Source organism: Telopea speciosissima, chromosome 2, assembly GCF_018873765.1.
Source record: "Telopea speciosissima isolate NSW1024214 ecotype Mountain lineage chromosome 2, Tspe_v1, whole genome shotgun sequence".
NCBI lineage: Eukaryota > Viridiplantae > Streptophyta > Magnoliopsida > Proteales > Proteaceae > Telopea > Telopea speciosissima.
Window position 1 is genome coordinate 42,874,389 of NC_057917.1, and position 72,089 is coordinate 42,946,477.

Here is a 72,089-nt window from a genome sequence, read left to right on the forward strand (position 1 = left end):
CTTTTGATCTCTCTTCTTCTTCTTGCTTCTCTCACTGTGTTTGAGAGTTAGGGTTTGTGAAACCCTAGATCTCGTGCTTGAGGAGTTTGAGGGCATCCGGGATTGGCGTGTAGAACCTTGGTAGCACCATTGGAGGTTCGACGCTTTGCTTGGAGCGCTCATTGGAGGAAAAATCACTGTCTATTGGAGGAGCAACAATTGAGGCTCACCAGGTTAGCAGTTCTTTATTAATTCCTTCTGTTCATTGATTATTAATATTTATGGGATGCGAAAGAAACTTGAATCGATTAATTTTCGCTGCGCATTCGAGTATGGGATGGATCCCTCTTGCCATGTGATGGACTAGAGATGAATTTCTCCGTCCCTATTGTGATAATTAATTTTATGGGACGCAATAGGGAAGGAGAAACCCTAATAAGGATGCACTAGGGTTTCCATGGGCGACCATGGGAAACCTTAAAATTAAAATGGGGCACCCATGGGACACCATGGGCTAACCCAGGGCGTGCAAAACCCTAGAGATAAATATCTTGGTCTCCCTAGGGAACCATGGTTTGATCCCTGGACCGTTGTTTGGCCAACAAAAGGTGGAGGACAAACCCTAACCTAAAGAAACAGCTTCTCCCAAGTTTTGAGAGTGAGAGAAGAAACAGATTAACATACCTTGAAAGTCGTCAATGGCGGAGGAAGCTTGCAGGTCATCAAAGGCGGAAGATGCTTGCTGGCGCCGCCTTCTTTCTCTCGATTATTAAAAAGGGTAATATCGTTTTTTCATAGGTTTCTGCTTTTGAAGTCTAATTAAAAAGGGTAATATCGTCTTTTCATATTCTATTTTAACTTTTATCAGAGTTAGTCACCTAGGGTACGGTTGATATAATCTTTAAAAAGTAAGGGAGGGTATTATCATTTTTCAAAATTTGGGGATTGAATTGATATTAAGGAAACTTAGAGGGGAGAGGGATGATATTTCCCTTTTAAAAAATGACCTAAATTGACTATGAAACAAAATTAATACCCACCAAGAAGGTGAATACAAAATCAAACCGAACCAAGTCCATTTGCTTTAGGTTTTGAAAATGTATTCTTATTTTCGGTTTGGTTCATTTTTTATTTTTACATTTTTCTTAAATCAAGACAAACCGAACCAAACCAAATAACTTAAACCGAACCGATTGACACCCTTACATTTACATGTTCTGCCCTAAAAACTTTTGACAAAGACAATAGAGGCAGAGGACCTCTTCATCGCTTGGGTCCCACTTTTCATTATGGTTTTCATCTTCAATGGGTACACTGAATTGTGTTATGTGTGTAAACTCCTCAGTTATTGGTCCTGTTGAATGGATCTCTCTCCTTTCTGCTATAACCCCCATACGAGGACTTTGGCAGAGAGACCCACTCTCGCCATACCTCTGTGTATTGTGTGTAGAGGTCCTATCATCCCACCTAGAGAAAGCCATGCAACAGAACCAGATCAAAGGTATTCGATTATCTCGACAGGGGGAAAGGATCTCACACATGGCCTTTGTAGACGATCTAATCCTATTTGGTAAGAACACATCATTATAGGCTCCGGCTTTTCTGCAAGAGTTAAACACTTATTGTGCTCTACCTAGACAAAGAATTAATGTGTCCAAAACTTGAGCTCATTATAGCCCAAATGCTTCTGTGGTCACGAAGTGAGAGTTAGAGGAAAGATTTCATATTACCCTGACTTCAGCTATTGATATCTATTTGGGCATTTCTCACATTGCGGGCAAGCTTCGAAAAGCACACTGCACTGATTTGATTCAAAGGGTCAATAACAGATTACAAACCTGGAAATCTAAAGTACTTACTTTTGCAAGTAAGGCTATTCTCATCCAATCAACATTGTCGGCCATGCCTATGCATTTTATGTCTTGTTTCAGATTACCCGTGTCAGTCCAAATAGGAATTGGACTCTATTGGAAGAAAAATTTTCTGGTACAAAGGAGGGGAGGTTCTAACATACCTACCATCAGCTGGAGCATAATTTTTTAACCTAAAAGATGTGGTGGACTATATATCAAAATCTCTGACCCTATGAATCAGACATTACTTACTAAGAAGACTTGGGAGCTATTGGATCCTTCCAAGTTGCTTTAGGGGAGGATTATGAAGCATAAATATTTCCCTTGTATGATGTATCTTCTTCATGCCTTGGTGCATGCGAACGCTTCTTGGGGATGGAATTGTATTATGGGTGCCCTATCCCTTCTTAAAAAGGATCTTTTTATCCAAGTTGGGAACGGCCTCAATTAACCCCTGGACTGATTATTGGATACCTAATGTTCCTCCACCTCTTGCCTCTTATCCCCTTCCATTACATGCTCTCAATCGGTTGAGATGCTCTTAGACCCTCCATCGTGATCTTGGCACTCAAATTTGATTCACCATTGGTGACCTCCAGGCATTGCGCACCATATTTGTAATACCCCGAAGTTTCGAATTTTGAAATTTATATCGATAGTGGTAATTTTGTGATTTTGACATGAATATTGATATATTAAGAAAAAGGGGAAGTTTTCAAACACGGCTGTGTAAGCATGCACGGTCATGTCCCATCTCACAAAGAGTTGGAAAAGTCATAAACCCCACCCATTAATTAATGCCTTGAAACTCCCACCCTCTCACATACACGGCTTACACGGTCATGTATGAAAACTTTCCCCTTAAGAAAAATAATCTAAAAAAATATTTTAAATGAATATTAGATGAACAGTGGAATGACTATATTGGCCCTATAACATGTGAGAATTTATTTCTTGGTACTGGGTTCACTTGAACCATATGTCAGACCCATTGTTGGACCGACTGGGTCCAAGGGCTAGCCTATATAAGGCCACAAGAGTAAGCCAGTGAACACTTCACTATACAAAAAGAAATATATATATAAAGAATGAGAGAGGAGAGAAAGAAAAGGAGAAGGAAAGGGGGGAGGAAGGCCTCCACTGACCATGCTGAGGAGTTCTACTTAGAAAAGAACCGGAATGGGCGGCATTGGAAAGCAGCGGAGCTCATGCGACCTAGGAAATAGGAAGAGGACCCGCCGATGCTCCCCGACTTGGAATTTCCAAGTCTCCCGCGAGGTAAGTACATCATTTTTAGTTTTGCTTCGTTTGTACAAGTAGGGGCTTGAGTTTAATACTTGCAAAGGGTGTTTTGAGACCCAATGCACATGTGTAGGGAACTGATTTCGAAAGAAATGCGGAGGGATAATGGATTTGAGCTTTGAATCAAGTTGAAAAACCCTAGAATGGGGAGAAATGGAAATGATAGATGGATGGGAGTTGTCACACCTCAATCCACATTATAAACCTAACCAATGTGAGGTGTTTGACCTTAGGAAGTGTTGGGAAGGCAAGTGTGGAGGTTGGGATCGAAAACCCTTGCAAGAAACCCCAAAATCCCAAGCTCGAGGAGGTTATATGCACCTATCGGATCTCCGATAGAACCAACCGGCGAGTCCAGCATAGTAAAATGCTTAAAAAATTGGAACAAAGAATGTTGGTAGAATGCTGGCGGATTGGGTACCGACAAGCCCGGTAGGGAACTCGGTACCTACCGGCGAGTTTGGTACACCCTTGTTTTGGGGAAATGAGGTGGGGGTGTGACCTTGGGTTTATACAAGAGTAAGGACATGTTTTGATGACCATATTTGTTTTCCAAATGGCGACAGGGTTACCGGAAACCCTAGGACCTTTGGTGAGGCAGTCCGTCGATTGCCCAATATGATGAGTGGGTTTACCTTGGAATCCTTTCCAACAAATAGGATATTTTGTGTTATGCATAGTATGGGATGAAATGACTTGATTTTGATTGCGAATAATGGATGAATGAATGTGATCATGATGACGTATTGTGATAATATGAGAATGATACTGAGTTGAATCTTATAATTGCGAGATGATGTGAACTATATGAATTGATATCAGGCACTATGATTGTGAATGAATGATGTATGAGATTTCCTCACTTTGTGGAGTGATATGTGGGACACCTCATGTGGAGGGGCGGATTGCATGCTAGATTTTGACCATAGGCACGTACCTCACGTGGGCAGGAGGATTGCATGGAGGGTACGGATATGGTAGTATTAGATACCTCACTTTGGAGAGTATGAGACTTGATACACTCCCCTTAAGAAGACTTGTGTTGCCTTTGTATGGGCAACCAGAAGATTGAGGCATTATATGGTGTCACATCCCATTGAATTAATTTCAAAGATGGATCCTATCAAATACCAGTTAAGAAGCCGGCTTTGACAGGAAGAGTGGCTAGGTGGTTACTATTTCTTTCAGAATTGACCATCATCTATATCAATAAAAAATCTATTAAAGGAAGGGCCATTGCTGATAATTTGTCAGCTCACCCGATGGAGGATGGCCGACCATTGGATGACTCTTTTCCAGATGAAGAATTGGCTAGCCTCAAAGGTGAAGAATGCGAAGATACATGATAGTTGTACTTCAATTGTCAAACCCTGCTCCTGACTGGCTGGAATTTCAATTGAAGGACAGGAACCCCTTACTAGGAAACTAGGAACACTGTGGAGTATCACTCCAGTGACTTGGATTAATGAGGAAACCTTGTGCATGTCACCCTACATACCTATCAGAAGGTGGATAGTAGACCCCTGCAGTTGCACAGCTCATAGCATGATGTATGGCCTGGATCCCAGGTAATCTCTCTCCTCCCCATAACTGTGGGACCCACCTCTGGAAATGTGTGTAAAATCCTCTATTTGGCATGTGGGGACAATGCCCTGACCAAGGGTTAAACCCCTGTGCAAGCCCCAGTGCATTTCAGCTTGTTGGAATTCTCTAGACGATGGCACTGGGCGATGCAGACAAGCCCCAGTGACATCGCCCAGTGAGTGAAACAACACATTTTAATGGTTTTTAATTGTGGGGACCACCCAACATGGACATGGTCACCCTCCATTGATAGAGGGGAGTCTGAGGGACCACCTCATACCCTTAGTTCACTTGGACCCCACCAGTGTGCCCAGAATCACCCTGAATCAGTTTAAAAACTAATTTTCAAAAGAGGCCTTCACAGGTAAACAAGCCTCAGTAAGGGCTGGGCCTATAAATAGGAAGGCTTTGGGCTCATTTAGAGCCCTTAGCACTATTGGAACCGTGAGGAGAGAAAGGAGAGAAAGAAGAGAGAAAGAAGAAGAGGAAGAGGAAGGAAGAAAGGAAGAAGGAAGGGAGAGCTGCTCTCAGCCCCTAGGCCTGGATTTTTGTGCCTTCTCTGCACTGTTCAGGTATGGATACCTGCTGCTTCCATGCTATCTCTGTGGTTGATGTGTTTCTGCTCCCTGGGCAGCCCTGAACAGCTAGGGTTTGCCCTGGACAGCTCCAGATCTGCCATGCAAGCCTTGAGCATGGAAGATCTAAGATTTTTATTTAATTTTATAATTCTGATTTGCTATTCTTGAGAGCCGAATCTGGCTGTGCATGGCTGCACTGCCCAGATTCACTTCTAGCTGACAGTTTGGAATCCTGGATGTAAACCATGGCTACATAGACCTAACCCTAGATGATTTCAGCCATGGAACATCAAATTACATTTGATTCCATCCCTGCATGTGGCTGAAATCGAATTCCAAGCTTGAAGAAAACCCTATGACACTATTCACTAGGTTGTCTGGGCAGCCTCTGGTAGCCAAATGGTGGGTCTGATGGAGGATCCATTTGGATCAAGAGGTAGACCATCCCAGGGGCTACCTGACCCCCTAACATGCAGAGGGATCAGATTTGAGCATAGCCTAAAGAGCCCAACCTTGGGAACTCAGCCCAATGTCGATTTGAGGGCACTGGGCGATGCACCCAACGCCCAGAGCCATCGCCCAGTGAAGGTTTTTCTGCAGAAATGCTGATTTGGCTTTGGGGACCTCACCCATTGGCCATGTAACACTGTGGGAAGGTGGGAAATGACATAAATGCCCTTCCCCACATCTGTCCTTATGTGGGTATAGCTTGGGAACCCAAGTGGGCCCCGCAGGTGAAGGAAACCCTGCAGTGCTTGGTCCTACAGCACAGACAAGCTGTTGACAGCATTGTGAATCTAATCTAACCTAGGGTCAAGTATAGTCACTGTTAATGACCATTTTGCCCTTATGCCACCGACACTGGATGATGCACCGGGACATGAGCCTAAGGCCCAATGCAAGGCCCAGTGATTCCAAGTGAGAACCAACTGAACACCGGGTCAACCCAGTGAGCTTAGGTTAAATCTAGGACTACCAGAGACAACTTGGGAACTTAACATGACAACTTCTGATTTATATCTAGGAATTCATCCCGCGCTCGAGGACAACAACCAGACTGCTGTTGGAACTGAGTTTGCAACCGAGTTTCTAGAACCAAACTCAGGTGAGTGAATAATATTATCATATGTGCATGTGTAATTATAACGCTATGCCGGCTATTAAGAATTGTAAATACAAATGCTGTGTTATTTACTTCTGTTTCAAATTACTCAAATCACTACATAATAACTGTCTGTTTATCAACACTATGAATTTCTTATTTGATGATTGTTTGTTAGATTAGATGCCGTAGTCGGCTTGGAAATGAGGCCTGTGGTAGCCCGTAGAATGGGATGCGGTTGACACCACCCGACTCATACGATGCCATATAGACATGGGGCTAGAGATTCATCACCCGTGCTACACACCCTTGCCAACAGGGGTTTAGGTGTTGGATGCCTATCAGGGTGACCATATGTATATGTGAAAAGAAATGAAAAGAAATGAAAAGAACACCGGAATGGTGAATATGAGCTATATTCCGGGCTATAAGCCAGAGATGAAAAGAAAAGAGAAAAGAAGTGGATTGCCCTACAGGTTAATCACAGAGGGCTGGTCGGGCTGACCTTGGTGAATGAATGCGGGATCTGACTGGTCCTCTCTGACAACTCAATGGGTGTATTGCAGGAAGGGGTTAGAAGCCCACACCAGGATAGATATATTGGGGATTGTAGTAGTACAGACTTGACTTAGTTGTATTGTTAGGTGGCTAATAAATAATCTGGACTTGCATATCATGTAGGATCATGTGGATTGTGGTTACATGTGCATGCATGATGATATGATTTGCTCAAGAGCTCAGTGGGGCTCACACTTTGTTATACATTGTTTTTCTTAGATGATTTTCCAAATCAATGCCACTGTGGCATGGAGGCTCATCTCGAGAAGAAGAGTCCTGGTTATTACGATGATGTTGGTGTGGACCCCGATGGAGGTCATACCGATCCTGCGTAGAGTCTCGGTGGTCATTGATGAAGACCGTTGAAGAGTGCACGTGATGCTTTTTATCTTGGGGGCTCCTTTTTGTTTTTGTTAGGAGTTTATCCCCGTGCTGACTGTGGTTCTATGTAGTTTTTATTTTCTTTTCCTTTTGGGGTTGAGTTAGCTCACCTTGTATATATTTAGATATGTATTTACTTTGGCTTGTCTCTTGTCAGCTTTGCTTTCTAGTTTGTGGGTTGTTGGGAAATGTATCAAACATTATCTATGTATATATTATCATCATTTCCCGTATCGCTATGCTTTCTATTTATTATTGCAATTGTAGTTTATCTGCAACACTCTGATCTTACTTATGGTAAATTGATGAATGTGGTTCCGTGAATGTCAGCACTGCTTCTAGATCCGTGGGATTTGGCGGATTGCCGTTACGCAATTTGCGTCACCTACCTAATCCTCCCAGGGGGTGGTTTGGGGTGTGACATCAATGGAGCGGCAAACCAAAAGGGTTGTGGAGCTGGGGTATTGTTGATAACACCTGAAGATCTCCATCTACCATTGGCATTCTGACTCAATTTTCACTACACCAACAACATAGCTGAGTATGAGGCTTATGTAATTGGTCTTGAGATAGCATTGTTGATCGGCATAAAGAAGAACAAGGTCTAAGGTAACTCATCTATTGTGATATGCCAAACATAAGGAAAGTAGAAAACCTAAAATGAAAAGTTGAAGCCATATCAGGAGTATCTCGAAGGGATAATCAAGTGCTTTGAAAAAATATCCTTCGATTACTACCCTAGAAACAACAACCGGTTCACAGATGCTTTGTCTACTTTAGCATTCTTGGTTGAGTATGATCCAGTCTATTAGATAAAGCCATTTCAAATTGAAAGGAGATTGAAGCCTGCATATCATAATATGGTGAATTCCCTGACAGAGGATGGTAGGCCATTGTTCACCCATATTGTGGAGTTCATAAGGGATGGAAGATACCTGGATGAGGCTACTTAGCCAAAAAACAAGTTTCTAAGGAAGTATGCTATATATTTTATTCTCCAAGGAGACATCTTGTACAATAGATCCTATGGTGGTATACAACTCTTATGCGTCAACAAAAGTCAGGCTCAAGCCATAATTAGAGAAATACATCAAGGAATTTGTGGTCCGCATATGAATGCAAGGATGTTGGCCTAGAAGATACTCAGGTTGGGTTACCATTGGGCAACCATGGAGGTAGATTGTGCAAAGTTTGTCAAGAAGTGTCATAAATGTCAGATATTTGCAAAATTAAAAATACATATCGTGAATGGAATTGCATTCGCCAAGTTCTCTATGGCCATTTTCTACTTGGGGCATCGACGTAATTGAAAAGGTCACCCCGAAAGCATTTAATGGACATGAGTTCATCCTGGTTGCAATTGATTACTTCACGAAGTGGGTTGAAGCTCAATCACATACAGTTCTCACAGCGGCCAAAGTGGCCGACTTCATTAAAGAGAACATCATCTGTAGGTAAGGAGTACCCCAGGAACTCATATCTGATCAGGGTGCCCATCTCTGGGGCAAAATCAATAAATCTGTACCAAGTTTGGCATCAGAAGACACAGGTCTACTACCTATAGGCCGCAAACCAATGGAGCAGTAGAATAAGCCAACAAGAATGTGAAAGTTATCTTACAAAAAATGGCTGAGACATATAGGGATTGGGCAGATAAACTCCCGTACGCCTTATGGGCATATCAGACAACTATCCACACTTCAATAGAGGCAACCCCTACTGTCACGCCCCCATCCCAATGAAAGATATTTAACAATAAAGGGGGTGACTGGGACGACAAGTATCATCCCAATACCTACAAGGATCACAGATACAGTGTCCCGAGCCACAGTCCACACTGTTATTAAGTCATGATAACATCAGGGAACGTATCCAATGGAATAAATCATTCCAAATACAGAGTTAGCGGAAGCGAAATTCATTTAAATCATGTGAATATAGAGCATCGAATCTCTAATGGTAACACATAATACAATTTCAATAACTAGTAATTATTCATTTCTCTCCTTATAATTAAACATAAAGTTTATACATGAATGAAGATGAATATAGAAATAAATGAATAAATCATGCTACTAGGGCACCATCCTTGGGTGTACATCGACATCTAAGTCCCAGCCTCCGGCTCCACTTAATTCGCATCCATAGGGGCACATCAAGAGATTACTTGCATATCAACTAAAAAGGGGTTGCGCAACGGGGTTAGCTCCACAAGCTAGTGAGAGAGAAAAGGGGAATGCATATACACACAAACACGTAATTTCAAATAATTCATGATGCATGCTAATGTTAGATTCATTTTTCACCTAGCACACAAATTCTAAGTCAAGTGTATGCTACTGTGATAACTCGGGAGACACTGAGGGTCACTTAACTTATCGCCCCAGTGAAACCTTAGTTATCACGAGGGAGCCTACGCCGATAGAAGCCATCAGACCACCCAGTGGCAGACCCCGATAGCTATCACTACCCTTGACCTGGCCTCTCTCCCCCACAGGCAACAGGTGCTCAGACTATCCAACACATAAACCCCTATTGGCAAGGGTCGTAGCATAAGGGAGCAAGAATCCTAGCCACAGATATACTATATGCAAGTCCTATCGTCCTGAGAGGTATTCTGGGTGTATCAACGTCTCATTCCATCCAGTACCCGGGTACCAGCACGGCATGGCACATACAGATTAGGATGGTAATTAACAATTTTCATAATTAAAATTGGGGTTCCAGTATCGATACACCCGGCACCGTAACCCAATACAATAGTGAGAATAATATCACATCACATTCATTGCAGTTCACGTTTGAGATAAATAATGCAATGCGCATAATGCTTATATTTTATACAATAACATGATAATGATTGCTTAATATATATATTCGAGCCCAAACAAATCACCCAAAACCCACTCATTGAACTCGGGTGTCACCCAGCGTGGTTGACATGAATCTCACCAGTGCACCAGCTATCCATCGAGTTGGGTAGCCAAGAATACAAAAGCAAACATCAAAAGGTGTATAGAGGGGTCCCATGTTATGCCCCCAAAGTTAAAATTAAGTTTCAACCAAGACAGCATGGACGGACTCACGGACGGAAGGAACAGGTGAATCCGTCCCTGACTCTATTTAGGCCAAAAGGTCAAAACACGAGGGATGGATCCACAGACGAAACTTCTACTTGGATCCGTTCCTGCATCCGTTCGAATTTTGAGACATACCCAAGAGCGAGCGGAACCACGGATGAAAGCGCCTTCTGAATCCGTCCCTGCATCCGTTCAATTCCTAAGACATTCCCGATACAGAATGGACCCACAGGTGGAGGCAATAGAGTAAATCTGTTCCTTTATCCATTCGAATCCAGTCGCTGGGATTACATTGGACGGAATGACGATGGAACCACGACGGTGACTCCGTTCGTGCGTCCGTCGAAATTCTTTTTCGAGTTTTCTTAGGGTTTTTCCTCCAGCTTGGAACCTGAGTTCACATAGCACTCAGGGTCATGGAGGGGGTGTCCTAGGCCTCCCTAGGGTCACTAGAACCTAGGCTTACCTCATGGATCCAAGATCACATAAGGGTTTAGCTCCATTTGGTCCAAGGGTATGGTTTTGGCGGTTTAAACCAAGGGATCAACAACAATGGCTGCAAGGCAGCTTATAGAAGCCTCCAATAGGGTTTAGTCCCAAATGGAACCCTAGGTTAGCTCAAGCTCAAGGAATCTACTTCAATCAAGAATGGGAATGGAAAAGAGGAATGTACCAAGAGTTAGGGCTTACCTTGGTGAGTGGAGCTCCAATCCCAGCCCTAGCCAGCCTTGAAGATCCACCTCCTCGTCCTCCTTCTCTTCCTTTCCTTCCTTCTGTTCTTCTCCTTCTCCTTCTTCCCTGTTTCTTCTTTTCTTCAAGCCTTGATCGAGCAATAGGAGGGAAGGTAGGGCAGCCAACCTCTTCGGCATGCCTTCCATCTTCTTCCCTTCCCCTCTCATTCCTCTTCCTACTTCTTCTTCTTCTTCTTCCTTGTCTCTTCTCCTCCACGGTTTGGCTTGGAGGGGGAGAGATAAGAGAATATGAGGCTTATGCCTTATCTTTTAAAGACAAGAAGAGACCTTAGGGCCTGTTTGCCTAAGTGTCTCTAAGACACAAGATAGTCCTTTGGGTTTAAATGGGCTTTAAGGCTTATTTGGCCAAGGTCACCTCCTAATTAGTCTATTAGTTAGGACATGTTTGGGTCTACCCTAAGTCCTATAAGGCATATTAGTCTTTAAGGTTTGTTTGGTTCAAGCTAGAAAAGAAGAATTCATTATTTATTTAAATTAAGTCTTGTGGGCCCACTTTCATGGCCCAAATAACCAATTAATGGTAAGGGTCTAGTTATGGTGTCCGGGACATGGGGATGTGGGTCCCACAAAAAAATAAATCAAAAGGGCAAGTAACAGCACGGGCTTACCACGAATGAAACCAGTCGAGTGAGTCCGTTTGTGACTCCATTGCTTCTGTTAGGGCCCAAACCTCGAGGAGAGTTACAGGGCTTTGACCCGTACTCCCAGGACTTTGATGGGACACTTATAATAGTAATTTAAGTTCAAGGTCATAGGTGTTGACCATTGCCACTGTGGAATTACCCGTTGGTAAAAGTCTAATTTGACCCGGGGTATTAGGATATATTTCGGGTGCGGGTGCAATATTCCCCCAACCTTATAAAAAGTTTGTCCCCAAATTTGATGCATCTAAGGTCTCAACGGGTGAAGACTGTTAAATAACAATACCTCTAATCACCCACAACACGAGCTAAGTCAAGGGTCCGGTTAAGGTGAGGCAGTGCCTACATGGCATGTCAAATCAGGACTTACACCTCTTCCTTATAGGGTCGCATCACCACGGGGTGCGGTTCATAGTAATCCTGGGTTCAACTGGGTTAAGAGTCGGCAATTAAAATATATCAAGGAAAACAAGGCCTCAAATACTAAGTTAGGCCACAAGGAACAGAAGGTTCCTTAGATCTCCCAGATCAGGTCGGGATTACACTCTATCACCCTTGAGTTACAGGGTTTAACTTCCTCTAGTCATTAACACAGGGTTCATATTCTGAATGCTTTCACTTCGGGTTATCTCATTACTTAACCCAACTTTAGAATGATTTGGAATATTGATGGAATCTCCTATTGTTCACTCCAAGTACAGAGGGAACGCATTTGGTGACCCATTACCCCATTCATATCTGTTGTTGGAGAAGGTCTTGTTACATCCTTCACAACCTTATAATTTACAACCCAATCAGCCCATCAGGGAAGGTCTACAATGGCCCTCTTTCGAGAACCAAACAATCTTTTACTAGTCTCGACATAAACCAGTTCTTTTAAGCAGGTCCTAATAATTAACCTACCCGGTCATTACTAATTACATTGCCCATTGACCTACAATCAACTTGACCAAGGTCGGGGCTCAAACTAGCTACCATAGTAAGGTCGAGGCAAGGTTGCATTTATAGTACTGGAGAAATTAGTCTAGCCACACACTTCAGGATTTAAGGGATATATTCATTTATTTTATTTTAAATTCATAGATATACATAAGTATAAGTTCAATAATCACATTCATATCCCTAAGGATGTATCTGTCACCTAGGTAAATTTTCAAGGGTAGGCAAGTCTTAGGTATGGTATACTAGGTCATTTTGAAAGTCTAAACATGACTTGAGACTCCATCTATGGGTCTAAGTAAAAGTTGGATGAATCAAGCAAAATTTCAAATAGAGTTGTCAAGGGTGACTTTTATTTAGACAAGGTCTCTATTGATCACTCCAACTAAGCTATTCAAAACCAGCCTATTATTTCTTTTCCTTTGGTCTGACTACGAGTTTGGATCCTATACATCCCATCCAAGGTTTCTACACCGCATAGGTCTAGGCTTCTTAGCAAAATTTTGGTTCATTTTACCATGAAGCATAAGGATTCTCACCCTTGAGACACCTTTTCCAATTGGGGTGAAAGCCATAACTTTATTAATGGTTGTCACGGTTGTCCGCTGGCCGGCCCGGCTAATGTAGGCCCTAATATTTAGACCTCGTAATACATAATCAAGTTAAATAATAACCACGAATGGGCCAAACAACATGGGTGTAAAACTAGGATATAGGCAGATAATCATCACATATAGGTGTGGCCAAAAGGTCTCAAAAATTTGGGCTCAGATTCCTAAAAGAAAACGGACGGAATCTTTGTTGTGAGTCCGTTCGTGGCTCCATCGCAAAATAGGCAGGACGGACTAATGGACAGATTATGTAATGTGAGTCCATTTGTTCATCCATTCTTTGAAGGTTTGGTTTGACAAAAATACCAAGGCGAACGGATCTTCGGACGGACTCACGAGGGTGGATCTGTTCGATGTTCCATGCAATTCTAAGAACGAAAATTTTCAATTTTGTGCTGGGCGGATTCACGGACGAAATCACGATAGTGGATCTGTTTGTCCATCCGTTCGCAGAATTTTATAAAAATAGAGTCACAAGTTTTTCAAACTCATTTTGGCTCCAAAAGAGAAGGACACAACCGTAGGGAAAAGGCTCTCCAAAGAACTTCCGTTCAAGCATCCTTGGCCCTCCTTGGTGGTTTTTGGTAAGCCAAAGCCCTAGGGTCGATCTCTTTCCCACTCAAGGTAAGGTTCTCTCCCTATTTCTCCCTTCCTTTCTCTCTTTCTTCCCATTTCTAAGGTTTTTGCTCATGTCTTTTCATCTTCTCCCCCTTCCCATCGGTTAGGGACAATCATTTCAAGTTTCTAATTGTATTTTGCTTTAGGTTGCATTTTCCTAGCCATGCACACATCAAAACCATGCCACAATCGATTAAGACCAGGGTTTTTTCGGTTGAATCAAGCCCTAATCAATCAATGACACCATGCTAGTGGATTTTTATATGCATGATGAGCACATTTATGTGTGAAATCTTAAGGCATAAAACATATATTTTACCATATTGGACAGAATTACTCGGTGCTTTCTTGTGCTTTTCAGGTTTTAGGTGAATTCTTGTGAAAATGGAGGAGATGATGCTAAGGAAATGTTTTTAAGCTGTTTAGAGGTGTTAATGGCTTGGATGCGTAGCCCATCGAGTCAGCTTCGCAATGGTTCAAACGGCACTTGATTCCGAGTTGAAACGAAGAAGTTGCGGCCGTTTCCATAACGAAGTGCGAAAATGGTCTGTAGGGGTTTATTTGTAATTATTGACAGTCGGACAGGGACAAAATGAAGCAAAAGTTCAGATGCTAGGGGTCTTAACGCAATAACCAGAAGTTATATTTCTTGTACCCGAAAGATTCCATTTGGAGGGCTCTGGACAGTCCAACTTCAACTTGAGATATCTTGGGCTCCCGAACTCCAAATTGGACGAAATTTGGGTCTATTTTGGGTGATTTTTCGTAAGGAACACAATGGTGAGGCCTATATAAGCACCCCATGCTCCACGTTTTCTGAAAGACAGAATGGGTATTTTATTTATTCTTGAAGGAATCGTAGTCATCACCCTTACTCTCTCTCTCCTCCAACTTCTCAAGGGCACTTCTGAAATTTTACTTGGGATAGATTTATTTTGAAAGATATTCTCTCACCTATGGAAAGTTGAAAAATCAAAGATGCTTTGATTTTATTGCTTGGAGAAGATATCTACAAAGAAAAGAAAGCACTTGTTAGAATTGGAAGTTTACTTTTCTAGAAATAGAAGGTCTATGTAAACAATCTTCTCTTCTTCTTCTTTCTATTTTTTTCTTTTTTCTTAGGATTCAAGGCATTGTAAAAGAGGAAGGAGAAGAGAATATTCTCTTTTCTTAAGGAATATTTCTCTTACACTTCCCTCTTCTCTCTTCTCCTCTCTTCCTCTTATAAATACCCCTTACCCTCTGGGTTGTAAGGAGTAAGGAGTTTTAGTTCAGTTTTTAGTTAGTTTCTAGTTCGATTTTAATTCAGTTTTTTAGTGTAATTTTTATTTCATTCACTTAGTGAGATTTTCTCTTCTTTTCCTATTTTTGGCTTAAGTTCTTAGTTTTGATTTCAAGTTCTTAGTTTTGATTTCATAAGTCTAGTTTAATGATTGTAATAGTTTTAGTTTAAAGCTTCCTAGTCTAAGTTCCTATGTTGATGACAAGACATGGAGATTTAGAAGAGAAAGCCATGGTGAGTTTATTCAAGTATTCAAGCACATCAAGGTATCTCATTCTCTAAACCCTTAATCTCATTCTCCCTTTCCTCTATCTCTCTCTATCTTCTTCTTCTTCTCCCTCTATTTCTTTTATTTTTTTATATGGTTGTGGTATGTGGATGCACTTTTATTCCCTTATTTCTTTTTATGTGATTATGAAGTGTGGCTGCGCTTTTGTTATTCCTTTTAATTCGCTTTAGTTTGATAGGTTAGATGCTCATGTGTTAGGACGCCAATTTAATTCCTTAATTTTGTTAGATGCTTATGAGTTAGGATGCATTAATTTTCATTAGTTTAATTAGTTTAATTTAACACTTTAATTTGGTTCACTTTGCATTACTTTTAAGTTAATTAAATAGAGTGGCGTATATCTCCTCGTGTTTGACCCGTAGCTATGATTGACCCGTACGCTTGCGGTATTATTTTAACTCAAATAAGTTTTTGGCGCCGTTGCCGGGGAGATTATTGACCACTTTATTTTTTTGATTTTTAAGTAATTCGAAGTGCTTTAGTTTCTTCTATTTCTCCTCTTTCTTTTTTTTTTAAAAAAAAAAAAAAATTTTGAAAACCTCCTCTTGTTTCTTTTCTGTTTCAATAATGTGCGCCCAATCTAAAGTCCTTCATATGCCCAAACCTAGCCAATCTTGGTGCCCCTTGATTCGTTGGGTGGTTTGGATTGGCATGTGACTTATCTTTGGAGGTGACCACTCTTGATAATAGGAAAGCGACATAGTGAGAGCGTTGGAAACATAAACGTATAGTAGTCCTCCATCCTACATCAGAATCCATTTGGAGTCGCCCGTAAGTGGCTCGTGAAGACTATACGGGTTCCCTTGCTGTCAACCTATATGGCAACCTTACAGCTTTGGAACCATTGTTTCGATTTCTGAGGGATAGATGCACTATCTACCTTGGGCTCCCTCTTATTTTTAGTTTTTTTTTTTTTCTAGTCTTTTATTTTTCTTTAAACTTTTTTTTATGGGAGACCTCAATTTGGGATAGGTGGCTAATTTAGAATAATGAGAGATACACTTCCATATAAGACTTTGGGGGAAAGATGGACCTATGCTAAGGCAACCATGATTTTGGAGGAAATGTTTAAACAGGTTAGGGAAGCCAAAAGTAATGAGATAGAGAACAATTTTGCACCACCCGAAATTTTGCTCCCCCAACTATGGGCTTTGGGAATGATTGGTCACTTCACAATCCATGTTGTGGAAGGATGCCTAATCTTATGGGGTAGTATGGTGATGAACGTGAGTCCTAATGATGGCACTTACAATCGGTGGAGTGATCATTCATTTGTCCTCAATGCCCAACCCTCCATTAAAGCCACCTCTCCTTAAACCATATCACCAACCCTTGACCACCCCAACGTCAAAATACCATGGAGAAGCAACCTCTCAAGATAACCATGGTGCAAGAGGAGAAACGGTACATTAAGTCCGAACCCCCATCCCGTTAATGATATTGAAAGTCCACCACCCCAATTTGAGGTTAATGAGAGTCACTCCCAACAAGATGCTTTTCATGACAATTTATTTGTTGAGATTGAGTCTCCTAAAGATATTAGTGAAGCGAGGTTTGATGAGCTACCTGGGGAAGTCCACCTTTTGCCTGAAATTTTTGATTTTAGTGAGCCTAGTGAATTTATTGATTTAGAATCAGATTTTTATGACAACATAGAAAGCCAGGAAATTCGATCTCCCCCTCTCTCTTTGGAAAACTTAGATAATTGTCATTTTGAGGATTTCATTGTCTCACATGTTGATTTGTCCAAACCTCCTAGGTTTGACGATTTTATTGAGGAGGACAATGTTAGTCATAATGCCTTTCAAGCATATTTCCATGATCCTTATTTGCCAAACCAAGTTATGCAAATAGCCGATAGTTATATTGCTAGGATTGATTTGAGTAAACCTCCAATTTTTGATGATTATTTAGATGAGGTTATTCATAATCCTTTTTATGCTTATTGTGATCCGTTCTTGGTTGATTTTTCAAAGAATGACAGGTATTCTACATTGCAAATGGAAGAGAAGGGAAGGATATATGGCCTGAGTTTTAGTGCCTTCATTTTCCACTGTCCCATGAGGACAGTTTTTTCTATTGGATATTTCTTAGTTGTGCTTAATTTTTATATTATTTCTCGTTTTACTAAAATTCATGGTCGAGTGTTTTCTGGGTCTGAAGCTATTTCTCCATTTATTGGCCATGGATTGAGATTTTTGTTGCTGCTCCTAGCACTTTTTGTAGAGCTCATCATTCTTCATGGCCCTCTTTTTTTTATTATATCTGGTAAACCCCTTCATCTCCTCCGTTGTCCTTATTTTTTTCTTTTATGCATACATTGAGGACACTGCATGAATTAAGTGTGGGGGGGATGTTGGGCTTAATTGGTGAATTTTGATTGTGACAATAGTTTGGTTTTGTGCATATGTCTCTTTGATTGCAAAGCGAGAGAAAGAGGGAATTAGGTGTCCTAGCATGCGAAAGAATAAAAAATCCCTTTTCAAGGACGGTAATTGGTTTGTATCCGATGAGAGGGATTGAATTAAAAAATATGAGCGTTATTTCATTTGATGGCTAGATTCCTCTATGTGTTTTATGGACCCTTTGATCTTTTGGCTAGTAGTTGAGACCAATTTGTTTGTGGCAAGGCAAGGCATGAAAGTGGAAGTGAATGAAAAAAAGAAAAAGAAAAAAAATAAGGAATAGAAAAGAAAGTGGAATTCCTTGGGACTAGACAGGGCACTGTGCCTCATGAAGCAGGGTGACTTGATCGAAATTCCTTGGAAGGAAACTCAAAAAAAAAAACTCTTGCATCAATGTCTCAATGTCTTATGGATATATGCAAAAAGCGAAGCTACCAAATATTTGGGTGTCTGGTGTATGCTCCACCATGTCATTCAGAGAACAATAGTGGAGTAGAAATAGAGTTTGTGGTTGAGAAAGAAAAAAACTTTTGCCTTAATGCCTGAAAAAAAAAAAAAAGGTATGGTCAACAATACTCAATGCCTAAGTCTTTGGTTCCATCGATGCTATGGGGGGTTTACTTGAAGGTGAGTAGTGTTCAGAAAATATGAGGAGATCCCTTGAACTTGATGCATGCTTGTTACTTGAATTGATGTGGGGTGATAAAATTCAAGTGTGGGGGAACCTTTGGCTCCTTGATCTTTAGTTGAACACTTTTTGGGATTATGGGCACTGTCCTACTTATGCCATGATTAAAATTTGCAGCATTCATTTATAATTGAATTTTGGGTGTATATTCACTGCAAACACCCACGAGACAAAACTCATCCACTAGGGGTAACCTAGGGGTTTAAAGGCTTGTTGCACATGCTAAGTGCAATCGTGATTCCTACGAAAGTGAGTTAGGATTTTTTGCATTCTAGGTTAGTTTTTCTTTTGTTTACTTGAGGACAAGTAACATTCAAGTGTGGGGGAATCTGATGAGCACATTTATGTGTGAAATCTTAAGGCATAAAACATATATTTTACCACATTGGACAGAGTTACTCGGTGCTTTCTTGTGCTTTTCAGGTTTTAGGTGAATTCTTGTGAAAATGGAGGAGATGATGCTAAGGAAATGTTTTTAAGCTGTTTAGAGGTGTTAATGGCTTGGATGCGTAGCCCATCGAGTCAGCTTCGTAACGGTTCAAACGGCACTTGATTCCGAGTTGAAACGAAGAAGTTGCGGCCGTTTCCATAACGAAGTGCGAAAATGGTCTGTAGGGGTTTATTTGTAATTATTGACAGTCGGACAGGGACAAAATGAAGCAAAAGTTCAGATGCTAGGGGTCTTAACGAAATAACCAGAAGTTATATTTCTTGTATCCGAAAGATTCCATTAGGAGGGCTCTGGACAGTCCAACTTCAACTTGAGATATCTTGGGCTCCCGAACTCCAAATTGGACGAAATTTGGGTCTATTTTGGGTGATTTTTCGTAAGGAACACAATGGTGAGGCCTATATAAGCACCCCATGCTCCACGTTTTCTGAAGGACAGAATGGATATTTTATTTATTCTTGAAGGAATCGTAGTCATCACCCTTACTCTCTCTCTGCTCCAACTTCTCAAGGGCACTTCTGAAATTTTACTTGGGATAGATTTATTTTGAAAGATATTCTCTCACCTATGGAAAGTTGAAAAATCAAAGATGCTTTGATTTTATTGCTTAGAGAAGATATCTACAAAGAAAAGAAAGCACTTGTTAGAATTGGAAGTTTACTTTTCTAGAAATAGAAGGTCTATGTAAACAATCTTCTCTTCTTCTTCTTTCTATTTTTTTCTTTTTTCTTAGGATTCAAGGCATTGTAAAAGAGGAAGGAGAAGAGAATATTCTCTTTTCTTAGGGAATATTTCTCCTACACTTCCCTCTTCTCTCTTCTCCTCTCTTCCTCTTATAAATACCCCTTACCCTCTGGGTTGTAAGGAGTAAGGAGTTTTAGTTAAGTTTTTAGTTAGTTTCTAGTTCGATTTTAATTCAGTTTTTTAGTGTAATTTTTATTTCATTCACTTAGTGAGATTTTCTCTTCTTTTCCTATTTTTGGCTTAAGTTCTTAGTTTTGATTTCAATTTCTTAGTTTTGATTTCATAAGTCTAGTTTAATGATTGTAATAGTTTTAGTTTAAAGCTTCCTAGTCTAAGTTCCTATGTTGATGACAAGACATGGAGATTTAGAAGAGGAAGCCATGGTGAGTTTATTCTAGTATTCAAGCACATCAAGGTATCTCATTCTCTAAACCCTTAATCTCATTCTCCCTTTCCTCTATCTCTCTCTATCTTCTTCTTCTTCTCCCTCTATTTCTTTTATTTTTTTATATGGTTGTGGTATGTGGATGCACTTTTATTCCCTTATTTCTTTTTATGTGATTATGAAGTGTGGCTGCGCTTTTGTTATTCTTTTCAATTCGCTTTAGTTTGATAGGTTAGATGCTCATGTGTTAGGACGCCAATTTAATCCCTTAATTTTGTTAGATGCTTATGAGTTAGGATGCATTAATTTTCATTAGTTTAATTAGTTTAATTTAACACTTTAATTTGGTTCACTTTGCATTACTTTTAAGTTAATTAAATAGAGTGGCGTATATCTCCTCGTGTTCGACCCGTAGCTACGATTGACCCGTACGCTTGCGGTATTATTTTAACTCAAACAATGCATATTGTATCTTTTATTGAATCTAAAAGTCTTTCAAGAATTTTAGAAACTATTTGTCAAGTTTGTCATGCCTAGTTGAATTACTTGAATTATTTCTAGGTATTGGTTGGGATAAAATTCTCAAATGCTCAATACTTTAGGTCAACTCTCAAAGGCATGTCTAATTCATTATATGCCCCAAATTTTTTGTCAAACTTGCCCCTGACTGGTTGGAATTGTGATTGAAGGATAGGAACCTTGACATGGCATCCAAGCACACCCAGTGATTGAATTTAATGGAGAACCCCCAAGGATGTCCTCCTACATACCTGCAAGAAGATGGATTGCAGACCCCTACAGTTGCACTGCCCACAGCATAATATACTGCTTGGACTCCAGGTACTCTGTCACCTCTCCATGAATGTGGGTCCCACACCTAAAATTAGGTGCAAAAGGCCTTGAATGACTTGTGGGTGCAAGGCCCCAACCCTGGGTCAAACCCTTGTGCAAGCCCAAAGAGAAACAGCCTTGCTGAAATCTCTAGGCGATGCACTGGGCGATGCAGACATCACCCAGAGACATCGCCCAGAGTGGAAAAATACATTATTTTATTAAACAAATGTGTGGGGACCACCCATATTAGACATGGATACCCTCCATAGGTTGAAGGGAGTCTGGGGGACCACCTCATACCCTTGGATCCCTGTGGACCCCACCTGAGTGCCCAGAATGGCTGAGAATCAGTTTAAAACACATCCTCAAAAGGGACCCAGGCAGCCAAGCAGGCTTCAGTATGAGGCTGGCCTATAAATAGGGGACCCCAGCCTCATTTTAGAAGTTCCTAACACTATTGAAACCTTAGGGGAGAAAGAAGAGAGAAAAGAGAGAAAAGAGAAGGAGAAGAAAGGGAAGGGCTCACCTTGCATCCAAGCTTTGCCCCTGTAGCCTACTAGACCTGCTACAAGGTAAAAAGACCCTGCCTTCATACTACTATGCTGCTATTCTCTACTCATCTCCTTAAATCTCTGATGTTTGGTAGCCTTTCTAGCTATTGGCAGCCCAGAACAGCTGGGGGTTGCCATGAACCATCTCAAATCCAACATGCAAGCATGATGCATGAAGGATCTGAGCTTTTTGATCATGTTTTGATGGCTATTACTTACCTGAGACCTAAACCCAAGCTGTGCCAGACTGCACTGCACTATTACACCAAGAACAGGTAGTCTGGGCTCAGATCTGTGTGCCCTGGATGGATGCAGCCTAACCATGAGTTGCAATAGCCTTAGATTACTGTATTATATGTGAAACACCCCTTGCATGCAGCCAAATCCATGGTCTACAGCTGAAGATATACTAGGTTACTATTTACTGGGCTGTCTGGGCAGCTCCTGGTAGCCAAGTGGTGGGCCCAGGTAAAAATCCATGGGGTCCAGTGCAAAGTACACCCCAGGGGGTCCATGATGACCTAACATGCATAGGGGGATGATTAAGGCACTGCCCATGGTGCAGATCCTAGGAATTGGATCCTGTTCACATGTTAAGCAGCCCAGATGTTAAGCAGCCTCTGGGCGATGCACTGGGTGATGCAGACATCACCTAGAGAATAAAAAGTGATAGTTTTGCTAATATGTTGTGGGGACCTCCACCCATGGATTGTAAATAGTGTAGGGAGGTGGTAAATGACCAAAATACCCCTCCTCACATCTGTCCATAAGGATGGATACCTTGGGTACCCAAGTGGGCCCACAGGGCTTGAAAACCTTGTCTGTGTTGGTCCTGCAGCACTGCTGAATTGGGATCAGTGTTGTGAGGCTGTTATGACCTAGAACCATGTACTACAGGTATAAATGACCATTCTGCCCCTAGGCCACAATCTATGGATTATGCACCGGGACTTAGGCCTAAGGCCCAGTGCAAGGCCCAGAGAATTCCAAGTGATGTCCAATTGTGCCCCGAGTCAACCCAGTGAGCCTAGATCAACCCTAGGACATCCAAAAATAGTTTGGAATATTAAATGACATATTTCTGATTTATACTTAGGGTTTGATCCCGCGCTCAGGGCCTACTGCCAGATTGTAGCCGAAACTGAAACTACAACTGAATTCCTAGAACTAGACCCAGGTGAGTGAAATGTTATCATGTATGTACGTGTAACAATATTCTTATGCCGGCAATTAAATTCTTTAATTATAATGCTGTGTTACTTGATCAATTACAAATTCACAATTATTACACATCGTGTGATTGTTGATCAACTTTGTTTGAATATATCACGATGATTGTGATTGATACTAGATGCCGTAGTCGGATTGGAAATGAGGCCTGTGGTAGCCTGTAGAATGGGATACGATTGATACCGCCTGAGTCATACGATGCCATATAGACATGGGGTTAGAGTTTCATCACCCGTGCTACGCACCCTTGCCAACAGGGGTTAAGGTGTTGGATGCCTGTGAGGACTACCGTAAAACCTCGGGCGTTTACGTCAGGAAGCCTCGGCAATATGCTGGGATGCTTTGAGGTAAAAGCTGGGAAGCCTCAAGCAACATGCTTGGGAAGCACTGAATGGTGAATCATGGCTATATGCCAAATAAAGTTTTTCCTCGATCTACATGTCTGGAAGCACCGAAATGGTGAATTTGATATTAAGTCGGTTACCTCAAGAGTTAATCACAGCGGGCTGGTCGGGCTGACATTGGTGAACGAATGCGGGAGCTGACTGGTCCTCTTCGACAACTCAATGGGTGTATCTTGGGACGAGGTAACCAAGCCCGCACCAGAGATACATATATTGGGGATTGCAGTAGTACTAACCTGCCTTAGCTGTATTGATAGGTGGCTAATAAATAATCTGGACTTGCATATTATGTAGGATCATGTGGAATGTGGTTACATATGCATGCATGATGATATGTTTTACTCACGGGCTCAGTGGGGGTCACATTCTGTTGTATATGTTTTTCTATAGATGATTCTGCAGGTAGATGCCGTTGTGGCATGGAGGCTCATTACCAGGAGGAGAACCCTTATGATTATGATGATATTTGTATGGACCCCGACGGAGGTCGTGCCGATAGTGTGAGCGTTCTCAGTGGTTATTGATGAAGATCAGTGAGGGGCGCTATTGATGCTTTTGTTTTGGGGACTCCATTTTGATTTTTGTTAGGAGTTTATCACCATGTTTGTTTCTGTTTTAGTTTCTTCTTTTCTTTTTGGGGTTGAGTTGTCTCGCCTTATATATAGTTACTTTTACCTCAGCTTATGTATATGTCAGTTCTTACTGTTTTATTTGTGAGTGTAAGGGGGAATAGAACAAATCTTACTTATGTATATGTATCACAATCATTTCCCGTATCGCTATGCACTTCTTTCTATTTTTATTTTTTTTTTATAATTGTAGATTATCTGTTGTACTCTGACCTTACTTGTGGTAATATTATGGATGTGTGAGTCCATAAATGTATTAACTGCTTCTTGATCCATGGGATTTGGCGGATTGCCGTTATGCAATTTGGGTCACCTACCTAATCCTCCCAGGGGGTGGTTTGGGGTGTGACAGAGCTTGGTATCAAAGCGTGAGGCTCTTTCTACATTCACAAGTTGTAGAATAGGTATAATAAGTTACCAATAATAAAACGTATCTTAAAGTAAAAGCTACAAGGGAGGTAGATGTAATTAAAAGGTAAATTTTATAATTACATTAACATGAAGATAACTGTGGCTGAGCCACTACAAGAAGTTTGACTGAAAGTACTACTTTCAAATTTATATGAGCTGATAAAAAAAAAATACATACATCACTGACAAAAAAAAAAAAAAAGAGAAAAAAAAAAAACTACATAACCATAAATAAAAAAAAAAAAAGAGAGACAAAGTCAGAGCTACATCATGTCAAGTCAGTCTAAATGTATGAAAGCAGGCTGGAATGCTACTCTGGCGGAGGTAAGTCACCTTGTGGAGGCAGAGACTGGAGTGAGTCGACGTGATAGAATGTGTCCCAAAAGTCAGGCGTTGCTCCACTGATCCCACTCTGCTCTCAAGGGACGAGAAGCCTCGATCCATCCTCGTAGACAACTCGATGAGCTGGGTGCTGAGGCCCTGAAATTGCGACATCATCTGAGACCACCCAGGGGACTCTGGTACCTGTGAGCTGGTGGCATGGGTCACCTCATATGGGGCCAAATCAGAAAATTGTGCTCCAACCCCCTCAAAGTCGCCCTCCTCACCCTGCACATCACCCTACACATCTCCCTGCTCCTCGCCCTGCTCCTCTTGAAGACCCTCCTCTAGATCACTCCCTGGCTCCCCTGGTACCTTCATTTTCAGGATCGAGGTCTTGTTGATGGGTCTAGACCTATCCCTCTCCATATACTTGCCGCCCAAGGGAACCTCAAAATGTCTGAAGACCAAAGTGAGGAACTTCCCATATGGAAGGTTCCCATCAGAAGGGTTTTGAGTGTGATACAACATGACCTGAAGTAGTAGATACGGGAGGTTTATAACTGGACCCCCCTTGCCCGCACCCAGTAGGCAATAAGTATTGTAGGCTCTCAGCATAGAAATATTGCCTCTATTCCTGCCCTTCGGGTAAATGCTATACGAAATGCATCTACTAATGACCCGGGCACTGGGCTTATAGGCAGCCTCAGATTTAGGAGTCCCCTCTGAACCGGTCAATGCCTTGAAGACCCTCCTCCTGGTCTCCAAGGAAAACATGTCTGAAATATCTATCCTGGGCTTATAGTAGCACCTCTCGCCTATGTTAGGCAGCCCCAGGATCCCTGCTACGGTGGCAGTGGTAAGTCTAATGTCCACCCCCTTAACTCTGCTCTCTAACCCGAATTTCTGTGCCCCAGATGGCACTAGATTACAGTAAAAATAATAAACCAAGTTAGGGTAACATGGCTCGGTAGGTGATTACATAGGAGCCCAACCTAGGATATTGAACCTAGTATATAAGTTGTACTGGTGAAAGTCATCCACCTGTACAATCCTCCCATTCACAATCTTGAGGGACCTAAATTTGTCCCAATCCCTAGAATGCTCATACCTAGAAAATAGGAACCGATCAAAATCTGGCTCCTCTGATGAAGAATCCTCTCTCGATGAGGTGTGTGGCGCAGAGGAAGATGAGGAATGCTCGCTCTCGGACCATAGCCTCTTGCGTGCTACGGATTTCCTTGTTGTTCTATGACTAGTAGACATGGGGCTACAAAACGGAAAGAATAGAAATAGTTAGGGCAAGAAAATTAGTAAAACCCTAGCCAAAACAAGCAAGACATGGAAAATGACCTAAAATAAAGAGAAAAGTCAAAGAATCTTACCCAAGATCACATAGGATCACAGGGGACCCGTGAAAATGGGTGGATTTGGTGTGGAAGAGGTTACACTAGGCACCAAAGCTTTGCCCTAGGTGTTTAGGAAGCTTTAGAGAGAAAATGAAATGAAATGGGTCACTCTCAGACTGTTATAGCTGGGCCCCGATTCTCTGGGTGATAGCACTGGGTGATGCATCTAACACCCAGAGAATGGAATTTTTGCTGTCTCTGCAGGAAAATATGTGAACTTGTGAGATTTGCTTAGAAATGACTTATTAAACATAAAAATATAACTATTGCAAGTATAAGATTATAAATAAAATAATGAAATAATAATAAAATTTAAATAAAAAATAATTTAATTAATAATACATCTATGACTAGGCAAGGTAATGTTGTGGGCTGTCACAGGATAATGGGAAACACAGAGATTTTAGGAAATTCCTTTCCTTGTCTAGGATGTATGATAACAAATAAATATGCCTATAGCTATACGTAAGTAGTGTGTACATAAATATTTAATGTTACATGCCTGATACTGTGCATGTATGAACCAAGTGGAGTGATGTTATGCAAACTTGAACATAGATACTAGGTATGTTGTAATATGTATTTATGAGATTTTAGGGGATGTAGGTCTTACCATACCCACAACCTAGGTCAACTAGGAATAAAAGAAAAAAATTCAATAGGTTGTCTAGTCAAGTTGAACCCCTAGATGCTAAGATGCCTCGAGCCAACCCATTTATTTTCTACTGCTCATAAGTTATTCCTGTAGCCATGTACTTAATTCTTTTAATTAAGTATCTATAGTGACTTGAGACTTAGAACCTCTGCATGGCAGGACCTTACTACTTCATTTAAGCCAGGAGATCCCAGCAACATGCGATACATTAGGCAACTGAGGAGAAGACTGATCAGGATACGTGTGGTACAATCCCATGCCGGGAACCAATTAGTAGTTTACTTAGCTCTTGCGGACGGCAGTGGACCTGTGGAACGAGCCATTTACCTATCCCTAGCAGATGAGGTTAGAGGTGATATAGCCGACCTTTACGTGTAGAATATTATCACTAGTTGGCAGTTACAGAGACTTGCCTGTTAGACTCAGGTACATAATTAAAAGATTTTTGTTAAAAAATTTAAAATTTATTATTTAGTGTCATGAATAGCAGAACATTGCATAAAATACCCTTGAACAGAACACAAATAAAAGTACGAACTGAATGAATAAGCCAATAAGACACACCTTACTGGAATGACTACATGAATTCACTGGAACTGTGGAATAGGTATGTGCATGTATTAACTAGGAATTATTTGTTGGCCTCGATAAGGAGTGTTGGATTATTGAACATGTTGTTCTTTTCAGAAAAGCAACCATGGTCAACACAAGAAGTTCTCGAGGTGGTCTCGAGGAAAACACCCGCGCGTTATACCGGAGGTTGAACTGCCGAATGGAACTGAGGCCTAAAGTTCTGAAGCATTGACTGCTTCATCAGGAGCACCAGCGGCTGCTCAAGCCACTGTTGCAGTACCTCAGTCGAGTATAGCAGCCAATGAGGTGAATGCCTTCATAACTACCATGATGCAGACCATGCAGCAACAATAGGAACTACTGGGCCAAATGTCTACGCAATTTACGGCTATGATGCATAAACGTGCGGCACCACCTCCACCACCCAACCGGCCTGTACTTTTTCCACCACCTGTGCCTCAACACTTAGCGGAAAACTCTACCGTCAAGGTGATGGAGAGATTTAAGAAACTCCAACCACCCGTGTTTTCCAAGTTCAATTCTGAGGCCATGCAGCCAGAACGGCGGATTAGTGCCTTAGAGAAGGCATTTGATGTGCTTGAGTGTTCGGATGCGCAAAAGTTGATATGTGCTGGTTATTAGCTATAGAATGAGGCAGAAGCCTGGTGGAAGGCTACTAAGCTAAATCTTGAAGCCGCTCATCCGAATCCCACATGGGAGCAATTTAAGGAAGTCTTCTTCAAAAACTACTTCCCAGAGAATTTTAGGGATAGGAAAGAAGCTGAGTTCTCTCTTCTGGTACAAGGAACCAAATCAGTGCTGGACTATCAACAACGATTTGAAGATCTGTTCCATTTTGCTCCAGAGCACCTGAAAGGGGAAGCCAGCAAGACGAAGAAGTTTGAGAAGGGACTTAAACCTGAGATCGGGTTAGTTCTATCAATAATGGACATTCGGGAATATGCTCAGATGGTCGATAAGGCGAAGACTATGGAGGATAGATTGAAGGAGAACGAAAAAGAAAAGGCTACGACGTCGCCCGGGTTGGGCAAAAGGCCAAGTAATTTCCAGACTTTTGGTTGGCCAAACAAGGTTTTTCAAGGAACCAATTCAAGTCCCAATTCGACTCCGTACCGTAAGCCAAATGTGGGTCAGAACCCTTTTTGTCCCACTTTCAATCATCCTGCTCAACCGGCTACAAGTCAAGTGACAACAGCAGCTTCGTCAGCTCGACCGGCCACAAGCCAAGGGAGCCAAGCGTCAACACCAACTGCTCCACCATATAAGTGTTATGTGTGCAATAAAGAAGGGCACATGGCCAGAGAATGTAAGCAGCGTGGATACAATAATAACTCACCAAATCAGCCCTACGCTAGACCTTTTCAGCCACAAGACAATCGGGTGCGAGGAAAGGTGTTCGCATTAACTAATGAAGAAGCTAAGGCGAACCCCGACGTAATGATAGGTAAGTCCACTGAATATTACTAAGTTATAGGGAATAACCGGTGTATACATGTAACCTAAACTATGTACAAACCCTAAGTACCCTGAGTGTCTCAACCATCCCTGCACGAGTACTATTCGACTCAGGCGCATCCCACTCGTTTGTTTCCACTACCTTTGCGAGTAGGATGGAAGATCAACCGAGAGACATTGGGCACGATTTGGTAGTCAGCACACCGACTGGTAGTGCCGTGAGCTTAAAGGAAGTCTACGACCCCTATCAGGTGGAAATTTGTGGGAGAAACTTGACCACACGGCACATAAAGATCAATATGAAGGACTTTGACGTAATATTAGGCATGGATTGGCTATCTACCTATGGAGCAAATGTTATGTGTGCGGAAAAGAAGATAGTATTCAAGTTGGAGGATGGGTCAGTTTTCACCTATCAAAGTGAACCCAAGAGGAAACCCAGAAGGATAACCCTATCTGCCCTCCAGGCGCGAAAGTTGCTGGATGAAGGATGTTAAGGCTTTCTAGCCACGGTGATAGACACTGAGGCAAAGATAAAGCCCTTAGAGGAACTTGACATCATTAGAGAATTTCTTGATGTTTTTCCAGAAGATCTGACTCAGCTATCGCCTGATCATGAGACAGAGTTCGCAATTGATCTAATTCCGGGTGCAGCACCGGTATCCAAGGCACCATACCGCATGGCACCTATCGAATTGAAGGAATTACAGGTCCAACTACAAGACCTACTAAAGAAAGGTTTTATACGACCCAGCGTGTCTCCCTGGGGAGCACCCGTGCTATTTGTTAAGAAAAATGTTGGTAGTATGCGGCTGTGTATCGACTACCGCGAGCTAAATAAGCTGACCATCAAGAATCGATACCCATTGCCGTGCATTGACGACCTATTTGACCAGCTACAAAGAGCAAGAGTCTTCTCCAAGATTGATCTTAGGTCCGAATATCATCAATTGAAGATCAAGAGCGGAGATATTCACAAGACAGCATTTAGAACTCGATACAGACATTATGAATTTCTGGTCTTATTGTTCGGGTTAACCAACGTCTCGACAACGTTCATGGACATGATGAATAGAGTATTCCATGACGTGTTGGACAAGTTCATCATCGTATTTATTGATGATATTCTGGTGTACTCCAAGAGTGAAGAAGAGCATGCTCAACACCTTACCTTCGTGTTGCAGCGACTGCGGGAATGCCTGCTTTATGCCAAGTTCAGCAAATGTGAATTTTGGCTTCACCAAATTGGATTCCTGGGACACATCGTCACCAAGGATGACATTAAAGTGGACCCAGACAAAGTGAAGGCAGTTCTCGAGTGGGAGACTCCGAAGAATGCCACTGAGATCCGAAGTTTCTTAGGTTTGGCAGGCTATTACCACCGATTCATTGAAAATTTCTCGTGCAACTCGCCACCTATGACAAAGCTAACAAAGAAGGGCACCAAGTTTGAATGGAACGAGGCATGCGAGAAAAGTTTTCAAGAGTTAAGGAACCGGTTGGTGACGGCTCCAGTTTTGACCATCCTGGATGGCACTGGAGGAATGGTGGTATACACTGACGCATCCAGAATGGGATTGGGTGGCGTCTTAATGCAGAAGGGTAAAGTGGTCGCCTATGCCTCAAGACAACTGAAGGAACACGAAAAGAACTACCCCACTCATGACTTAGAATTGGCGCCCGCATGATAGCTTAGTCTATCTAGACGTTAAAGATATCGGCGACATTTACATAGAAGAATAGCAAACCGGTGCGAAAAAGTACTAGTCTATAAAAAAAAAAAAAAAAAAAAAAAAAAAAAAAAAAACCCCCACCAACCTGGTGGATTGGGATGAAGGAGACCATAGCAATATACGTGTCCAAATGCCTCACTTGCCAACAAATTAAAGCAGAGAGACACCGACCGTATGGATTGTTACAGCCGCTCCCTATACCTGAATGGAAGTGGAAAAGGATTACCATGGATTTTGTGACAAATCTACCCAACACCAGGAAGGAAATGAATGCAATTTGGGTGATTGTAGACGGACTGACGTAGGCAGCTCACTTCATACCAATCAAGATAAGTTATTCAATGGAGAAGCTTGCCCAACTATATATTAAAAATATAGTCCGCTTACACGGCGTGCCTGTCAGTATTGTATCTAATAGGGATCCTCGATTTACCTCAAGGTTTTGGAGAAGTTTACAAAAGGCACTGGTATCTCAATTAAATCTAAGTACGGCCTTCCATCCACAGATGGACGGGCAATCCGAAAGAACTATCCAGACTCTGGAAGACATGCTCAGAGCCTATGTCTTGGAAATGAACGATAGTTGAGATGTCCACATACCTTTGGTGGAATTTGCATACAACACTAGTCACCACTCCACTGTTGGCATGGCACCATTTGAAGCTCTCTATGGTCGGAAGTGCCGGACCCCGTTATATTGGAACGAGGTTAGAGAATGGAAATATCTCGGGCCAGAGATGATACAAGCAACCTGTGACAAGGTAGATATCATTAGAGAGAAAGTCAAAGCGTCTCAATCAAGGCAGAGGAGTTATGCTGATAATCGAAGAAAGGATATTGAATTTAATGTCAGATAAAAGGTATTCCTCCGGGTATCTCCAACAAAGGGATTGCTACGTTTTAACAGGAAGGGCAAGCTGAGCCCAAGATTCATTGGTCCTTATGAAATTCTCAACAAAGTGGGACCCATAGCATACCGACTGGCATTACCACCATCTTTGTAAGGCGTCCATGATGTTTTCCATGTGTCGATGCTAAGAAAATATATCAACAACCCAACACATGTACTATCAACTGAACCTGAATAGTTGGACATGGATATGACCTATGAAGAACAGCCTACGGAGATATTGGATAGGAAGGACTATAATCTTCGTAACCGCACGGTCGCCTTTGTAAAGGTTCGATGGGGAAACAATCCCATAGAAGAGGCTTCGTGGGAACGTGAGGAAGAGATGAAAGAAAAGTATCCCCAACTCTTCGAACTACAAGGTAAGCAAATTTTGAGGATGAAATTTTTGTAAGGTTGGGAGAAATGTCAAACCTGCCCCTCATTGGCTGGAATTGTGATTGAAGGACAGGAACCCTTAACATGGCATCCAAGCACACTGTGGAGTATCACCCCAGTGATTGAATTTAATGGAGAACCCCCAAGGATGTCCTCCTACGTACCTATCAGAAGATGGATTACAAACCCCTGCAGTTGCACTGGCCACAGCATCATGTACTGCTTGGACTCTAGGTACTCTCTCTCCTCATCATGAATGTGGGTCTCACACCTAAAAATAGGTGCAAAAGGCCTTAAATGACTTGTGGGTGTAAGGCCCCAACCCTGGGTCAAACCCCTGTTCAAGCCCAAAGAGAAACAGCCTTGCTAAAATCTTTGGGCGATGCAGACATCACCCAGAGTGGAAAAATACATTATTTTATTAAACAGACGTGTGGGGACCACCCATATTGGACATGGGCACCCTTCATAGGTTGAAGGGAGTCTGGGGAACCACCTCATACCCTTGGATCCCTATGGACCCCACCTGAGTGCCAAGAATGGCTGAGAATCAATTTAAAAACACATTCTCAAAAGGGACCCAGGCGGCCAAACAAGCCTCAGTATGAGGCTGGCCTATAAATAGGGGACCCCAGCCTCAATTTAGAGGTTCCTAGCACTATTGAAACCGTAGGGGAGAAAGAAGAGAGAAATGAGAGAAAAGAGAGAAAAGAGAAGGAGAAGAAGAGAGAAAGGAAGGAGAAGAAAGGGAAGAGCTCACCTTGCATCCAAGCTCTGCCCCTATAACCAACCAAACCTGCTACAAGGTAAAAAGACCCTGCCCTTCATACTGCTATACTGTTGTTCTCTACTCATCTCCTTAAATCTTTGATGTTTTGGTATCCTTTCTGGCTATTGGCAGCTCAGAACAGCTGGGGGCTGCCATGAACCATCTAAGATCCAACATGCAAGCATGATGCATGAAGGATCTGAGCTTTTTGATCATGTTTTGATGGTTGTTACTTACCTAAGACTAAAACCCAAGCTGTGCCAGACTGCACTGCACTATTACACCAAGAACAGGCAGTCTGGGCTCAGATTTGTGTGCCCTGCCTGCATGCAGCCTAACCATGAGTTGCAACAGCCTTAGATTACTGTATTACATGTGAAGCAATCCTTGCATGCAGCCAAATCCATGGTCTGCAGTTGAAGCTATACTGGGTTACTATTTACTGGGCTGTTTGGGCAGCTCTTGGCAGCCAAGTGGTGGGCCCAGGTAAAAATCCATGGGGTCCAATGCAAAGTACACCCCGGGGGGTCCATGATGACCTAACATGCACGAGGGGATGATTAAGGCACTGCCCATGGTGCAGATCCTAGGAATTGGAGCATGTTCACGTGTTAAGCAGGCTCTAAGCGATGCAGACATCACCCAGAGAATAAAAAGTGACAGTTTTATTGATCTACTTTGGGGACCTCCACCTATGGACTGTAAAAAAATATAGGGAGGTGGTAAATGACCAAAATAACCCTCCTCATATCTGCCCATAAGGATGGATACCTTGGGTACCCAAGTGGGCCCTGCAGGGCTTTGAAACCCTGTCTGTGTTGGTCCTGCAGCACTGCTGAATTGGGATCAGTGTTGTGAGGCTGTTATGATCTAGAACCATGTACTGCAGGTGTAAATGACCATTCTGCCTCTAGGCCACAATCTCAAGATGATGCACCGGAATTAGGCCTAAGGCCCAGTGCAAGGCCCAGAGAATTCCAAGTGATGTCCAATTGTGCACCGAGTCAACCCAGTGAGCCTAGATCAACCCTAGGACATCCAAAAATAGTTTGGAATATTAAATAACATATTTTTTTATTTATACTTAGGGTTTGATCCCGCGCTCGAGGCCTATTGCCAGACTGCAGCCGAAACTGAAACTAGAACTTAATTCCTAGAACCAGACCCAGGTGAGTGAAATGTTATCGTGTATGTACGTGTAACAATATTCTTATGCTGGCAATTAAATTCTTTAATTATAATGTTGTGTTACTTGATCAATTACAAATTCACAATTATTACACATCGTGTGACTGTTGATCAACTCTGTTTGAATATATCATGATGATTGTGATTGATAAACTATATGTCGTAGTTGGCTTAGAAATGAGGCCTGTGGTAGCCCATAGAATGGGATACGATTAACACCGCCTGACCCATACAATGCCATATAGACATGGGGTTAGAGTTTCATCACCCGTGCTACGCACCCTTACCAACATGGGTTAAGGTGTTGGATGCCTGTGAGGACTACCGTAAAACTTCGGGCATTTACGCCGGGAAGCCTCGACAATATGCTGAGATGCCTCGAGCTATAAGCTGGGAAGCACCGAATGGTGAATCATGGCTATATGCCAAATAAATTTTATCCTCGATCTACATGTCGAGAAGCGCCAAAATAGTGAATTTGATATTAAGTCGGTTACCTCACGGGTTAATCACAAAGGGCTAGTCGGGCTGACCTTGGTGAACGAATGCGAGAGCTGATTGGTCCTCTTTGGCAACTCAATAGGTGTATCGCGGGAAGGGGTAACCAAGCCCGCACCAGGGATACATGTATTGGGGATTGTAGTAGCACTAACCTTCCTTAGCTGTAGTGATAGGTGGCTAATAAATAATCTGGACTTGCATATCATGTAGGATCATGTGGAATGTGGTTACATATGCATGCATGATGATATGTTTTACTCAAGGGCTCAGTGGGGCTCACACTCTGTTGTATATGTTTTTCTATAGATGATTTTGCAGGTGGATGCTGCTGTGGCATGGAGGCTCATTACGAGGAGGAGAGCCCTTGTGATTATGATGATATTGGTATGGACCCCATCGGAGGTCGTGTCGATGGTGCGAGCGTTCTCAGTGGTTATTGATGAAGACCAATGAGGGGCGCTCTTGATGCTTTTGTTTTAGGGACTCCATTTTGAGTTTTGTTAGGAGTTTATCCCCGTGTTTGTTTTTGTTTTAGTTTCTTCTTTTCTTTTTGGGGTTGAGTTGTCTCACCCTGTATATAATTACTTTTACCTCAGCTTATGTATATGTCAGTTCTTACTGTTCTACTTGTGGGTGTAAGGGGGAATGGAACAAATCTTACTTATGTATATGTATCACAATCATTTCCCGGTATCGCTACGCTTTCTCTTTCTTTTTTTTATAATTGTAGATTATCTGCTGCACTCTGACCTTACTTGTGGTAATGTTATGGATGTGTGAGTCCGTGAATGTATTAACTACTTCTAGATCCGTGGGATTTGGCGGATTGCCGCTATGCAATTCGGGTCACCTACCTAATCCTCCTAGGGGGTGGTTTGGTTTTCATAGAAAATATTTTCACTCAAGCATATTTCCTTGTTCATGTGGTTGTCTATATTGGATTTGAAACTCATCCTTTCCCCTTTTCCTCTATGATAAATAATTCCTTGTCTCTTGTTGGGGTCTTTCATTCAATCACTTACTTGTTTGGTATTAATTGGGGATGCAAAGTAGCCAAAAGCATAGGTTGTTCATATTAATCTCATCCCTTCATACTTATGCTATAGGGTTTTCATATGGATTTTGTATACATATATAACTCTTGTCTCTTTTCCCCAAGTTAACCATATTTCCAATGGTAATCATGTCTTATTTTCTCATTGTATAACCTTCTCATCCAACAATTTCCATACCACATAGGCATTTGCATTTATAATTATACTCGCCAATCATATTTTATTTATTTCAATTTGGCTCACTATTGTTGTCTTTTGAGTGGTGTCTTTTGTGTAGGAATTACCCATGGCTCCTAAAAGGAAAAGGGAGTTAGCCATAGTGTCAGCCCCTCCTATAGCCTATAATGTGGGGAGGTTCATATCAGGAGAGACCGAGGGAATCTTCTGGGAGCACCTTCATGATAGGAAAATCTTGATGGAGAGGGACATGGTGGTGGAGGAATTGCTTACCTTCAAGGTGGGTACCAGATTCGGCAGACTGAAATGGAATAGCATGTTGACTCATCCAGACTTTTATTACCCTACACTAGTCAGGGAGTTTTACTCAAATTTGGTGTTGGTCAAGGAGGATGAGGAGGGCGTCAAATTAACCTCTTTTGTGAAGGGGGTCACAATTGCATTCAATGAGGTGGAGCTGGGGATTCTTTTAGATATTTCTGCAGAGGGAGACAGGGTCTTTTATGCACCTGGTAGTGACCCCAACAGGTGTTTGTCCCCAGCAGACAATCAGAAATTGTTCAGGGCACTCACCAACAATAAGTCTAATGGAAATGAAGATCTTTCAAGGTTCCCTCCTTCTCAACGGGTTCTCACCTTCATAGCCAAGACCAACTTTGCTCCCTCCAAAGGACACAACAATCAACCTCCCTTGATGGCAGCAGCACTGGCATACTCCCTGTACACTGACCCAGTATATATGTGTCCCATATGTGATTATTCAGCACATGGCCCATGCAGTGGCAAATCCTCGCCACAAAAACACTTTGCCATATGGTAGACTACTCACTCAGATCTTTCTGTATTTTGGGATAGACCTTGATCATGAACCCAAAGAAATAAGCTCTGAGGGGCCTTTTGGGTTTAATGGCATATAGAGGATGGGGTTGTACTACAACTATGACAGTTCCAGGGAGCAGGTCAGATATGGGGAGGGTGGAGGGCCCAAAGAGATCGATGAGGAGGATGATGACATTGAGTTCATAGGATCTGGACCTTTTGCTGCAGGGACTTCTAGTGCTTGAGAGGGAGGTGGGAGTGATGTTCTGTTAGCCATTAGGCAGATGAACCTGAGAATGATAGAAGGTTTTGAAGATGTCAAGAAGCAATTCGCTTCTCAGGGTCAGCATCTCGAGAGCATGGAGAATGAATTGAACGACATTAACACCTTTCTCGGCCATGGTGGTGGCGATGGCACAGCGGATTAGCCCACTTCTCTCCCAGAAATTTGAAGTTGTTTTAAATCAGACTTTTCTTCACTTATCTTAAGCTGGATGTTGTTGAAACTTTTTCTTTTAGGTTTCTTTGTTTTCTTGCTTTTCTCTTCTTTTTTTTTTCTTTTTTTTTTTTGTTTTATCAGTTAGTTTGGGAACTCTTGGTAGTGAAATTGTATCTTTTTGGTTGAGAAGGAAGGAATCATGTATGTTGAGTTGGGAAGGACACAATTGCCTTTAAGGAAGAACTTGAAACAATTTGGTGGCTAGATTTGGTTTTACATATATATATATATATTTTTTTTTTCCCTCATTTGGATTATTGTTGATAATTATGGGTTATTATATTTGATTGACTATTTAACACTCACTTAGGACCCAACAAAACATTAACACAGTTATCACTTAACAGCCTATGTTTCAAGTTCTAAACTCCATGTTTGCCTATTATCTTGTAGGTTCTCAATTTCACCACAATCAGTCTTCTCTTATGTCTGCATACACTTATTTATGCTCTTGAGGTTTTTAATTTAAAACCTAATTGTGGAGAGTAAATCAAGAGATTACGCTGACTGTAGTCGGTGCAAAACATCATTGCTCTGATACCACTCTGTCACGCCCCCATCCCGATGAAAGATATTTTACAATAAAGAGAGTGACTGGGACAACAGGTGTCATTCCAATACCTACCAAGATCACAAATACAGTGTCCCGAGCCATAGTCCACCCTGTTATCAAGTCATGATAACATCAGGGAACGTATCCAATGGAATAAATCGTTCCAAATACAGAGTTAGTGGAAGCAAAATTCATTTAAATCATGTGAATATAGAGCATCGGATCTCTAATGGTAAGACATAATACAATTTTAATATCTTGTAACCATTCATTTCTCTCTTTATAATTAAACATAAAGTTTATACATGAATGAAGATGAATATAGAAATAAATGAATAAATCATGCCACTAGGGCACCATCCTTGGGTGTTTATCGACATCCAAGTCCCAGCCACTGGGTCCACTTGATTCGCATCCATAGGTGCGCATCAAGAGATTACCTGTATATCAACTAAAAAGGGATTGCGCAACGGGGTTAGCTCCACAAGCTAGTGAGAGAGCAAAGGGGAATGTACATATACACAAACACGTAATTTCAAGCAATTCATGATGCATGCTAATGTTAGATTCATTTTTCACCTAGCACACAAATTCTAAGTCAAGTGTATGCTACTGTGATAACTCGGGAGACACTGAGGGTCACTTAACTTATCGCCCCAGTGAAACCTCAGTTATCACGAGGGAGCCTATGCCGGTAGAAGCCATCAGACCACCCAGTGGCAGACCCCGATAGCCATCACTACCCTTGACCTGGCCTCTCTCCCCCACAGGCAACAGGTGCTCAGACTATCTAACATATAAACCCCTATTGGCAAGGGTCGTAGCATAAGGGAGCAAGAATCCTAGCCATAGATATACTACATGCAAGTCCTATCGTCCCGAGAGGTATTCTGGGTGTATTAATGTTCCATTCCATCTAGTACCCGGGTACCAGCACGGGATTACATATACATATCAGAATGGCAATTAACAATTTTTATAATTAAAATTGGGGTTCTGGTACCGGTACACCTGGCACCGTAACCTAATACAATAGTGAGAACAATATCACATCACATTCATAGCAGTTCACATTTGAGATAAATAATGCAATGCGCACAATGCTTATATTTGATACAATAGCATGGTAATGATTGCTTAATATATATATATTCAAGCCCAAACAAATCACCCAAAACCCCCTCACTAAACTCGGGTGTCACCCGACGTGGTTGACATGAATCTCACCGGTGCATCAGCTATCCATCGAGTTGGGTAGCCTAAGAATACAAAAGCAAACGTCAAAAGGTGTATAGAGGGGTCCCATGTTAGGCCCCCAAAGTTAAAATTAAGTTTCAACCAAGACAGCACGGACAGACTCACGGACGGAAAGAACATGGTGAGTCTGTCCCTGACTCCGTTCTGGCCAAAAGGTCAAAACATGAGGGACGGATCCACGGACGAAACTTCTACTTGGATCCATTCCTGCATTCGTCCGAATTCTGAGACATACCCGAGAGCGAGCGGAACCACGGACGGAAGCGCCTTTTGAATCCGTCCCTGCATCCGTTCGATCCCTAAGACATTCCTGAGAGGGAATGGACCCACGGACGGAGGCAATAGAGTAAACCCGTTCCTTCATCCGTTTGTATCCAGTCGCTGGGATTACACTAGACAGATTGATGGACGGAACCATGACGGTGACTCTGTTCGTGTGTCCATTGAAATTCTTTTCTAAGATTTTTTTAGGGTTTTCCCTCCAGCTTGGAACCTGGAGTTCACATGGCACTCAGGGTCATGGAGGGGATGTCCTAGGCCTCCCTAGGGTCACTAGAACCTAGGCTTACCTCATGGATCCAAGACTATATAAGGGTTTAGCTCCATTTGGTCCAAAGGTAGGGTTTTGGCGGTTTAAATCAAGGGATCAACAACAATGGCTGTAAGGCAGCTTATAGAAGCCTCCAATAGGGTTTGGTCATTACCATTAGAGCTCCATTTAAGGGCTGAGCTTCACCTTGAGTCCCAAATGGAACCCTGGGTTAGCTCAAGCTCAAGGAATCTACTTCAATCATGGGAATGGAAAAGAGGGATGTACCAAGAGTTAGGGCTTACCTTAGTGAGTGGAACTCCAATCCCAGCCCTAGCCAGCCTTGAAGATCCACCTCCTCTTCCTCCTTCTCTTCCTTTTCTTCCTTCTTTTCTTCTCCTTCTTCCCTTTTTCTTCTTGTCTTTAAACCTTGATCGAGCAACAGAAGGGCAGGTAGGGCAGCCAACCTCTTTGGCATGCCTTCCATCTTCTTCCCTTCCCCTCTCATTCCTCTTCCTACTTCTTCTTCTTCTTCTTCCTTGTCTCTTCTCCTCCACAGTTTGGCTTGGAGGGGGAGAGATAGGAGAATATGAGGCTTATGCCTTATCTTTTAAAGACAAGAAGAAGCCTTAGGGCCTGTTTGCCTAAGTGTCTTTAAGACACAAGATAGTCCTTTGGGTTTAAATGGGCTTTAAGGCTTGTTTGGCCAAGGTCACCTCCTAATTAGTCTATTAGTTAGGACATGTTTGGGTCTACCCTAAGTCCTATAAGGCATATTAGTCTTTAAGGTTTGTTTGGTTCAAGCTAGAATAGAAGAACTCATTATTTATTTAAATTAAGTCTTGTGGGCCCACTTTCATGGCCCAAATAACCAATTAATGATAAGGGTGGGAGTCCATATTGTTTGAAGGTCTAGTTATGGTGTCTGGGACACGGGGATGTGGGTCCCACAGGAAAATAAATCAAAAGGACAAGTAACAGCACAGGCGGATCCACGAGCGGAACCAGACGAGTGAGTTCGTTCATGACTCCGTTGCTACTGTCAGGGCCCAAACCTCAAGGAAAGTTGCAGGGCTTTGACCGGTACTCCCAGGACTTCAAGGGGACACTTATAATAGTAATTTAAGTTCAAGGTCATAGGTGTTGACCATTGCCACCGTGGCATTACCCATTGGTAAAAGTTTAATTTGACCCGGGGTATTAGGATATATTTCGGGTGCGGGTGTAACACCTACTCTTTGGGATATGGTGGTGAGGCTGTTTTGCCTATCAATCTACAAATCCTGTCTCTAAGAGTTCTTCTTGATGCAAAACTCTCAGAAGGAGAATGGGTGCAGACTAGGTATGATGAACTCAATTTGTTGGACAAAAGAAGAGTGAAAGCAATGGACAGCTTGAAGAAGTATCAGGAAAAGGTAGTCAGATCATTCAACAAAGGAGTCCGTCGTCATCATTTTGAGGTAGGGGGTTTAATTCTCAGAGAACAAAGGCCCCTATACAAGATCCTAGAGGCAAATTCGACCAAAATAGAGTGGTCCATTTACTGTCAAAGATTTTTCAGGAAATGTTGTTTGATTTGCGGATCTAGGCGACAAGGAGCTGTTTAGTTTGGTTAATATGGACCAACTAAAGAAATGTTTTGTGTAGAGGTACACTACAATAGTTTGGAACTATGTTTGACCTGATCCCTCTCAAGGGGTACGTAGGCAACTCATTTAAATCGAGTGCGGTCTCATCTTTTCTTTTCTTTGCTCTTCTCCTCTTTGGCTTAAGGGGGCACTTCTACAAAAAAAAAAAAAGAGGGTAATTTACACATACCACCCCTGAGGTTTGACGAAAGGATATTTTTACCCCCCAGTTTTGAAAAATTTTGGGTACCCCCCTGAGGTTTGCAAATGGCAACAAATAAGCCCATTCTGTCAGTTCATGACTAACAGTGTTAAAAACATGGGATGAAATGACAAAATTACCCTTGAAAAAAAAAAAAAAACCTGGAACTACTCATCTTCCCCAAAAAAACGTGCAACTCACATCTCTCGATCCTCAAGCAAACCTACCCTGAAACCAATCAAATTGGATGGTAACCGTAATGGGTTAGTTGAATCAACTGTTACACTATCAACCTCTTCTTTTTTTGGTTTTAATTTGTTCTTCTTTTCTGGGTTTTTGCTTGATTTTTATCTATCAATCACAAATTCTGGATTCTTGATTTTTTATTCTGATTCTCTTCCAGTAGTCAATAATGGAAGAAAATGATACCCGAGCTTGTTCGATCTAATATGATTGGGTTTCCCTGGGTTCATACTTAACAGGCCTGATCCTTTCCTACCTTCCGAAACGATCCATTGTTAGAGCTAGCGCAGTCTACAAGCTCTGGCACTCCATCATCACCTACCCATCATTCTCCGCCCGCGTCTCCTTAGATAAGAAGCCCTGCTTCAACAGACAAGCATAACCAGATTCCATAAAACCCAAAAAATTTGACTCATTAGAAAAGAAATTTCAACACCTTGAAAAAAACACAGTTTCTTCCAAAGGGGAAAGAAATGAAAACCATCATACCATTTTTTCCCTTTAAAAAAAACTAAAAATTGATTACAAAAGTAGAAATGGGATGTGATACCTTCAATTTCCGAATGATAGATTCCTACTCCAAACCAGGACATGTAATTATTCATAGGGGTGAGATCATAGACATTCAGGTACACCTAGGTCTCATTATTCCCATCACTACTTCCAGAAGCTACGTTAGGAGTGTTCGTGTTTTAGGTTACGATTGATCTTCAAAACAGGGGTTGATTTGGGTGGTGGAACCCTTGGATTAGGATTACCTATATGGATACTGCCTCCAATTAGGATCTCAGGTCAAAACCAAAGAGCAGCAAGGAGTTTAATCACTTCCTTCTCAACCTGGTATTATCAACAGTACCACAAACAGTAGCTGAGTAGAAGCAGAAGAAGAGAAGAAGAAGTAGAAATCAGAGGAGGGAAGAGATGCAAGCAAGGATCATGGCAACTATTGGTTAACCTAACAAAATTTCATTCCAAAAACTCTCAAATCTAATTTGTCCAACGCTTATCTGCATCATTTGGTTTCCTAACTAGAGCAGGACTCTCCAATATCTCAAATTATTAGTCTCAGATTTCTGATTTTGCTGAGATATTCTACTTACATGATCGACCAATCAACCAGAGTTTTATGCATAATTGAATTGTTTGGGTTGAGTTTTTAAACATCTCTCTTTGAAACCCTAATTTAGGGTAGAAGCAGAAGTGGAATGGGGAGGAAGACGAGTTGCAGGTGAGCTAAGGGTTCAGATTTGGGGTTTTTCCCTAATTTGAAACCCTAAATTGCCAAGGGCAATTCCGTTAGTTCAAATCTAAATTTTAACATTGTTAGTCATGAACTGACGGAATGGGCTTATTTGTTACCATTTGCAAACCTCAGGGGGGTACGCAGAATTTTCCAAAACTGTAGGGTAAAAATATCCTTTCGACAAACTCAAGTGATGGTCAAGGTATCATCATCAGTTCTGCCAGTTGGCATCAAGTTTCTTTTCAAAAAACTTTCCTTGTTAGTTTATGTTGTCGTCATCAATTCTACTAGATGGCACCAGGTTTCTTTTCAAGAATCATTCTTATTCAATTTTTTTTTTTAAAGATGTCATCCTCCCTTAGATGTTAGGAGTTGGGTTACATTCATGGAATTTTCTCAAAAAAAAATCCTTGCTAAGACCCATGGTGGATCAGAGCTCTTGTAGTAGCTACGGTTTTGCGTTGCAGAAGCATCAATAGCAAGAAAGAGAACTTTTGGTGTTTAATTTTGGATTTTCGGCCAAGACCCAAGTGCAGACCTTGAATTTTGTCACCCCTTAGGAATGATGATCGAAGTCGTAACTCGTATGGTGACTGAATGGCAAGAATTACCAAATTACCCCTACCCCACTTTTTGTAACCAAATTATCCCAAGTAGAGCCTAAACCCCTGGGATAAGCCTTATTTAACCATTTTAAGTCCACATGTGAAATTTCACTCCAAACTGGCAACTTTTACAAAAATGACCGTTTTGCCCTTGACAAGGGTTCTTGGTATCCGGACCTCCCAATTAGGCCCGAAACACTTTGGATGACCTTTTTAGTCATATTAAGTTTCCACGTTGAGTTTCGACCAAATCGGATAACTTTTATCAAAATGACTATTTTGTCAGTAGTATGGTTCTTAGTATTTGAGCCACACGCTGTGAGCCAAAATCATTTGGATGACCTTATTTGGTCATATAGTGCTTGCATGTGAAATTTCATGTAATTCTGGTATCATTTGGACCTTGATCGGTGTGAAACACCATTTTTGTGCTTTTCTCAGTACCTGTGCCATTTTGTAGCAAAATCCAACTACATTAGCCATATGGATGGAAATTATGTGTTGCGATCTTCGCATCGATATGTGGTGTATAAAAAAAGGCCATCAACATCAAAGGATATTGATGTTTGAATGTGGACCCTTAAAATGGAATAAAAATAATAAAAAAGAGTTGTCTTACCCGTGTCAAACCGGGTTGACCCGACCCGTCCTGACCTAGCCAAGCTAGGCCCATCGGCAGCCTAGGCTTATCGGTTGGCTACAAAGCCGAGGCCCATCGGCAGCCTTCAAGACCCAAGGCCCGCGTGCATTGCCCATGGCCCTACACCTGGCTACAGCCCACCAACGTGCCATGGGTACAGGTCAAGCCTGCAAGCCTCAACTCCCTTTCTTATCAACCTCCATTGAATGCCCAGGGTTCATTCAGTCATTTTGTCAAACATTTGTTTTGCCTATAAATAGGCTGTGTTTTGGAAAGGTAAGAGACCCAGACAAATTCATGAAAAATTACCTTCATAACATTTACACTCTCTTCTTTCAATCCATATTCTGATCATCCCTAGATTATCCTCCAATATCCATAGACAATTCCCTAAATACCCCTTCTTCACAACTCTTGCCATTTGGAACATGCATTCTTGGAATGGCTCTCGGAGATTTTCAACGACGGGAGATTACCAACAACGGGAGATTACCAACGACGGTTTACGGCCAAACAAGGTTACCAATACTGAGTCCAGACATTTCCACGCTACAAGGGTATTTTTCCTTATTTTTAATTATTTTTATCCATTTTCTTTGATTTTCTTAGATAAAATAAGTTGTTTTGAATTAAAAATATCTTCAAAAATAGTATAAGAGTGATAAAGTTCTCAAAATATTAGGGAAGATGTTTCACACTGTTTTTTATGTCCATTAATTTTCCTATGCTTTGGGACATTTTTGCCCTTATGAATATTTTGGGGTTTTGCAAGAGTGGGGCCCATAAAATAAGATTTGGGATTAGCCACTGACATGGGCATGAAGAGCATGTTTAGCTTAGTATATAAATGCTCTGTTTTGGTCCGATTAGGGTTTGTAATATTTATTTTGTATTTTCTTTGTCCTAATCACTGTTTTTACATTCTAGAGAGCATGAAAAATGAAAGAAATGCAAGAAAATCATAAAAAAATTACAGAGTGTTCTTTATAATATGCTTAAATTTTTAGAGTCAGCATCCACTATCTTTCATGCTTAAATTATTTTGTATGTGTTTCCATGTATGCCTTTTTCACAAAGGGTACACTGGTAATTTTGTGAAAAAGGTTTTTATGCATTACATGTTGTTTTAGGATTTTTAGAAAGTTTTTATGTACATACTTGTCCATCTTGCATCATAATCATGCATAAAGCTCATTCTTGCGTTCAAGGGCATTCTGGTAATTATTCAAAAAGAGCCCAAAATGGCCATCCACTCACTAAATTGGTGTATTTAGTCCTTTTAGGACATTTGCCATCGGGTGTTTAATTGTTTTTCGGAGTTTTAGTGATGTGTGTGTGCGTTATTTTTACTAATGATTTGTTTGACGACATTGGGTTAGACTTACCCTCGATCATTAATTATTTTTTGGAGTTTTAGTCATGTGTGTGTGCGTTTGTTTTACTAACGATCAGATTGACGGCATTGGGTTAGACCTACCCTCAATCATTAATTGTTTTCTAGAGTTTTAGTGATGTGTGTGTGCGTAATTTTTACTAGCAATCTGATTGACGACGTTGGGTTAGACCTACCCTCAATCATTAATTGCTTTCCGAAGTTTTAGTGATGTGTGTTTGTTATTTTACTAATGATCAGATCGATGCCATGAGATTGTACCTACCGTTGGTCATTATTGCTTTGTAAATAAATGACTCTGGCATTGACAGAATCTTACTGCTTCATTCTGGTCATTCCAGAATTTCAGTTTTTTGGCCCTTATGCTGTCTCATTTTATTAAAAGACCTGTCAATCCCTATATCCTCATGGTACCGACTTTTTCTAAAAATACGTTTGATCCCCTCGATAGGCTTGGCACGTTATTCCATGCATATAAATGCATTCTAATCATGCTTTTAATCAATGGTGATGCCCAATATGATTTTATTCGCACTCGTTGCATTTATGCCCTTTGGGGGCATTTTGGTAATCTACCAATTACAGGCCTGGAATCCCATTCCAATAATACTATTTAGTATGTCTGGTCATACGAAGTTGATCAACATGACTTTTGATCTTTGCAACCCCCCAGAGTGTCTTTTCAACACCCTTTTACCATTATGCCTTTGGGGGCATTTTGATCATTTTACAACAAAAAGTTTTTTAGGACCCTAGAAGGACTCTTAATAATTTTAACACATGTTGACATTAATAAACATGTTTTGGGACAGAAGGCATCATTTCCATGCATTATCTCTAATTCTGCCCTCCAAGGGCATTTGGTAATTATTGTCATTTTAAGCTGGATTGCATTTCAGGTGTTTGAAATACCTCACATATTGTTTTTTAACATATCTAGCCATGTTTAATATCAGTGGTGATGTTTAATTATGGTTTTATGCATTTATGCCCACTAGGGGTGTATGTGTAATTATTTCCATTTTATGCTAGAACACATTTTTTACATTAGAAATGTCTCATATATGATATTAATGGTTTTAATCATGTTTAAGAATCATTGGTTTTATTCAAACAGTAGTTTGGAACTATGTTTGACCTGATCCCTCTCAAAGGGTTATATAGGCAACTCGTTTAAATCGAGTGCGATCTCTGATCTCATGATCTCTTAGCTTATGTTATCTTATTATGCTAGATTGTATTTTTTTACATTAGGAATGTATTACTTACATGTTTTAATATGTTTAGTCATGTTTAATATCAATGGTGATGTTTAAATATGGTTTTCTTCACATCAAATGTCGATTATGCCCACCAGGGGGTGTCTATGTAATTTTGTTATTTCATGATATTTTGCATTTTAGGTATTTGGAATATCTTTAATTTATGGTATTAATGTATTTAGTCCTATTCCTATCAATGGTGATACTTAAATGTAACTTTTCATACATTTCTGTATTTATGCCCTCTAGGGATGTTTTGGTAATTTATCATCTTATGCTAGTTTGCATATATTTAGTTTCTTATGATGCATAGTATGTTAACCATAGGTTAACTTTACTTATTTTGAGAGAACCCAAACTCTAACAGGAAGGACCGCCTCCTTCGGATGGAGTGGGGTGCATAAAACCTTTCTATCTCCATAACCTGACATTTTATCCATTCTCTAGCAATATCGTATGGAATCAATCGTAGCCTTATCTTCTAATCAAGATTTGGGCTACATCGTCAGGGTCCTAGGCCCTTCACAACCTAGGTGGTGCCTCCGTTCTTTTTTATTATGCATATGCATTTTCCTCATCACTGGTTTTGGAAACTACAACCCAATAACCAAATATTGAGTCGTTAGAAAGGAGAGGGATACCAGCTGTTAAACCCGTGCCCAAAAATACGGGCTAATTTGAATTTTTAGTTGAAGGTCCGAAACCTGAGGTCAAAGCTACCAGTATACTGTAGTGCATTGATCCCATGGTTGAATTTAATGAGGTAGCCCCATTGGTAAAGACCTACATACCAATAAGAAGGCAAACACCAACTCCTTGTAACTATATAGTTCACCACCAAATGTACAGCCTAAGGAAGGTATCATCCCTTGATTTCTAAGACCCTACCCGAAAACATGATACATTAGGCCTATGAAACATCTGGGGAAGGTTAATACGCGAAGGCATTAACAATCGGGGTAACTCAGCACTGTTTTCGCAAGGAGAAAGAAGGGAATTGATTACTCAAATTGCTAAGCATAGGTAAGAATTTCTAAACCTACTCTAGCTCTCCTTCTACCCCCTTTACCTAGACCTAGTATCATACACAATTCTAATTTGGCTAAATTAAACCATCCTTGGCCATGCATGTTAGATCTATCCAAGTAGATACAATTGGGAAAGGCCAATGCCATACATGCATGCCCCAATCTCACATCTGATTTCTTTCATTTATTCTTTCTTAGGCTCAGAATTTAGTCCAGATATTCGGATAACTAGGCATGAATCTTTTATCATCATGCATGTTTGGATTGCCATGAATTGATTAAATTATAAACCTGATTCTTTTGCATGCATGCTTAAACCCAACCATAGGACCTAATCCTAGTTCTAGGTTAAACTAATGTTGACCTTCATCACCTTGGGTGCTTCAATTAAAGCATTTGAAGACCAAACATTAGCTTGCATGATTGATTTAATGAGGAGAACTCAATTCCATACATGCATGTTAAATCCCAACTCAAGAATCAAATTCTGCTACTCTAGCAGGTTGACCCTTGCTTAATCAAAATGATATAACTCCATCATCTGAACTTCATTTTCTTTGATTCTAAATTTTTTAGAAACTAGACTCATAGAGCTGCATTTTATTAGAAGGAACCATTGTTCAATTATGTCTCTAAGTGAGCTGAGATTTTACTTCAAGTTGCTGTCAAAAATCTAATCCTTCTATTCTAGCAGATTGACCCCCTGTCTAATAAAAATAATATAACTCCATCATCTAAACCTCATTTTCTTTGATTATAATTTTGTTAGAAACTAGACTCAAGCAAAAACAGTAGAGCAGAGTTCTCTGGGCGATTCCCAAATGCCCAGTGAAAGATCCAGAGTTGCTGAAACGTATAACTTTCATTCCAAACTTATGGGAACTCAGTATCTTGCAATTGGGATCCCCTCAATACATTCCCAATGACTTGTATAAAACATCCCCCAGCCATGAATCCATGTGGGACCCACCTACGTAGCCTTACACTTAGAAAAGCTAGGAAATAATGAGTTTTTCTTATAACAGCCCCTGACCAAACAGACCCTAGTGGACTAAGGCCTATAAATAGATGACTCAGCTTTAGAAATAGACTCCTACTATTCAAAACATTGGAGGAGAGGAAAGAAAGGAAGAAAGAAAGAGAGAAGGAAGAGAAGGAAAGAGAAGAAGGAAAGAAAGGGAGAGGGAGCTTGGACCCTTGGCCGAAATCTTCAAGCCTTGAAGGTATACATCCTTAGAGCCTATCCTAACCCCCTATCATGTTTCCCAATTCTGATTATTGTATGAAATCCCAAAACTTAGTTATATAACCATGTGTTACCATGTTCCCATATGCAAATGCCATGTAGAATGCTTAGGAGGCCATGGATCCTTACATGCATGCTTCAATTTATATATAATACTCTTCATCTACACCATTGCAAACCTGGAGATGCATAGACTTCATGTTCCAGCCATGTATATAGCTTTGTTTTCTGCCAAACCATGTACATAAAGCATGAATGGTTGGATAGCTTATAGCTAATAGGGAATAGCTTGCATGCATGCTTCAACTGCATGTTGTGTTCCCTACTTTATAGCTTAGGATTGCTAATCTAATAGGCTAATATGACTAGTCCTATACTGTTTGTATGAATTAATGAGGCTATGAGACTGTTCTTGGCCTTGTTTGCTTGAGCCTTGTATGCTTGAATCCAATCCATCACCCAATATGTCAAACCATGATTAGGATCAAGTAAACCTATTATAATGATGTAATTACATGTATTACTGACCTCTGGGAACCATTTCAAATCAAATTGGGATGAATTTTGCAGGAAAATCTATGTTGAAATTCAAAAATCCCGTGTTGTACAGGCACTGGGTGATTGACTGGGCGTTTCCCAAAGGCCCAGTGGTTGTTTTGAGACCAAACCTAATCCAAACCTTGTGGGACTTAACCCAAGCCCCCAAAATGATATTTAGAACCTGAAATCCATCACGAAACCCTACCCCATGCAGCCTTGCTGATGTCATTACCTTGTAGGGACCAATGGCCATGATCCAAGAAAGGACCATAGGACCAAAACATGAGTCAACCATAGGGAGAACCATTGCCATCACTTCTCAAGGCTGCTGTGGTGTAAAACAAAGGAATCCCAGGAAGAACCCCCCACTGTTGCTGTATTTTGCTCTCTGGGTGATTCACTGGGCGATTCTTATAGGCCCAGAGATGCTAATAACATTGTTTTGTGTTTGGATTTGACTCCAACCTAATCCCAAGGTAACCCTAGGACTCTAAACCCCTTTAAACAGTATTTAACATATTCTAATGGTCCCATTAACATAGGTTATAGTGCCGAGTTTGAAGAGCAATATCAAAGTCCAACCAGGACCCGGCAAATAGAGGAACAATTAGGAGTTAGTCAAGGTGAGTGGAAATACACCATACGTGTAGGTGCAACATAGTTCTGGGTTTATGATAAGAAGAATAAATTACTTCGCTTTCATATCAAATCCTTATGTTGTTTTCTTATTTAAATTCTTCTTTCTTATTGGAATTATATTGAGAACTGTTGATGGAATGCTTGCATATAATTGCTAGTCTAGATGTTATAGCCACCTTGGAAATGAGACTGGTGGTGGCCCGTAGAATGGGATGTGGGGCACCACCTGACTTGTACGATGTCATGTAGAATGCATATGGTTAGGTTGTCACCACTCGTACTACGAACCCTTGCCAATAAGGGTTAAGATGTTGGATACCACAATTGTGTGAGGCCAATGTCTCAAGGAGGCATTGCTCGATCGGTAGACCCATCATGGTCACTAGGACGTGGTGGTAGCACAAAAATGTGTGAGGCCAATGTCTCAAGGAGGCATTACTTGGTCAGTAGACCCACTAGTCAATAGAACTGGTGGTAGCACAGTGGTAACCTAGAGGGTTGGTTGGGTTGACCTTGGGAAGGGATGCTGGAGCCGACTGGTTTTCTCCGACAACTCAATGGATGTATCGCGGGAAGGGGTTAAAAGCCCGCACCAGGGATACATGTATTGGGGATTGTAGTAGTACTTCACCTGCCTTAGTTTTGTTGTTAGGTGGATTAATTAATATCAATGAATCTCATACATATAGACTCATGGTTGTGCTTAAATGTGCATACATGGTTTATATTTCATTCACGAGCTCGGTGGAGTTTACACTTGTGAAATCTTTCTTTTAGGTGATTTTCCAGGTATTGGTTTATTGTTGGGCGACGGCGTTGTTAATGGAACTATAGATCTTCCTTATCTTGTTGTTCTGCAATAATTTTGTAATTATTTAAGTTTTTTTCTTTCAAGAATTGTAACTACCAAGATAATGTATTTTTTAATATAAATGGACACGTATATGGTGTAACATAGGTATTTGGATTTTACTGTAATTAATATAATCCATCTATGGGTAGTTCAAGTCTTTTGTTGCACTCTGATATACATTTATTATCTTTCTGCCCTCATTATGTGGTTTGTGACATGTAAGTACTGCTTTTGGATCCTGGAGGATTGGCGAATATCTAGGATATCTGGGTCACTAGCCGATAACATCATAATTGAAGAGGCATAAGCTTTTACATTCAGAAGGGAAATTGGAAGTTCTATTTTCAAATATATCATAAACAAAACTACAACTAATAAAGCAGAAACAAACACGAACACAAAATGGAAAATTTATATTCTAGAAATTCTAAAACTAGGTCTACTCTTTAGCTGAACCTTCAGCTCAAAATGATAATCAACGAATCATGGGTATCTACAGACCCAATTAGACCAAAATCGAACTTTGATAGCCAGGGATTTCGGTGTAATTGAAAGAAGAATGGGTTATCTCCAATACCAAATTGCACATGTTGAGGGATTTCTCAATCGATGATCAGATCGAATTCGATGTTTATGTTTAATTTAAGACACGCAGACACACATTTTACTTAACCATACCTCATTATCTTTCCATCCAGGCATTTCGACTATAAATTTCAAGTTTTGAATTATAATCCTTGGGCATATGTCCTTGATTAGTTCCATTCCAATATTCTTAAGTGTGTAAAATGTTGTCCCAATGTACACAATATGATTGGATCTCTTTAATACATCCAAGTAATCATGTATATTGATTTCCAAATTTTTTTTCAGAAAGCAATCATGGTTCAAACTCAATCTAATAGATTCCTCGTCGAGCATGTCCTCCTGTTATCCCTCCAGTTAATCCTCCCAATGAACTTGTTGCTCAGAACATAGAAATTCCACTTGCATATGTACCTGAGGCCCCTCCAGCTCATGCACTTGCACCTCCCCCTGTTATGACCGCTAATGAGGTGTCCACCATCATAGCCAATATGATGCAGGCCATGCAAAAACAGCAACAAATCCTATTGTAAATCCAGCAACAACACCAAGAGTTGCTAGCCAACATGACCACTCAATTCGTGACCGCAATGCAATAGCAGCAGCAACAGTTCATGACTTGCATGAACGCACACTTTCAAGATGCAAAGCGGGCACATGTTGTATTGGGAACTTCTTATGCGCCTGACACACCACGTGCACCTAATAAGTCTATGGAAGATAAACAAGGAGTTGAGGGCATAACACAACATCAGTCTAGGAAGAGACCTATAAACTCACAAGAGTCCGAAGAACTTAATAAGGCTCCCAGAGGACCCTATCCTAATGTTACTCTAGCATGCTCTGACGGAAAGGATGCAAACCGACCTAGCCAATCGGCACAGTTCACCAATGTTCCTCGGTCGTCTAAGTCAAACATTGGATGTTATGTCTGCAATTAGCCAGGGCATATGGCCAAGGCTTGACAGTATTGTGGAGCCAAGTACATGCCATATTTAAATGTCATCCATCTGGAGCAGCCACAACAGGACAGTAGGCCAAAAATGGAATAAACTTTTTAACCTCCTCGGCCGGCATCGAGTTAAGCGAGTCAAGCCTCAACTCAACCCACTATGCCTACCAAGTGTTTCATGTGCAACAAGCCTGGGCACATAGTAAGGGACTGTGCTATCCAGAGATTCAGTACACCCCCACAATTTCAATCTACTGCTCGGCCATCTAGCCCCACAAAGACAGAGTTCAAGAGCAAGCATATGCCTTGACCACAGAGGAAGTTGAGGGGAATTCAGATATGATGACAGGTACACTATCTATATCATCCTCACCTATTCGAGTATTATTTTATTGTAGCACATCACACTCCTTCATTCTACTGAGTTTGTTGATAAGAGGAATGTGCCCTCGAAGAACTTAGAACACAAACTAGTGGTTAGCACTCTTATTGGAATTGTTGTGAATTTAAATGAAGTGTATAGATGCTATCCATTAGAACATCCTAGATTCGTATCTAGATTCTAAAAGTGCGGTAATAGGTCGTAGACGCGTAGTTAGGTCTTGGTAAAGCATTATAACACAAACTAAATAAATAGAACATTTCAGGCAGGATTCAGGAAAGTGTGAGGTGTTGCAAGTGAATAATAGATTTAAAGAATTTAAGTTGGTGAAAAAGGACGGAAATGGGTATTAGTATAGTCAAGTGTAGTCGGGAATAGAAAGAGATCGGAATGGAAGGACTTGACAAAACCGTGCTCAACAATAGGTATGAATGAGGTACTAGGTCACCGAATGTCTCCTCCGTTATTGGGAACGAACAATAGGGATTCCATCAATATCCCAATTCATTCTAAAGTTGAGCTAGGTATTGGAGAACCAAAAGCGAAAATCTTCATAGGAAAAGCTATGTAAACAAGGTAGTGTAGACTTATGCCACACATAACCCAAAGCCGTAGAAGTATAGGTTATTAAGCAAAATACACGGAGATAGTTGGATCATTTGATTTCTTGAGGTAAATGTTTGGAGCTCGATATCCTTTAGGTCCTTAAAATTAAGCTGAACATTAGATCAACCAAACCCAGGAGTGATTTAGATCACCTGTTGTTAGGTGGACATGTTGAGAACCAAACCTTAGCAACTCAATCAAAACAATGAGTTATGCCAATACAAGACAGAAGGACCTGAAGTACACTATGGGCGGTCAAGTATTTCTTAGGTATCACCAACCAAAGGGGTGATGTGGTTCGATAAGAAAGGGAAGTTGAATCTAAGAATCATGACTAGTGGCGTATTGATTGGCAGAAGTCCATAACGTATTCCATTTACCGCTGTTGAAGAAATACCTCCCAGACTCGACTCATGTCTTGACTCAGGAATCACTTGAGCTTACTGCCGCCATGACCTGTGAAAAGAAAAACCCGAAGGGATTGTGGGATGTAAGGAGCCCAATCTCCACAACCGGATTATCTTATTGTAAAGGTACTATGGAGTAGTTGTCCCGATTAAGGAACGTCCAGTTTATGAGAAGAGGAAAGGTGGTCGAAGTATCCTCACCTACTCAAATCCGCAAACACGTCAAATTTTGAGGATGAAATTCTTATAAGGTTGGGAGAATATTAAACCCGTGCCCAAAATTACAGGCTAATTTAAATTTTTAGTTGAAGATCCGGAACCTGAGGTCAAAGCTACCAGTACACTGTGGTGCATTGATCCCGTGGTTGAATTAATGAGGTAGCCCCATTGGTGAGGACCTACATACCGATAAGAAGACAAACACCAACTCCTTATAACTGTACAGTTCACCACCAAATGTACAGCCTAAGGTAGGTATCATCCCTTGATTTCTAAGGCCCTGTTATTGGTGAAGCCTGATTTCGGTCTAGAAAGTGCAATTGGGATCTTCAGAGGGTCATTTTGGCCTCGAAACGAGCTCGGATGGCCTAAAAAGGGCGTACATCATTGCCACGGGCAATTTATTGTGTTGGGCTCGTCGAAACCTTCAAATTTATATGTTTTGAGACATATGTTATCCGACCTTATCCGGTTTGACTTTTTTGGGTCTAAGGGCATTTCTGTACTTTCTCAGGTTAGGGCCTCTCTATATAATGTTCTTAACACTGGGAGGATTGTAAGAGAGGTTTTGTAACATTTCCAAAACATACGGAAATCTGTTCTATTGCTCGGTCAGGAACGTAGCTTCCCATCTTAGGGGTGAACCACATAAATCTCAGGTGTTGTGTGTTGTGTATTGTGTGTCTTATTTGTTTTTCGTTTTCTTCAGCAAATCGTCATTCTGGGCGTTGTTTTCTTAACAGGCCCTACCCGAATATATGATACATTAGGCCTATAAAACATATGGGGAAGGTTAATACGCAAAGGCATTAATAATCGAGGTAACTCAGCACTGTTTCTGCAATGAGAAAGAAGGAAATTAATTACCCAAGTTGTTAACCATAGGTAAGAATTTATACACCGACTCTATCTCTCCTTCTACCCCTTTACCTAGACGTAGTATCATGCACAATTCTGTTTTGGCTAAATTAAACCATTTTTGGTCATGCATATTAAATCTATCCAAGTAGATACAATTGGGAAAGGCCAATGCCATACATGCATGCCCCAATCTCACATTTGATTTCTTTCATTTACTCTTTCGTAGGCTCTGAATTTAGTCCAGATATTAGGATAACTAGGCATGAATCTATTATCATTATGCTTGTTTGGGTTTTCATGAATTGATTAAATTATAAATCCGATTCCTTTGCATGCATGCTTAAACCCAGCCATAGAACCTAATCCTAGTTCTAGATTAAACTAATGTTGACCTTCATCACTTTGAGTGCTTGAATTAAAGCATTTGCAGACCACGCATCAGCTTGCATGATTGATTTAATGAGGAGAACTCAATTCCATACATGCATGTTAAATCCCAACTCAAGAATCAAATTCTGCTACTCTAGCAGGTTGACCCTCGCTTAATCAAAATGATATAACTCCATCATCTGAAATTCATTTGCTTTGATTCTAATTTTTTTAGAAGCTAGAATCATAGAGCTAAATTTTCTTAGAATGAATCATTATCCAATTATGTCTCTAAGTGAGCTAAGATTTCACTTAAAATTGCTGTCAAAAATCTAATCCTTATATTCTGGCAGATTGACCCCTATCTAATAAAAATAATATAACTCCATCATCCGTACCTCATTTTCTTTGATTCTAATTTTGTTAGAAACTAGACTCATATAACTTCATTGTGTTAAAAGAAACCACTGTCCAATTATGCCTTTCATCTTAATCCAAGAAAAAACAGCAAAGCAGAATTCTTTGGGCGATTCCCAAACGCCCAGTGAAAGATCTAGAGTTGCTGAAATGTGTAACTTTCATTTCAAACTTATGGGAACCCAGTGTCTTGCAATGTGGATCCCCTCAATACATTCCCAATTATTTGTAGGAACCATCCCCTAGCCATGAACCCATGTGAGACCCACCTACCTAGCCTTACACATAGAAAAGCTAGGAAATAATGATTTTTTCTTATAATAGCCCCTAGCCAAATAGACCCTAGTGGACTAAGGCCTATAAATAGAAGACTCAACTTTAGACATAGACTCCTACTGTTCAAAACGTTGGAGGAGAGGAGGGAAAGGAAGAAAGAAAGAGAGAAGAAAGGAGAAGAAGAAGGAAAGAAAGGGAGAGGGAGCTTGGACCCTTGGCCGAATTCTTCAAGCCTTGAAGGTATACATCCTTAGAGCCTATCCTAACCCCCTATCATGTTTTCCAATTCTGGTTCTTGTATGAAATCCCAAAGCTTAGCTATATAACCATGTGTTATCATGTTCCCATATGCAAATGCCATGTAGAATGCTTAGGAAGCCATGGATCCTTGCATGCATGGTTCAATTTATATATAATACTCTTCATCTACACCATTGCAAACCTGGAAATGCATAGACTTCATGTTCCAGCCATGTATATAGCTTTGTTTTTTGCCAAACCATGTACATAAAGCATGAATGGTTGGATTGCATTTTGGTAATTATTGTCATTTTAAGTTTGATTGCATTTCAGGTGTTTAGAATACCTGACATATGTTTTGTTAACATATATAGTCATGTTTAATATCATTGGTAGTTTACCGAAAAAAAAAATATCATTGGTGATGTTTAAATATGGTTTTATGCACAATTCTGCCCTTTAGGGTCATTTTTATAATTATTATCATTTTAAGTTTGTTTGCATGTCAAGTGTTTGGAATACCTCACATATGTTTTATTACTATATCTAGTCATGTTTAATATCATTGGTGATGTTTAAATATGGTTTAAGGTACAATTCTGTCCTCAGGCGGTGTTTGTGTAATTATTGTCATTCTAAGCTAGTTTGCCTCTTTTATATTTTCAATATCTCATATATATATGTTATTAATGCATTTGGTCATATTTAGATCAGTGATGATGTTCAAACATGAATTTATTTGCATTTTATGCCTTTATGCCTTTATGCCCTTCAGGGGCATTTTGATAATTTCCATTACTTTATGCTGGTTTGCATATTTAATCTCTTGTGATGCATGATCATGATATTATGACCTTAGATCAACCTTACATATGGTTATATGAGACCTTATTTATAGAGAAACTATGAATCCTAGCATCTAACACGAAGGGCCGGCTCCTCCGGGTGGGGTGGAGTGGAGTGCGTAAGACATTCCCATCTCCGTAACCTGACCTCTTACCCTTTCTCTAGCCAGATCATATGGAATCAATTGTAGCCCCATCCTCTAACCAGGTTTTGGGCTACCTATTTAGAGCTTTAAGCCCTTCACAACCTAGGTGGCGACTCCTTTCTATTATTTTAAATCATGATTCCCTCGCATCCCCATAACCAGTTTATAAGAGTGAACCACAACACCCATTCAATTCGCTAACAAAAAAGGGGACATCAATGATGTGAGGCATCACGACAGCCACCCCGCAAAAGATTGTCGTTGGTTGGTGCACGTTGTACCTACACTGGGGTGCCAAGAAATGTGTTGGGTGAGATCAAAAATCGAGAAACTATAGAGTGAGGCCAATAGTGCCAAGACCTAGGGAGTGAGATTGTAGTCAAGACCTTCCCCGTGAAGCACAGAGGTGACAAGAGTAATAAATAATTGAATATAATTATGGATGTGATCCATGTGATTTGAAAATGTGAATGAATATGTTGATAAAAAATTGTGTGAGAACAATGTGGTGAATGAGGGCTAAAAGACTCACAGTTGGGACGGGAACCAACCGGACCACACGATGAGGCATCGGAGAGCCAAGAAATGGGGTCGGTGTGATTCAGTCAATAGGACTGTACAGTGAGGTCTGGTATGCCAATAATTGGAAGGTGAGACCGGAAGTCAAGATCCTAACTAGTGAGGTTGTAAATGAGTATGGATAACATGATGCTAAAATTATTGAAATTATGATGCGTGAATGATGTTTGATGATGTGAATAATCATGATATGTAGTGGACGGTGCCAAAAGACCTACATGTGAGATGGGGATCAACCTAACAATACTGTGAGAGATTGGAGTGCCCAAAACAGGGTAGGTGTGATGGGTAGGTATGATCCAATCAATAAGATTGTGTGGTTAGGCTCGTGTACCACATGTATAGATAAAATATTGTTTGGTGATATGTTTGTTGTCATTTTTGCAAATTTCGAGGACGAAATTTTTATAAGGGGGGAGGGATGTAATACCTCGAAGTTTTGCATTTTGAAATTTATATGGATTAGATGAACAATGGAATGATTATATTGACCCTATACCATGTGAGAATTTATTTCTTGGTTCTATTGGGTTCGCTTGAGCCATAGGTCAGACCCATGGTTGGACTGACTAGATCCAAGAGCCAAACTATATAAAGCCACAAGGGTGAGCCAGTGAACACTACTCACTACACAAAAAGAAAAAAAAAAATAGAAAAAATGAGAGAGGAGAGAAAGAAAAGGAGAAGGAAAGGGAATGGGCGGCATTGGAAAGTGACGGAGCCTACACGACTATGAAATGGGTGGGGGACCTGGAGATGCTCACCGACTTGGAGTTTCCAAGTCTCCCACGAGGTAAATACCTCATTTTTTGTTTGTACAAGTAGGGGCTTGAGTTTAATAATTGCAAAGGGTGTTTGAGACCCAATGTATGTGTGTATGGAACCGATTTCAAAAGAAATGCGGAGGAATAATGGATTTGAGCTTTGAATCAAGTTGAAAAACCCTAGAATGGGGAGAAATGGAAATTATATATGTATGGGAGTTGTCACGACTCAATCCACGTCATAAACCTAGCGATTATGAGGTGTTTGACCTTAGGAAGTATTGGGAAGCCATGTGTAGAGGTTGGGATCGAAAACCCTTTGCGAAAAACCCCAAAATCCCAACTCAAGCAAGTTTTGTGCACCTTCCGGATCTTCGATAGAACCATATGGTGAGTCCGGAAGACCTGTCGACGAGTCCGGTAGAGTAACATGCTTAAAAATTTGGAATATAGAATGCTGGTGGATCGGGTACCGATGAGGCCAGTAGGGAACCTGGTACCTACCGATGAGTCCAATACACCCCTGTTTTGGGAAAATGAGCTGTTATAACTAGTGGGATCCACAGGGGGTGTGACCTTGGGTTTATACAAGAGTAAGAACATGTTTTCATGACCATATTTGTTTTCCAGATGGCGATGGGGTTAACAGAAACCCTGGGACCTTCAGTGAGGCAATCCGTCAATTGCCCAATATGGTGAGTGGATTACCTTGGAATCGTTCCATCAAATAGTATATTTTGTGTTACGCATAATATGGGATGAATGACTTGATTTTGATTGCGAATAATGGATGAATGAATGTGATCATGATGATGTGTTGTGATAATATGAGAATGATACTGAGTTGAATCTTATAATTGCGAAATGATGTGAATTATATGAATTTATATCATGAACTATGATTGTGAATGAATGATGATAAAGTGATGCTAGTGAATGAAAGATGTATGAGATTTCCTCACTTTGTGGAGTGAGATGTGGGATACCTCATGTGGATAGGGGGGATTGCATGAGAGATTTTTACCATAAGCACATACCTCAAGTGGACCGGGGGATTGCATGGAGGGTACGGATATGGTAGTATTAGATACCTCACTTTGGAGAGTGTGATGATAGATACTTCACTTTGGAGAGTGGGATGATGGATGCCTCATTTTGTAGAGTGGGATGCCTCACTTTGTGGAGTGAGATGTCGGCTTACCTCATGTGGACAAGGGGATGCATGGGATGATAGGGAAACCATAGGCGCATACTACACCTAGTGTGGGTAAGGATGGGGTGGAGGGTACGGATATGGTGTAGAGAAGACATGGTAGAGAGGAGAGATGAGATGAAATAACATGGATACCTCCACCTGGTGTAGCAGGCTTGGGGATGGAAATTGTGTGGTTGATACTATTGTGGGTCCATCTCGCCGTGAGTGCGAGTATAGCTTGATCTTGAGATATAATTGAGAAAATGATACTATTGTGAGGCCATTCCACCTTGAGTATAGTTATGGCGATGATTTGATGTTTTGGAAAATGAGTGAGGAATTGTAATGTGACTCAACTTATCCTGAGCATGAGTATGTTATGATTTTGGGTGTGAGATTAGGAGTGTAAATGGGTCTTTCAAACCAGAAGAGTGAAGTGTAGGTGATTCGTACAATGCTAATGCGTGAGGATTTTGATGATTGATTGATGGGCTTTTCAAAAGTGTTTCAAAGAGAAAGTTTTATTAAATGATTTTTTTTTGTTGGGATTATTTTAAGATATCTCTACTCATTGAGCCATTGTAGCTCACCCCATTGGGGACCCCCTTTCTTCAGTGTATTTTCAGGTGTCCCAATGATGAGGAGTCCAAGAACCTATGGATATCGACAAGCTCGTACACCACTTCGACAACGTTTAATGATGTTGTACAGGACGGAGGAAATTCCTAAGGAACCATGATCGCCAACCGGGGCATGATGTGTACTCATGAAAACCTAGTTGCTCCCGATAGCTGGTCACATATTGCGTGTCGAAGGGTATTGATGTGTAATATGTGTAGACACTGAATTTTGTCACCCCTCAACGATGATGACAACAGGACACGGGTAGACATCGATATCTCTCTCAAGAAAGACTCTTGCCTCTACATCTAAGCCAAATCATCTTGACATCCTTAAAAATGACTTATAAGACCCTATTACCAAATGATGAAGGAGGCACTGCTCACTTCCCTGACCAAGACGCCGTGGTAACCCACCATGGCACCATGGTAACCCACTGCGGCCCCGTGGAAAAGGACAGATGTCACCAAAGTGACGTCATTCACGACGCTGTGGAAAACCCTTCCATGGCACTGTGATTAGTGGGTCACCCCCTATAAATAAAAGGGTCCCCCTCCCCCATTTTGATGGAGAAATAGGGTGAGGGAGACCTTCCCAGTTCATTTTCTCAACCTTTTTGCCTTCTTTTAGGCCACTTTGAGTGATTTCAAGCAGTTTTCTTAAGCTATTGGTAGATCCGTCAATTACCCCTCTTGAGTGACCAGTGTTCCCATTCCAGTCAAGCCGTTATTTCGTTCGCATATGGATAATGAAAACCACCTCTCCTAGCCGTTATTCTTTCTGTATTTAGATAACGAGAATCCCTTATACAGTCGTTACTCTGCCCGCAGTCTGAGTAACGATACCCATCTCATATAGTCCTTACTCTGTCCGACAAGAGAGAGGTAAACTAATCATCTGTCTCCACCTGAGCCGAGGTACATCGCATATTTCGCATTTCGTATTTTATTTTATTTCTTTTATTTCGTGACAGGTATTTGTCTCTTTTCTTCTTATTATTTTTGGCACAATGTAGACCATTAAAGTAGTTCACTTTAATGTACATAGTAAATTATTTCTTCATGTTCAATGCATCAAAATCCAACCTTGCATGTTGGTATAGGACATATTATGGGCTGCTAATACCTTCCCACACTCGTAACCTGATCACTAACCCATAATTTCTGACCAAACCATATGGAATCACGTAGCCCTTTTTGCTAACCCCGGATAGGACTACATCCATTGGGTCCTAGGCCCTAATCCTAGGTGGCGACTCCATTTCTATGAAGCATGATCCCGATCCCCCATAATGATGTATTGAAATGATACGCGATAATCCATGAAAGGCAAATCCTGTCGCCATAAGGCCGAGGAAACCCCCTCACGAGGACCGCAGTACTTACAATATGTTTTATTTTAGTTTGCTTTCGCATATGTTGTAAACTCTGATGTATTAGATTTGTGGTAATTAAAATGTTAAATTTTCTTGTAATTGATGGATTGTTTTTTCGACCTTACAGTTAGTACCCTTAAGGGTGGTACCTTTCCCTTATCCCAGGACTAAGGCATCACAATATTCTTTCAGTACCAATTCCTTTAGTTCCTCAAGATGATAGATATATTTGGCTTCAAACTTCTTCAGGTCTTTTCTCGTTGGCTTCTGCTTATAGGATGGCAATCCAGGATAGATGTTCTACAACTAACCTAGTGTGGTTATGACTTTGGCATTCTCGACTGCTCTAAAGGTCCAAATGTATATGTGGAAAATATTACATGGTCGCCTCCCTACAGCTGGATCTTATCCAGTTGGGAATTAATATTCCTCCAAATTGCATCCACTATTTTGAAGCTATAATAGACATGAACCATCTCCTTTAGATGCCACAGCACCCAAAAGATATGGTTTCATTCCGGTTTCCTTGATCTAGCAGATATCCAAGATGTCAGGCTGATTGTCCATAGCCTTATCTTGAGACTAAACTCAAGAAGACGTGATTCTAAACAGATCATGTTCTTTATTCATCTTTTATGGGGCATATGGATTGTCTATTTAGAGATGATTTTTCGACAAAAGAAAATAGAGAAGCTCTACATATTTCCAAATGAGATGATTTAATCTCAAAAGCCCAAGCATTTACAAATGAATTTTTGCAAAATTAAAGAGGGGAATGCAATAATAGAGAAACTCTACATATTTCTTGGTACTCCCCAGACTCAAATATGATCAAAATCAATGTTGATGGGGCTAGCCAAGGAAACCCAACCCTAACAAGCATCCTCTGTGTTTGTAGATCTCATCAGCATCATGTTCTATTTTGCTTTTCTAAAGAAAAATTTTCATACCTATGCATGTGTGGCAGAAGCATCAGCAATAAGAAAGGCTCTTCAAATAGCAATGGCCCGTGGTCTTGATAGCATATGTATAGAGAGTGACAACCTCATGATCATAAACATCCTGAACGGTTGGAGAATATCTCATCTCATATGAGACTGTAGGCAACTGATTAGAGGATTCACCGTAGTTAAATTTCAACACACCCACAGAGAGGATAACTTTGTAGCCAACGCCCTTGCGGGTTTTGGGCAGCTTCTCAACCATCCCTTTGTTTGGATGGATGTTTTCCCTCTTTTGTCTCTTCGTGGTTGCCTTTTGACTCTTATAGTATATCTTTTCCTTGAGGTTTTAGCCAATAAATCCTATTACCAAAAAAAAAGTCACTATGTCAATCAATCTTCACCGGAGATGCTCTGAAACTTCCTTCTTACTTTCTTTGTCATTATGTTTTTTGGCACATTACCAGTCACATTAACACACTATAAGATTGAGTGCATTTTCCAATTACCACCAATTACACCCACAAACTTCTACAAGGGTGATGATTTTTACTCCATTTTTTTTATCCTTCACCCAAAATGGCAGCGAAAAAAAAAAAGCCTCTTTACCAATTTAATCTTCAATTTTCATTTTTTGTAATAGCAACACATACCAGGTTCCCTCAATCATTGAACTTGGGTTGAAAATCTCAAAGCTCCCCCTATTCTTTGCGGTCTTTCTTTGACCCTAGTTTGTGCACTCATTCTCCAATGGTGATCCCGGGAGAGCCTCTGCCTTACCATACTGAGTAATGCTTTGGAGTTGCAAAATCTACTTGTTCGGGTTAGGCAAGCTTAAGCCTCTCTTTTAGCTCTACTGTCGTTAGTGGTTGGTAGGAGCGACTGTGATCTCTGTCATCTTCCCCTTATGATGTTTTGGATGAAATCCTATTCTCATTGTGTCATTGCCGGTCGTCCAATGACTCAATTTTCTGATCTATACCACTGCTGCAGGGTGGATGTACCTCTGCAAAGTTTTATTTTATTGTATTTCAGTATTCATTTTTCCTCATGTAATGACCTGCGGGACCTTACCTGTAACATAATAAAATATTCCTCGTATTTTTATTCTCTTGTCTATATTAAGAGCTTCAACTTCTTTGTTGGTTTTCTTTGAATTGTCCAAGCCTTTAGTTACGTACTGCCTCATTTTAGAGGCCTTATGAGATGTGATGCCTTAACTAAAAGATCTTATGTGTGCATTGCCTCGACTTAAAGTTCTTATGAGGTGTGGTGCCTTAACTAAAAGGTCTTATGTGTACAATGCCTTGACTTGGAGGTCTTATAAGGTGCGGTGCCTTAACTAAAAGGTCTTATGTATCCACTGTCTCGACTTATAGGTCTTATGAGGTGCAGTGCATTAACTAAGAGGTCTTACGTGTGCACTACCTTGACTTAGAGGTCTTCTGATGCATGGTGCCTTAACTAAAAGATTTTACGTATGCACTGCCTTGACTTAGAGGTCTTATGAGGTGCGGTGCCTTAAAAGGTCTTATGTATGCACTTTCTTTAACGCTAATGATACCGTAATTACCGGTAACTTTATCATAATTTAAAGGAGATCATAAAGTAAAGTGACTACAAAGTAAAGAGCTTATGAATGAAATGCTATTCAATTCTACTAACTATTCTAATCGACCATGGTATCAAGACAAAACTTATTGCACGTTGGTACACTAGAGTTGATCACTGATAGTATTTGCGCAAGTTTTTGACATTCCACACTCTGTCAATTCTCTTTCCTTTCAAGGCTTCTAGGTAGTATGTCCCTGGGCAAATTTCCTTGGTGACTCTGTAGGACCCTTCCCAATTGGGGGCAAATTTACCTGTAGTAGAAGGTTGCGAGGCTTCCACCTTTCGTAGGACTAGGTCCCCTAGATGGAATCTCTTCTCTCATACCCTTAAATTATAATATTTTTTAGTTCTTTGACTATAGGCTGCCATTCTTAGTCGAGCTTGGTCTCGTACCTCGTCGATCAGGTCTAAATTAGTTCTTACAACCTCCGATTACTCTGCTCCTTGTAGTGTTGAACTCGGTGGGTTTTTACTTCGTTCTCAATAGGGACTATGACCTCTTCTCCATAAGTCAGCATGAACAAAGTCTCTCCTATGGTAAATCTGGTAGTAGTTCGGTATGCCCATAGTATACTTTGGAGTTCTGCTGCCCATAATCCTTTGGCTTCTTCTAGCTTATTTTTAATGCCCTAGAGGACGGTTCTGTTTGTGACCTCAGCTTTCCCGTTGGCTTGGGGATATGCTACAGACATGGTTTTGTGGTCAACCTTTAGTTCTTTACAAAGAGCTTCAAATTTTCTTCCCACGAACTACCTTCCATTGTTGGTGACGACTATTCGCGAGACTCCATACCTGAAAACCACTGCATGCTTAAAGAACTAAACAATTTTCTAATTTCTCCTCAGTAATGAGCGCCAGGGGCTCTGCTTCGACCCACTTTGTAAATTAGTCAATTGCTACTATTACAAACTTTTTCACTTGGGCTGCAGGCATTAAGGGTCTTAGGATATCCATTGCCCACATTGCGAATGGGAGAGGGCTGGTCATTGGGACAAGAGTTGATGCTGATTGCTTTTGAACTGGTGCGTAAAGTTGACACTTCTCGCATTTTATGACATACTCCATGCACTCTTGGCATCTTTTGCCAAAAATAACCTTGTTGGAGAATCTTGTGTGCTAACGCTCTTACACCAAGACATTACCCACAGATTTCTTCATGCACTTCTTGAAGTATGAAGCGCACTTTGGAGGTCCTTAGGCACTTTAAGTAAGGTAAGATATATGACCTTTGGTACAACTCTTCATCAATTATGAGGAACCTTGCTCCTTTCATTCTTATCTTCATGGCTTCTGCCAACTGCTCTGAGAGAGTACCTTCTTTAAGGTAATCAATTATAGGGTCCATCCAACATGGTTCTATGTCAATTTGCTTGATTTTCATCTCCCTTCCAATACTGGGTACTTGGAGCTCCTCAAGGTAAATACGTCCTAGCTCCAAATAATCTTAAGTTGTGAGTTGTGAAAGCACATCCGCAGAGGCATATTCCATCCTGGGGATGAGTTTTATTTGGAAATATTCAAACCTTTGTCTCATCTCTTGTACCTTCTTTAAGTATTCAGCCATTTTGGAGTCTTTCGCCTCGTACTCCCCTGTGACCTGTCTAACTTTGGCCTAAGAATCTTTGTATACTAGAAGCTTTGATACCATTAGGGCTCTTGCTAAATTTAAACCAGCAATCAAGGCTTTGTATTTAGCTTCATTGTTGGATGCTGAGAATTTGAATCATAAGGCATACTACACAATGAATCCTTCTGGACTTGTGAGGATCAATCGTGCACCTCCTCCTCCAAAATTTGAGGAGCCATCCACTTGCAAGGTCCACAAGTTCCAACTTTTTCTGCTTCTTTCTCTTCCACAACGTCCTCGGGTATGGTTGATTCTACTAGAAAATCTACTAACATCTGAGCTTTTATAGTTTTATAGCTATGCGAGGAGGATAACGGATATCAAACTCGTTTAACTCTACCGATAAATTTACTAGACGACCTGAAGCATCTGGTTTTTGTAATATCTTCTTTAAGGATTGGTTGGTGAGCACTTGTATAGTATGATCTAGAAAATATGGTCTGAGCTTTCGAGCAGCAATTACCAAGGCATATGGGAACTTCTCGATGGTCCTATACCTTGTTTCTGCATCCAAGAGAACTTTACTAACATAGTAAATTGGATGCTGCACCCTGGCTTCTTCTCTTACTATCACAACACTAACTTCCATAGGGGATATAGCTAGGTACAGTTATAGGTCATCTCCTACCTCTGGATTTGATAACAGAAGTGGGGAGGCAAGATAAGTCTTCAGTTTCTTGAATGCCTTCAAGCTTTCTTCAGTCCATACAAAGTCCTTGGCTCCTTTCAATGCTTTAAAAAATGGAAGACATCTATCTCCAGAACGGGCTATGAAACGCCCCAAGGCTGCTATACGTTCGGTCAGTTCCTGAACTTGTTTCACTGTTTTGGGTGATGCCATGTCTAAGATGTTCTTAATCTTTGAAGGATTAGCTTCAATTCCCCTATTGAAGACAATGAAGCCTAAGAACTTTCTAGAAGTTTCCCCGAAAGCACACATAGCAAGATTTAGCTTCATTTGATATTTCCTAAGGACTTGGAAAGCTTCCTCCAAATTTTCTACATGATTTTTGGTTTCCATGCTTTAACCAGCATATCGTCTACATAAAGTTCCATATTTTTACCAATCTGAGATTTGAAGATTTTGTTAACTAACCTTTGGTAGGTCACACCTACATTCTTCAATCCGAACGGCATTATTTTATAACAATATTGGCTGTCTCCAGTAAGGAAAGCCATTTTAGGGATGTTGGGTTTGTACATCTTATTCTGATTATATCCGGAGTAGGCATCCATGAAGCTCAACATATTATGACCTACAGTGGCATCAATGAGCCGGTCAATTCTAGGTAGAGGATAGGTGTCCTTTCGACACGCCTTGTTGAGATCAATGAAGTCAATGCACATCCGCTATTTTCCATTGGGTTTAGGAACCATGACGACGTTCACCAACTATTCTGGATACTTGATCTCCTTAATGAACCCGGCCTGTAGCAACTTATCGACCTCCTCTTTGATCCTCAATTCTCTTTCTAGAGCAAAATTCCTTCTCTTTTGATGGACAGATTTTCTGGCAAGACCTATGCTTAGCATGTGCTCAATAACTTCCCGGGCTATCTCGGACATATCTGTTGTTGACCATGAAAAGACATCATAATTTTCTTCAAGGAACTAGATCAGGGCTTCTCTTTCCTTTCGTTCCAATTGACTTCCAATCTGTACAGTCTGATTGAGATCTCCTCTTAATCCTATTGTTGTTAGGTCTTCTGTGGGTTCTCCTCTATGGAGGGTGCTTTTGTCTCTCAGGTCTTCTATATGGACCAGTAGGGCTTCGATTGAGCTGTCTCTTCCTCGTGCTAAGGCCGTATAACACTCTTGAGCAGCCTACTAATCTCCTTTGCATTTCCCAATTCTGTCTGTCATAGGGAATTTCATCTTCAAGTGTGTATGGAAACCACAACTTTTAATGAATTCAAGCCAGTCCTTCCCAGTATGGCAATGCACCCATTGGCAACTATTACAACCATAAATGTAGTCATCACAGTAGAGTGATTAGGCTTGATTGCCACAGCAATGGGCAAGTCTATAGAGCCTTCAATTCTGATGGGAGATCTGGTGAAGTCGTATAGAGGCGAGATTACTGGCTTAAGCCTTTCCATGGCCAGGTTCATCTTTTCAAATGCATTGTAAAATAGTAGATCAATAGAGCTTCCATTATCCACAAGTATCCTCTGGACTTCGAAGTTAGCGATTGTCATCTTTATCACCATTGGGTCATCACAAGGGGTCTAAATTCCTTCAAAATCATCATCAGAGAAAGTGATGATGGGCCCCGTCTTGGACTCTTGTTTGTCCATCCCCTAGCATTGATACTTCTGTTATGGGCTTTGGCTTTTCTATTGGAAGAAATTCCATTCATGACTGGCCCACTGATGGTGGAGATTATTCTCTCCAATTGATCTCGGGGTTTCTCTTGCCTTTGATCTGTCGGCACTGTGTTTCTGTCTTCCCTTTGTCCACCTCTGGGATTGTTATCTCTTCGGCCATAACACTGATCATAGTGCCTCTCATCTCCTCGGCGATCATTTCCTCATCTGTCATCCTGACGTTCTAGCCTTTGGGGTTCTCAAGGCCCCCTGTCCTTTCTTCGTACAAATTGTCCAAGGTGGCCTTGCTGAATCAGTCTCTCTATCTCCCTTTTAAGGTTCCAGCATTGGTCAGTATCTTGGCCATGCTCATCATGATATCTACAAAACTTACTTGGATCCCTATTTTCTGGATTTGACTTCATCCATTCTGGGCACCTTATGATGTAACAATCTTTTATCTGATATAAGTTATCTGACCTTCGATGGGTTAGCACCATTCTTGACCTTTGTGGGCTCTGATCTTGGTTTGATCGGTTCTCATACCTAGGCTTTTTACCTCGGTCAGCATGTTCTCCATGGTCTCCTTGATCTGCCTTTCTCTTGTCGTTTATCCCATGTTCATGTTCTTTCCGGGCCTCCAGGATTTTGGCCATGTTCCCATATTTGTCACATCTAGCCAATACCTCTGCTATATTCTCTGGTGGCTTTTTTAATATGGACCTGACCATGTCTTAGTCTGCTACTCCATTCTGTAACGTGACAAAATCCACTTGAAGATCTAAATCATCAACTTCCAGAGATTCACGAGTGAACCTACTAACATAATCTTGAAGAGATTCTCCTGCGCGTTGGTTTACGGCCATAAGTGTGGCGTAATTCTTTTTGCTCTTGCGGCTGGTCTAAAAGTTAACCATGAACTTGTTGCTGAGCTCTTTGATTGATTTTGGCGGGAGCTTTGATAACCAATTTCTTGTTGGTCCTTTAAGAGAAACTGGGAAGGCTCTGCAGAAGATAGGATTTGTGGCATCCGTCAAGATATAGTCGACTTGAAATAATTCAAGTGATCTATTGGATCAGTCATCCCATCATAGAGCTCAAAAGTTGATGGTTTGAATCCTACAAGGAGTTGAGCCTATTTCGTCATGAGGGATTGCATGTAGCCTATTCTTGATATTGACATCAAGATGACCTAAACGACCATATGTGGATATCTGTTTAGTAATGACAGATGGTGTTATATGTTAAGAGAGTGTCTTATAGACATCGACTGCTTTTCTGTATACAAGCAAGAGATTTGTGACCTATTATGGTGTCACTGTTTAGACTCTATGGCTGAGGAATTTTTTTTTATAATTATTTCTAAATAGAGAGAATCAGATAAAGAATATTCCATATCTTCTTCCCCAAAACGCAAACAGAGAACGCAAAATCTTTTAGGGTTTTTAAACAAAAAAAAAAAACATGAACACCCTTACCGGTGGCCAAACCAGGGAGCCGCGGCTAACAAAAAACACCGGCAAAGGACCGCTTTACTCCGGCGACCAAATCCCCGTCCTCAAGTTGCGAATTAAATACTTCCATCATAGTTTTAATGAAACCTATTTAAAAAAGGTCTTATAAATGGATTGACCATAAATTACTTATGGAAGTGAATCAGAAATCATTTGGTTTTAAGTTTGTTCTATTGAAATAATTCCAGATTTGACCTTATGATTATTGAGTTTGGCTTCATTTCTAGAAATCGCTTCTGTTGATTGGTTCCATATATCATTTCTGGTTTTGAAAATTATTTATCAATAAATATTTGTGGATTACTTTCTGTGCTTATAGTCATTATTTTGGAACCTCTACGATGTCGTAATTATGAATCTATTGACTTATTAGTCCTTCTATTGTGCATGGGTTTTTCCATCATCGTATTCCACTAGGTTGGGTCAACTCAATAATCCTGCCCGTTGACTTGTTTTTTTTTTTGCCAGTAGACTTGTTGTCAGTATGGTCTTTTGATTTTGACCGATTTTGATCTTTTGGTTTAAGACAGAGATTCAAACAAGGTTTGTTTAGTTAAAAAGTGAACAGGTTTTAAATCTTATATGAAGCTTTCTTAGGGTGTCACCGATGGAAGATAGAATTCTATCCTACGATGCCCACTATGGGTAATGGATGCATTACACTGGTTTTTCATGAATTCTTAGTCAATTTGATGTATTTTGACTTGCTCATCGGCATTATACAGTTTGTGACATTCGGTTTCGTCACGAGGGATTGCATGTAGCCTATTCTTGATATTGACGTCCTATGATAATTCTGAACATCACGAAAAGATCAATTTAGGTGACATTTCTGTACATATATTGATGTGTATTTTATGATAAAAGCAATATTGATGAAAATTGTTGAAATAAAATGAGCGTTCAGTAGCAATCCAAGTCTATGGGGTTCATGATTTAAGTGATTATGCTTCCACTCAGTGGGCTACTTACTTGGATTGTGAGATCATCATTGACTATTCGGATGGATTGCAGTCAAGGAAATCATATGGCGAATGATGTGCTCTTGTCACCACAGGTGAGTCATCGTTTGGTCAATTTCGCTTGACGGTGTAAGGGTGACATTTTGGGCTTCGCTACTTTGGAGGTTCTTGTCTTGCCACCACAGGTGATAGAATCTTTAGAGTGGTATTATTGCAAGAGTCTCGCCTTACATGTGAGAGATTCCATTGCGTGTTGGACGATCTTGCCACCACAGGTGTGACCCCGATGACGTCGGATCTTTCCCCAGTATATGTTTTCCTACAGTTACTGAAAATAAAATTGGGATAAATCTGATAAATAAACCCTAATTAATCAGTTTCAGTCATATTATTGGGATATTGATATGCCTTCAGTTATTGCATATTGTATGTTTTGGTAAATTTTGTGTGATCATGTTTACCAGCTTTAACTTCCCAATTATCTTCCATCAAAATCTTGAATGGTTCCAATTTAGGGAATAGAACAAATTCTTTAATGTTTTTCTGTGGCTATAGTGAGTATGGATTTTGCCACTTTAAAGTTGACAAACCTCTCCAGCCATTGGCTTACAGCTCCATTGAACATAAAGGTCTTTATGAAAGGTGGGAGGAGTCAAATCGTTTATGTCTAATAGTCATAATATACCTTATGGACATGACCATCAAGAAAAGTATTTTTTTTTTTTATTGAGAGTGCTAAGAAACAGAAACTCATTACACCTATAAACAGAAGATTCATTGTTTATAATGAGCTTTAAAGAACACTTACATGGATTTTGTGTTGTTTGCACCCAATTCCTATAATAGTATGAGTGTGTTTGTGAATATATTATAAATTACTAATTGTGTCATACAAGTTAAGTTAAATAGAGATGAAATACTTGATATATTTTCTTGTATGATATATTGTTCAGTTATTTTTGTCTTAATTAGACAACATTTATCTAAAGATCAGTGGGAGTTAGATAATCTTTTCTTGTATTTTATAGTGATGATATTCTTGCTGCAAGTAATAATATTACTATTTTACTTGAGACAAAATAGTAGTAACCATTTTGATAAAAAAATCTTGGTAAAGCCTCTTATGTTTAAGCATTAAGATTCACCGTAATAGAACTATGTGTATGTTTGGTTTATCTCAAAAGACTTCTTATGAAAGAAAAGAGATTTACCAACACTCAGTGAACTCAGGTGAATAATACTCTTTGTGCATCTAAGGTTGGTAATTTAATGTAACCTCAAGAATACATATGGATTGATATTGCTTATTTTATAATTTTAGAGTAGCACATTAGGTAATTGCCAAAATGACCTAAACGACCATATGTAGATATCTGTTTTGTAATGACAGATGGTGTTATATGTTAAGAGAGTGTCTTACAGACACCGACTGCTTTTCTGTATACAAGCAAGAGATTTGTGGCCTATTATGGTGTCACTGTTTAAACTCTATGGCTGAGGAAATTTTTTTTAACTCAGGGCATTTGATATTCATACTTCCTTGTTAGAGAGAAAATATGTGAGTCACAAAAACTCAGTATGATGCATTACTACAGATAATATGCTTGATGATTCTCTCACTAAGAACTTGACTCCAAAAGTTTTTAGGAGTATGTCAGTAATATGAAACTTGTTAGTTCTT

At 40.7% G+C, this 72,089-nt stretch overlaps 1 long non-coding RNA gene across 1 annotated transcript; it reads right to left on the reverse strand.

The window, feature by feature from the left end:
• Positions 1-19,932: 19,932 nt before the first annotated feature.
• Positions 19,933-41,849, reverse strand: LOC122652890. The gene is made up of 3 exons (XR_006331665.1): positions 41,707-41,849; positions 31,511-31,515; positions 19,933-19,944 (listed from the first exon to the last, which is right to left on the reverse strand). It is a non-coding gene; the product is annotated as an uncharacterized LOC122652890 (long non-coding RNA).
• Between the last annotated feature and the right edge of the window lie 30,240 nt (positions 41,850-72,089).